The sequence below is a fragment of the Protomyctophum bolini genome (genome assembly GCF_963924005.1).
Source record: "Protomyctophum bolini genome assembly, chromosome: 18".
NCBI classification, from domain to species: Eukaryota; Metazoa; Chordata; class Actinopteri; order Myctophiformes; family Myctophidae; genus Protomyctophum; species Protomyctophum bolini.
In genome coordinates this window covers 37,723,951-37,796,039 of record NC_137879.1, presented here as the reverse complement: position 1 = coordinate 37,796,039, position 72,089 = coordinate 37,723,951, and the positions used below count along the sequence as shown (strand labels likewise).

At 43.6% G+C, this 72,089-nt stretch overlaps 2 protein-coding genes across 3 annotated transcripts; one reads left to right on the top strand and one right to left on the bottom strand.

Moving 5' to 3' along the window:
* Positions 1–34,517: 34,517 nt before the first annotated feature.
* Positions 34,518–43,975, top strand: LOC308332825 (kelch-like protein 23). 2 transcript variants are annotated; one of them, XM_080788929.1, is made up of 12 exons: positions 34,518–34,664; positions 35,863–35,933; positions 36,414–36,602; positions 37,116–37,253; positions 38,022–38,213; positions 38,454–38,597; positions 39,393–39,552; positions 40,221–40,352; positions 40,917–41,039; positions 42,287–42,478; positions 42,622–42,762; positions 43,383–43,975. In XM_080788929.1, the coding sequence occupies exons 2-12, from the start codon at positions 35,865–35,867 to the stop codon at positions 43,730–43,732; spliced, it is 1,830 nt and encodes a 609-aa protein (XP_080645055.1). In that variant the 5' UTR covers positions 34,518–34,664; positions 35,863–35,864; the 3' UTR covers positions 43,733–43,975. The 2 variants fall into 2 exon arrangements, with proteins under 2 accessions (XP_080645055.1, XP_080645054.1); XM_080788928.1 differs by having other exon boundaries at positions 34,518–34,669.
* Positions 43,976–46,627: 2,652 nt separating this feature from the next.
* On the bottom strand, positions 46,628–65,646 carry LOC308333677 (transient receptor potential cation channel subfamily V member 1-like; the record flags this gene model as incomplete). The annotated part of the gene is made up of 16 exons (XM_080790132.1): positions 46,628–46,728; positions 48,179–48,261; positions 48,966–49,090; positions 50,551–50,707; positions 51,819–52,017; positions 53,041–53,107; positions 54,265–54,430; positions 55,124–55,194; positions 56,087–56,182; positions 56,834–56,989; positions 58,129–58,308; positions 58,723–59,021; positions 60,188–60,325; positions 63,075–63,227; positions 64,178–64,326; positions 65,411–65,646. The coding sequence occupies 16 exons, from the start codon at positions 65,644–65,646 to the stop codon at positions 46,628–46,630; spliced, it is 2,376 nt and encodes a 791-aa protein (XP_080646258.1).
* Between the last annotated feature and the right edge of the window lie 6,443 nt (positions 65,647–72,089).

Here is a 72,089-nt window from a genome sequence, read left to right as displayed (position 1 = left end):
GTAGTTGATGCTGCAACAGTTGTTAGTCCAGGTGTGGATGATCCAGGTGTGGATGCTACAGTAGTTGATGCTCCAGGTGTTGATGCTGCAGTAGTTGATGCTCCAGGTGTTGATGCTGCAGCAGTTGATGCTGCAGTAGTTGATGCTCCAGGTGTGGATGCTGCAGTAGTTAATGTTCCAGGTGTTGATGCTGCAGTAGTTGATGCTGCAGTAGTTGATGCTCCAGGTGTTGATGCTGGAGTAGTTGATGCTGCAGTAGTTGATGCTACAGGTGTGGAAGATGCAGTAGTTGATGCTCCAGGTGTGGATGCTGCAGTAGTTGATGCTCCAGGTGTGGATGCTGCAGTAGTTGATGCTCCAGGTGTGGATGCTGCAGTAGTTGATGCTCCAGGTGTGGATGCTGCAGTAGTTGATGCTCCAGGTGTGGATGCCGCAGTAGTTGTTGCTCCAGGTGTGGAGGCTGCAGTAGTTGATGCTCCAGGTGTGGATGCTGCAGTAGTTGATGCTGCAGTAGTTGATGCTCCAGGTGTTGATGCTGGAGTAGTTGCTGCTGCAGTAGTTGATGCTGCAGTAGTTGATGCTCCAGGTGTGGATGCTGGAGTAGTTGATGCTGCAGTAGTTGATGCTGCAGTAGTTGATGCTCCAGGTGTTGATAATGCAGTAGTTGATGCTTCAGGTGTTGTTGCTGCAGTAGTTGATGCTCCAGGTGTGGATGCTGCAGTAGTTGATGCTGCAGTAGTTGATGCTCCAGGTGTGGAAGATGCAGTAGTTGATGCTCCAGGTGTGGATGCTGCAGTAGTTGATGCTCCAGGTGTGGATGCTGCAGTAGTTGATGCTCCAGGTGTGGATGCTGCAGTAGTTGATGCTCCAGGTGTGGATGCTGCAGTGGTTGATGCTCCAGGTGTGGATGCTGCAGTAGTTGATGCACCAGGTGTGGATGCTGCAGTAGTTGATGCTCCAGGTGTGGATGCTGCAGTAGTTGATGCTGCAGAACTTAATGCACCAGATGTGGAAGCAGCAGCAGTTGTTAATCCAGGTGTGGAAGATGCAGTAGTTGATGTTCCAGGTGTTGATGCTGCAGTAGTTGATGCTCCAGGTGTGGATGCTGCAGTAGTTGATGCTCCAGGTGTGGATGCTGCAGTAGTTGATGCTCCAGGTGTGGATGCCACAGTAGTTGTTGCTCCAGGTGTGGATGCTGCAGTAGTTGATGCTCCAGGTGTGGATGCTGCAGTAGTTGATGCTCGAGGTGTGGTTGCTGCAGTAGTTGATGCTCCAGGTGTGGATGCTGCAGTAGTTGATGCTCCAGGTGTGGATGCTGCAGTAGTTGATGCTCCAGGTGTGGATGCTGCAGTAGTTGATGCTCGAGGTGTGGTTGCTGCAGTAGTTGATGCTCCAAGTGTGGATGCTGCAGTAGTTGATGCTGCAGTAGTTGATGCTCCAGGTGTGGATGCTGCAGTAGTTGATGCTCCAGGTGTGGATGCTGCAGTAGTTGATGCTGCAGTAGCTGATGCTCCAGGTGTGGATGCTGCAGTATTTGATGCTCCAGGTGTTGATGCTGCAGTAGTTGATGCTCCAGGTGTGGATGCTGCAGTAGTTGATGCTCCAGGTGTTGTTGCTGCAGTAGTTAATGCTGCAGTAGTTGATGCTCCAGGTGTTGATGCTGCAGTAGTTGATGCTCCAGGTGTGGAAGATGCAGTAGTTGATGTTCCAGGTGTGGATGCTGCAGTAGTTGATGCTCCAGGTGTGGAAGATGCAGTAGTTGATGTTCCAGGTGTGGATGCTGCAGTAGTTGATGCTGCAGTAGTTGATGCTCCAGGTGTGGAAGATGCAGTAGTTGATGTTCCAGGTGTGGATGCTGCAGTAGTTGATGCTCCAGGTGTGGATGCTGCAGTAGTTGATGCTCCAGGTGTGGAGCCCTGAGTAGTTGATGATCCAGGTGTGGATGCTGCAGTAGTTGATGCTCCAGGTGTGGATGCTGCAGTAGTTGATGCTCCAGGTGTGGATGCTGCAGTAGTTGATGCTGCAGGTGTGGATGCTGCAGTAGTTGATGCTCCAGGTGTGGATACTGCAGTAGTTGATGCTCCAGGTGTGGATGCTGCAGTAGTCGATGCTGCAGGTGTGGATGCTGCAGTAGTTGATGCTGCAACAGTTGTTAGTCCAGGTGTGGATGCTCCAGTTGTGGATGCTGCAGTAGTTGATGCTCCAGGTGTGGATGCTGCAGTAGTTGATGCTCCAGGTGTGGATGCTGCAGTAGTTGATGCTCCAGGTGTTGATGCTCCAGGTGTTGATGCTGCAGTAGTTGATGCTCCAGGTGTTGATGCTGCAGTAGTTGATGCTCCAGGTGTGGATGCTGCAGTAGTTGATGGTCCAGTTGTGGAGGCAGCAGAAGTTGCTGCAGACAGACAGACAGACAGACAGACAGACAGACAGACAGACAGACAGACAGACAGACAGACAGACAGACAGACAGACAGACAGACAGACAGACAGAAAGACATTTGTTTAGTTACATGTTCGATTACATGTTAAATGTTAGATGCACTGGTTGCTAGTGGAGTCTGTAAAACCCCAGGAGTACTTGGGGGGGTTCCCCAGGGGGCCTCCAGACAAATTATTGATTGATTGATTTAAGAAGCAACTAGACATTAGGCACTGGTAAAAAAATAAAATAATGCAGCATTTCTCATAGTCGGTGTTGTGGCACCTTATAGGTGCTGTGATGCAAGTCCAAGGTTGCTGCAGAATTATTTTAAAATATTTGGAATTGATCAATATCACTTCATTCAGTTAAATAACTTAGACCCTCAGTCTAGACTTAATAGCATGAACCTGAGTTGCCCCCTACTTGGTGCATACTTCATGCAAAAATAGCCGATCTACAAGCTCAGCTTGTAAATCTGCTATTTTGGCGAATGTACCCGCAACGATGCTGGGGTTCAGTATAGTTTGGGTAAGTATAAAGTTATTTTTAATTTGCTGTAGATGAAAAAAGTTATTTACAGGGGTTCCCTGAGCTAAAAACGTTTGAGAACCACTAGCTGAGAAGTATTGTTCTAATGTTGGCCTGTCCAGCCCATTTAGACCAGAGGTCGGTTCTGAAAACACCTTCTGAGAAAAAGTTTTCTGAACATAATGGTGCTTTAGCAACATCTAAAATGACCCGGATCGAAGAGGTTAGATCAGGTCTTTTCTTACCTATTCCATCGACATGGATGGAGGAGGTCTCGATGTTGAAGGCTGTGACAGTATTCTTTGCTGTGGTCAAAACATCTGCAATCTCAGTATCGGTAGGGACAGACGAGGAACTGAATGATAGGTCCAGCTCATTGTTGATTGATCCGTTGCTGCAACAAAAATCACACCAATATATTTAAATACAAACATACTTGACATAACAAAGATTAATTTATATATGTTTTTTAATAATCATGATCTGCTGGCAGCTGGCGTTAATTGTAAAGTAAAGTATTGGCATTACCTGAATGCTATCACTATCAAGGATTTGAACGTGGTGAATTCTGCACTGTAGAAAGGCTCAAGCTGTAATAATCAATTAAAAAAAAGTCAAGTACATCACTTCTTTGACATTCAAAATAAAAACATCATTTTTACTACCATGTGCTACTTACGTTATCCTTTATCAAATTGAATCGAGCGTTGAAAGCAGAAGACGTTGTGTCCAAAAGGTCAACTGTGAATGTTTCTCCTGCAGATTTGAACATCAAACTCTTAACAGTGACTTCTTCTGTGGTGCCAGCTGCAGTGGTGGCAGCAGGTGTGGATGCTGCAGGTGTGGATACTGCAGTAGTTGATGATCCAGGTGTGGATGCAGCAGTAGTTGATGATCCAGGTGTGGATGATGCAGTAGTTGATGATCCAGGTGTGGATGATGCAGTAGTTGATGCTCCAGGTGTGGATGCTGCAGTAGTTGATGCTGCCGTAGTTGATGCTCCAGGTGTGGATAATGCAGTCGTTGATGCTCCAGGTGTGGATGCTGCAGTAGTTGATGCTCCAGGTGTGGATGCTGCAGTAGTTGATGCTCCAGGTGTGGATGCTCTAGGTGTGGATACTGCAGTAGTTGATGCTCCAGGTGTGGACACTGCAGTGGTTGATGCTCCAGGTGTGGATACTGCAGTAGTTGATGCTCTAGGTGTGGACACTGCAGTGGTTGATGCTCCAGGTGTGGATGCTGCAGTAGTTGATGCTCTAGGTGTGGACACTGCAGTGGTTGATGCTCCAGGTGTGGATGCTGCAGTAGTTGATGCTCTAGGTGTGGACACTGCAGTGGTTGATGCTCCAGGTGTGGATACTGCAGTAGTTGATGCTCCAGGTGTGGACACTGCAGTAGTTGATGCTCCAGGTGTGGATGCTGCAGGAGTTGATACAGCAATAGTTGTAAGTCCAGGTGTGGATGCTCTTGGGGTGGATTCTGCAGTAGTTGATGATCCAGGTGTGGATGCTGCAGTAGTTGATGCTCCAGGTGTAGATGCAGCAGTAGTTGATGCTGCAGTAGTTGATGCTCCAGGTGTGGATGCTGCAGTAGTTGATGCTCCAGGTGTGGATGCTCTAGGTGTGGATACTGCAGTAGTTGATGCTCCAGGTGTGGACACTGCAGTGGTTGATGCTCCAGGTGTGGATACTGCAGTAGTTGATGCTCTAGGTGTGGATGCTGCAGTGGTTGATGCTCCAGGTGTGGATGCTGCAGTGGTTGATGCTCCAGGTGTGGATGCTGCAGTAGTTGATGCTCCAGGTGTGGATACTGCAGTAGTTGATGATCCAGGTGTGGATGTAGCAGTAGTTGATGATCCAGGTGTGGATGATGCAGTAGTTGATGCTCCAGGTGTGGATGCTGCCGTAGTTGATGCTCCAGGTGTGGATAATGCACTAGTTGATACAGCAACAGTTGTAAGTCCAGGTGTGGATGCTGCGGAAGTTGATGCTCCAGGTGTGGATGATGCAGTAGTTGATGCTCCAGGTGTGGATGCTGCAGTAGTTGATGCTGCAGTAGTTGATGCTCCAGGTGTGGATGCTGCAGTAGTTGATGCTCCAGGTGTGGATGCTGCAGTAGTTGATGCTGCAGTAGTTGATGCTCCAGGTGTGGATAATGCAGTAGTTGATACAGCAACAGTTGTAAGTCCAGGTGTGGATACTGCAGTAGTTGATGCTCCAGGTGTGGATGCTGCAGTAGTTGGTGCTCCAGGTTTGGATGCTGCAGTAGTTGATGCTCCAGGTGTGGATGCTGCAGTAGTTGATGCTCCAGGTGTGGATGCTGCAGTAGTTGATGCTGCAGTAGTTGATGCTCCAGGTGTGGATGCTGCAGTAGTTGATGGTCCAGGTGTGGATGCTGCAGTAGTTGATGCTCCAGGTGTGGATGCTGCAGTAGTTGATGCTCCAGGTGTGGATGCTGCAGTAGTTGATGCTCCAGGTGTGGATGCTGCAGTAGTTGATGCTCCAGGTGTGGATGCTGCAGTAGTTGATGCTCCAGGTGTGGATGCTGCAGTAGTTGATGCTCCAGGTGTGGATGCTGCAGTAGTTGATGCTCCAGGTGTGGATGCTGCAGTAGTTGATGCTCCAGGTGTGGATGCTGCAGTAGTTGATGATCCAGGTGTGGATGCTGCAGTAGTTGATGCTCCAGGTGTGGATGCTGCAGTAGTTGATGCTCCAGGTGTGGATGCTGCAGTAGTTGATGCTCCATGTGTTGATGCTGCAGTAGTTGATGCTGCAGTAGTTGATGCTCCAGGTGTGGATGCTGCAGTAGTTGATGATCCAGGTGTGGATGCTGCAGTAGTTGATGATCCAGGTGTGGATGCTGCAGTAGTTGATGCTCCAGGTGTGGATGCTGCAGTAGTTGATGCTGCAGTAGTTGATGCTGCAGTAGTTGATGCTCCAGGTGTGGATGCTGCAGTAGTTGATGATCCAGGTGTGGATGCTGCAGTAGTTGATGCTCCAGGTGTGGATTCTGCAGTAGTTGATGCTCCAGGTGTGGATAATGCAGTAGTTGATACAGCAACAGTTGTAAGTCCAGGTGTGGATGTTGCAGTAGTTGATGCTGCAACAGTTGTTAGTCCATGCGTGGATGCTCTAGGTGTGGATACTGCAGTAGTTGATGCTCCAGGTATGGATGCTGCAGTAGTTGATGCTCCAGTTGTGGATGCTGCAGTAGTTGATGCTCCAGGTGTGGATGCTGCAGTAGTTGATGCTCCAGGTGTGGATGCTGCACTAGTTGATGCTCCAGTTGTGGATGCTGCAGTAGTTGATGCTCCAGGTGTGGATGCTGCAGCAGTTGATGCTCCAGATGTGGATGCTGCAGTAGTTGATGATCCAGGTGTGGATGCTGCAGTAGTTGATGCTCCAGGTGTGGATGCTGCAGTAGTTGATGCTCCAGATGTGGATCCTGCAGTAGTTGATGCTCCAGGTGTGGATGCTGCAGTAGTTGATGCTCCAGGTGTGGATGCTGCAGTAGTTGATGCTCCAGGTGTGGATGCTGCAATAGTTGATACAGCAACAGTTGTAAGTCCAGGTGTGGATGCTCTTGGGGTGGATTCTGCAGTAGTTGATGCTCCAGGTGTGGATTCTGCAGTAGTTGATGATCCAGGTGTGGATGCTGCAGTAGTTGATGCTCCAGTTGTGGATGCTGCAGTAGTTGATGCTCCAGGTTTAGATGCAGCAGTAGTTGATGCTCCAGGTGTGGATGCTGCAGTAGTTGATGCTCCAGGTGTGGATGCTGCAGTAGTTGATGCTCCAGGTGTGGATGCTGCAGTAGTTGATGCTCCAGGTGTGGATGCTGTAGTAGTTGATGCTCCAGGTGTGGATACTGCAGTAGTTGATGCTCCAGGTGTGGATACTGCAGTAGTTGATGAGCCAGGTGTGGATGCTGCAGTAGTTGATGCTCCAGGTGTGGATGCTGCAGTAGTTGATGCTCCAGGTGTGGATGCTGCAGCAGTTGATGCTCCAGATGTGGATGCTGCAGTAGTTGATGAGCCAGGTGTGGATGCTGCAGTAGTTGATGCTCCAGGTGTGGATACTGCAGTAGTTGATGCTCCAGGTGTGGATGCTGCAGCAGTTGATGCTCCAGATGTGGATGCTGCAGTAGTTGATGAGCCAGGTGTGGATGCTGCAGTAGTTGATGCTCCAGGTGTGGATGCTGCAGTAGTTGATGCTCCAGGTGTGGATACTGCAGTAGTTGATGCTCCAGGTGTGGATACTGCAGTAGTTGATGCTCCAGGTGTGGATGCTGCAGTAGTTGATGCTCCAGATGTGGATGCTGCAGTAGTTGATGAGCCAGGTGTGGATGCTGCAGTAGTTGATGCTCCAGGTGTGGCTGCTGCAGTAGTTGATGATCCAGGTGTGGATGCTGCAGTAGTTGATGCTGCAACAGTTGTTAGTCCAGGTGTGGATACTGCAGTAGTTGATGCTCCAGGTGTGGATGCTGCAGTAGTTGATGCTCCAGGTGTGGATGCTGCAGTAGTTGATGCTCCAGATGTGGATGCTGCAGTAGTTGATGCTCCAGGTGTGGATGCTGCAGTAGTTGATGCTCCAGGTGTGGATGCTGCAGTAGTTGATGCTCCAGGTGTGGATGCTGCAGTAGTTGATGATCCAGGTGTAGATGCTGCAGTAGTTGATGCTCCAGGTGTGGAGGCAGCAGAAGTTGTTGCTGCAGACAGACAGACAGACAGACAGACAGACAGACAGACAAAGAAACAGACATTTGCTTAGTTACATGTTCGATTACATGTTAAATGTTACAATTTACAATTTAGGCATTTAGCAGACGCTCTTAATCCAGAGCGACTTACATTAAGCAAGAACAAAAAAGCATGGGAATACATCAAATAAAGACATTTATCATGAAACATGCGTAAGCTAAGAAAGTATCAGTGGAATATCTATAATGAAACTATACATATAAGCTATACATCTATACTACTATGCTACACATATGTACTATGACGTGCTATGACTACATACAATGCACTTATGCTGTCTACATAACATGCTATAAGTCTGTATCAAATGCTATCTAAGTCTACAGAATTGCTATCTAAGGGGGTGGGGTAAGTGCTATGGGCCATGATGGAGTCTGAAAAGGTGGGTTTTCAGACTACGGCGGAAGATTGGGAGTGATGCTGCAGTTCTGACTGCAATGGGAAGTGCATTCCACAGTTTTGGAGCCAGAAGGGAGAAGAGTTTGGGACGTGTGGAGTGTTGTCCCGGCGTTTTTAGTGAGGGTACTTCCAGCTTCCCTGCGTTGGCTGATCTGAGTGAGCGGGAGGGTTTGTAGGGTTCGATCATACTTGCAAGATATGGGGGAGCCATACCTTTGGTTGCTTTGAATGCCAGCATCAGAGTTTTGTATTCTGTGCGGGCAGCGACCGGGAGCCAGTGGAGGGAGCGGAGCAGGGGGGAGACATGTGAGAATTTTGGCTGGTTGAAGACCAAGCGAGCTGCAGCATTTTGGATCAGCTGGAGAGGCTTAAGTGCACATGCTGGTAGGCCAGTAAGGAGGGAGTTACAATAGTCAAGTTTTGACAAGACTGTTGTCTGGATTAGGAGCTGGGCTGATTCCTGGATGAGGAACGGTCTAATTCGTCGTATGTTATAGAGTGTGAACCTACAGGATCGAGTGACAGCTGTGATGTGAGTTTTGAACGAGAGCTGACTGTCCAGGACAACACCATCAATACATACTGTAACTCATGTAACTCAGGGCATGTTAGATGCACTGGTTGCTAGTGGAGTCTGTAAAACCCCAGGAGTACTTGAGGGGGTTTCCCAGGGGGCCTCCAGACAAATTATTGATTGATTGATTTAAGAAGCAACTAGACATTAGGCACTGGTAAAAAAAATATGCAGCGTTTATCATAATGGGTGTTGTGGCACCCTATAGGTGTGCAAGTCCAAGGTTGCTGCAGAATTCTTTTAAAATATTTGGAATTGATCAATATCACTTAAATAACTTAGACCCTCTATACTTAATAGCATGAACCTGAGTTGCACCCTACTTGGTGCATACTTCATGCCAAAAATAGCCCATCTACAAGCTCAGCTTGTAAATCTGCTATTTTGGCGAATGTACTCTCAAGGATGCTGGGGTTCAGTATAGTTTGGGTAAGTATAAAGTTATTTTTAATTTGCTGTAGATGAAAAAAGTTATTTACAGGGGTTCCCTGAGCTAAAAACGTTTGAGAACCACGAGCTGAGAAGCACTGTTCTAATGTTGGCCTGTGCAGCCCATTTAGACCAGAGGCCGGTTCTGAAAACACCTTCTGAGAAACAGTTTTCTGAACATGGTGCTTTAGCAACATCTAAAATGACCCGGATCGAAGAGGTTAGATCAGGTATTTGCTTACATTTTCCATCGACAGTGATGGAGGAGGTCTCGATGTTGAAGTCTGTGATGTTATTCTTTGCTGTGGTCAAAACATCTGCAATCTCAGTATCGGTAGGGACAGACGAGGAACTGAATGATAGGTCCAGCTCATTGTTGATTGATCCGTTGCTGCAACAAAAATCACACCAATATCTTTAAATACAAACATACTTGACATAACAAAGATTAATTTATATATGTTTTTTAATAATCATGATCTGCTGGCAGCTGGCCTTAATTGAACAGCAAGTAAAGTATTGGCATTACCTGAATGCTGTCACTATCAAGGATTTGAACGTGGTGAATTCTGCACTGTAGAAAGGCTCAAGCTGTAATGATCAATAAAAGAAATGTCAAGTACATCACTTTTTTGACATTCAAAATAAAAACATTATTTTTACTACCATGTGCTACTTACGTTATCCTTTATCAAATTGAATCGAGCGTTGAAAGCAGAAGACGTTGTGTCTAACAGGTCAACTGTGAATGTTTCTCCTGCAGATTTGAACATCAAACTCTTAACAGTGACTTCTTCTGTGGTGCCAACTGCAGTGGTGGCAGCAGATGTGGATGCTGCAGTAGTTGATGCTCCAGGTGTGGATGCTGCAGTAGTTGATGCTCTAGGTGTGGATGCTGCAGTAGTTGATGCTCCAGGTGTGGAGACCTGAGTAGTTGATGATCCAGGTGTGGATGCTGCAGTAGTTGATGCTTCAGGTGTGGATGCTGCAGTAGTTGTTGCTCCAGGTGTGGATGCTACAGTAGTTGAAGCTCCAGGTGTGGATGCTGCAGTAGTTGATATGGCAACAGTTGTAAGTCCAGGTGTGGATGCTCTTGGGGTGGATACTGCAGTGGTTGATGCTCCAGGTGTGGATGATGCAGTGGTTGATGCTCCAGGTGTGGATGCTGCAGTAGTTGATGCTGCAATAGTTGTTAGTCCAAGTGTGGATGCTCTTGGGGTGGATACTGCAGTAGTTGATGCACCAGGTGTGGATGCTGCAGTAGTTGATGCTCCAGGTGTGGATGCTGCAGTAGTTGATGCTCCAGGTGTGGATGCTGCAGTAGTTGGTGCTCCAGGTGTGGATGCTGCAGTAGTTGATGCTCCAGGTGTGGATGCTGCAGTAGTTGATGATTCAAGTGTGGATGCTGCAGTAGTTGATGATCCAGGTGTAGATGCTGCAGTAGTTGATGCTCCAGGTGTGGATGCTGCAGTAGTTGATGCTCCAGGTGTGGATGCTGCAGTAGTTGATACAGCAACAGTTGTAAGTCCAGGTGTGGATGCTCTTGGGGTGGATGCTGCAGTAGTTGATGATTCAGGTGTGGATGCTGCAGTAGTTGAAGCTCCAGGTGTGGATGCTGCAGTAGTTGATGCTCCAAGTGTGGATGCTGCAGTGGTTGATGCTACAGGTGTGGATGCTGCAGTAGTTGATGCTCCAGGTGTGGATGCTGCAGTAGTTGATGCTCCAGGTGTGGATACTGCAGTAGTTGATGCTCCAGGTGTGGATGCTGCAGTAGTTGATACAGCAACAGTTGTAGGTCCAGGTGTGGATGCTCTTGAGGGGGATTTTGCAGTAGTTGATGATCCAGGTGTGGATGCTGCAGTAGTTGATGTTACAGGTGTGGATGCTGCAGTAGTTGATGCTCCATGTGTGGATGCAGCAGTAGTTGATGCTACAGGTGTGGATGCTGCAGTAGTTGATGCTACAGGTGTGGATGCCGCAGTAGTTGATGATTCAGGTGTGGATGCTGCAGTAGTTGATGCTCCAGGTGTGGATGCAGCAGTAGTTGATGCTCCAGGTGTGGATGATGCAGTAGTTGATGTTCCAGGTGTGGATGCTCTTGGGGTGGATACTGCAGTGGTTGATGCTCCAGGTGTGGATGATGCAGTGGTTGATGCTCCAGGTGTGGATGCTGCAGTAGTTGATGCTGCAATAGTTGTTAGTCCAAGTGTGGATGCTCTTGGGGTGGATACTGCAGTAGTTGATGCACCAGGTGTGGATGCTGCAGTAGTTGATGCTCCAGGTGTGGATGCTGCAGTAGTTGATGCTCCAGGTGTGGATGCTGCAGTAGTTGGTGCTCCAGGTGTGGATGCTGCAGTAGTTGATGCTCCAGGTGTGGATGCTGCAGTAGTTGATGATTCAGGTGTGGATGCTGCAGTAGTTGATGATCCAGGTGTAGATGCTGCAGTAGTTGATGCTCCAGGTGTGGATGCTGCAGTAGTTGATGCTCCAGGTGTGGATGCTGCAGTAGTTGATACAGCAACAGTTGTAAGTCCAGGTGTGGATGCTCTTGGGGTGGATGCTGCAGTAGTTGATGATTCAGGTGTGGATGCTGCAGTAGTTGAAGCTCCAGGTGTGGATGCTGCAGTAGTTGATGCTCCAAGTGTGGATGCTGCAGTGGTTGATGCTACAGGTGTGGATGCTGCAGTAGTTGATGCTCCAGGTGTGGATGCTGCAGTAGTTGATGCTCCAGGTGTGGATACTGCAGTAGTTGATGCTCCAGGTGTGGATGCTGCAGTAGTTGATACAGCAACAGTTGTAGGTCCAGGTGTGGATGCTCTTGAGGGGGATTTTGCAGTAGTTGATGATCCAGGTGTGGATGCTGCAGTAGTTGATGTTACAGGTGTGGATGCTGCAGTAGTTGATGCTCCATGTGTGGATGCAGCAGTAGTTGATGCTACAGGTGTGGATGCTGCAGTAGTTGATGCTACAGGTGTGGATGCCGCAGTAGTTGATGATTCAGGTGTGGATGCTGCAGTAGTTGATGCTCCAGGTGTGGATGCAGCAGTAGTTGATGCTCCAGGTGTGGATGCTGCAGTAGTTGATGCTCGAGGTGTGGATGTTGCAGTAGTTGATGCTCCAGGTGTGGATGTTGCAGTAGTTGATGCTCCAGGTGTGGATGTTGCAGTAGTTGATGCTCCAGGTGTGGATGCTGCAGTGGTTGATGCGCCAGGTGTGGATCTTGCAGTTGCTACAGGTGTGGATGCTGCAGTAGTTGATGGTCGAGGTGTGGATGCTGCAGTAGTTGATGCTCCAGGTGTGGATGCTGCAGTAGTTGATGCTCCAGGTGTGGATGCTGCAGTAGTTGATGCTCCAGGTGTGGATGCTGCAGTAGTTGATGCTCCAGGTGTGGATGCTGCAGTAGTTGATGCTCCAGGTGTGGAGGCCTGACTAGTTGATGCTCCTGGTGTGGATGCTGCAGTAGTTGATGCTCCAGGTGTGGATGCTGCAGTAGTTGATGCTCCATGTGTGGATGCAGCAGTAGTTGATGCTACAGGTGTGGATGCTGCAGTAGTTGATGCTACAGGTGTGGATGCCGCAGTAGTTGATGATTCAGGTGTGGATGCTGCAGTAGTTGATGCTCCAGGTGTGGATGCAGCAGTAGTTGATGCTCCAGGTGTGGATGCTGCAGTAGTTGATGCTCGAGGTGTGGATGCTGCAGTAGTTGATGCTCCAGGTGTGGATGCTGCAGTAGTTGATGCTCGAGGTGTGGATGTTGCAGTAGTTGATGCTCCAGGTGTGGATGTTGCAGTAGTTGATGCTCCAGGTGTGGATGCTGCAGTAGTTGATGCTCCAGGTGTGGATGCTGCAGTGGTTGATGCGCCAGGTGTGGATCTTGCAGTTGCTACAGGTGTGGATGCTGCAGTAGTTGATGGTCGAGGTGTGGATGCTGCAGTAGTTGATGCTCCAGGTGTGGATGCTGCAGTAGTTGATGCTCCAGGTGTGGATGCTGCAGTAGTTGATGCTCCAGGTGTGGATGCTGCAGTAGTTGATGCTCCAGGTGTGGATGCTGCAGTAGTTGATGCTCCAGGTGTGGATGCTGCAGTAGTTGATGCTCCAGGTGTGGAGGCCTGACTAGTTGATGCTCCTGGTGTGGATGCTGCAGTAGTTGATGCTCCAGGTGTGGATGCTGCAGTAGTTGATGCTCCAGGTGTGGATGCTGCAGTAGTTGATGCTCCAGGTGTGGAAGCTGCAGTAGTTGATGCTCCAGGTGTGGATGCTGCAGTAGTTGATGCTCCAGGTGTGGAGGCCTGAGTAGTTGATGCTCCAGGTGTGGATGCTGCAGTAGTTGATGTTCCAGGTGTGGAGGCCTGAGTAGTTGATGATCCAGGTGTGGATGCTGCAGTAGTTGATGCTCCAGGTGTGGATGCTGCAGTAGTTGATGCTCCAGGTGTGGATGCTGCAGTAGTTGATGCTCCAGGTGTGGATGCTGCAGTAGTTGATGCTCCAGGTGTGGATGCTGCAGTAGTTGATGCTCCAGGTGTGGATGCTGCAGTAGTTGATGTTCCAGGTGTGGATGCTGCAGTAGTTGATGGTCCAGGTGTGGATGCTGCAGTAGTTGATGCTCCAGGTGTGGATGCTGCAGTAGTTGATGCTCCAGGTGTGGATGCTGCAGTAGTTGATGCTACAGTAGTTGATGCTCCAGGTGTGGATCCTGCAGTAGTTGATGCTCCAGGTGTGGATGCTGCAGTAGTTGATGATCCAGGTGTGGATGCTGCAGTAGTTGATGCTCCAGGTGTGGATGCTCCAGTAGTTGATGCTCCAGGTGTGGATGCTGCAGTAGTTGATGCTCGAGGTGTGGATGCTGCAGTAGTTGATGCTCCAGGTGTGGATGCTGCAGTAGTTGATGCGCCAGGTGTGGATCTTGCAGTTGATACAGGTGTGGATGCTGCAGTAGTTGATGCTCCAGGTGTGGATGCTGCAGTAGTTGATGCTCCAGGTGTGGATGCTGCAGTAGTTGATGCTCCAGGTGTGGAGGCCTGAGTAGTTGATGCTCCAGTTGTCATTGTATACGTACGAGTGATAACAACGGATCTTGCATCAATAGTGAGGTTGAAGCTACTGTTGGGGTTAGACACAGCTGCTTGCAGAGTTTCGGAAACTTCAGTGGCTGTTGGGGCTGTCTGATTGAAGATGACATTCACATCTGCTACAGTGTTGCTTGTTCCTGTTACAGCACTTCTTCTTGTTCTTGTTACAGCGGGACTGCATGGCCACACGTGAAAAGTGAAAAATATTAGTTCATATATAATGTTCATTAATAATGAGTGATGTTAATGACGGCTAATATTGACGTTCACACTAATGTGTTCGTTACTCATAAAGAAACATGCTATATGTTGTGAACAAGGAGTCTAGCAATATCTGCAACACGATGTAAAATCATGTGTCTGCTAGAAATACAGTTCCAAAAAGACATACGAAAATGTTGCTTAATTGTGAGGTTGGAGAATTTATATTTCACCTGAAACTTATAACTTGTACAGTGATGAAGATGGCTCCATATTGTTGCGTGTAGATCATGTTGTACTGAGGAACACAAAGCATAATACACATGTAAGGCTGTTGAAATATATACCATGTAAATTAGTTTAAAATGGAAGAGCAGTCCAATACAATAATCTCTATTGTGTATATTTCTATCTTACCATTATGACAACAAGAGATGCCAATGATTGGAATTGTTCTGAAGAAGGGTCACTGTAAGCTTGTAGGTAGGTATGTATTATGGTCGCCTGAACACCCACAATTCTATTTGGTGCTACAGTTGTTGTTGACAATGCAGTCGTTTCTCCAGGTGTTGATTCTACAGTTGTTGCTCCAGGTGTAGATGCTACAGTTGTTGTCGCTCCACGTGTGGATGCTGCAGAAGTTGATGCTCCAGTTGTGGATGCTGCAGTAGTTGATGCTCCAGGTGTGGAGGCCTGAGTAGTTGATGCTCCAGGTGTGGATGCTGCAGTAGTTGATGCTTCAGGTGTGGAGGCCTGAGTAGTTGATGCTCCAGGTGTGGATGCTGCAGTAGTTGTTGCTGCAGGTGTGGATGCTGCAGTAGTTGATGCTCCAGTTGTGGATGCTGCAGTAGTTGATGCTCCAGGTGTGGAGGCCTGAGTAGTTGATGCTCCAGGTGTGGATGCTGCAGTAGTTGTTGCTGCAGGTGTGGATGCTGCAGTAGTTGATGCTCCAGTTGTGGATGCTGCAGTAGTTGATGCTCCAGGTGTGGAGGCCTGAGTAGTTGATGCTCCAGGTGTGGATGCTGCAGTAGTTGTTGCTGCAGGTGTGGATGCTGCAGTAGTTGATGCTCCAGGTGTGGATGCTGCAGTAGTTGATGATCCAGGTGTGGATGCTGCAGTAGTTGATGCTCCAGGTGTGGATGCTGCAGTAGTTGATGCTCCAGGTGTGGATGCTGCAGTAGTTGATGCTCCAGGTGTGGATGCTGCAGTAGTTGATGTTCCAGGTGTGGATGCTGCAGTAGTTGATGCTCCAGGTGTGGATGCTGCAGTAGTTGATGGTCCAGGTGTGGATGCTGCAGTAGTTGATGCTCCAGGTGTGGATGCTACAGTAGTTGATGTTCCAGGTGTGGATTCTACAGTAGTTGATGCTCCAGGTGTGGATGCTACAGTAGTTGATGCTCCAGGTGTGGATGATGTAGTAGTTGTTGCTGCAGGTGTGGATGCTGCAGAAGTTGTTGCTGCAGGTGTTGATGTTGCAGTAGTTGATGCTCCAGGTGTGGATGCTGCAGTAGTTGATGCTCCAGGTGTGGAGGCCTGAGTGGTTGATGCTCCAGGTGTGGATGCTGCAGCAGTTGTTGCTCCAGGTGTGGATGCTGCAGTAGTTGATGCTCCAGGTGTGGATGCTGCTGTGGTTGATGCTCTAGGTGTTGATGCTGCAGTAGTTGATGCTCCAGGTGTGGATGCTGCAGTAGTTGATGCTCCAGGTGTGGATGCTGCAGTAGTTGATGATCCAGGTGTGGATGCTGCAGTAGTTGATGCTCCAGGTGTGGATGATCCAGGTGTGGATGCTGCAGTAGTTGATGCTCCAGGTGTGGATGCTGCAGTAGTTGATGCTCCAGGTGTGGATGCTACAGTAGTTGATGCTCCAGGTGTGGATGCTACAGTAGTTGATGCTCCAGGTGTGGATTCTACAGTAGTTGATGCTCCAGGTGTGGATGCTACAGTAGTTGATGCTCCAGGTGTGGATGATGTAGTAGTTGTTGCTGCAGGTGTGGATGCTGCAGAAGTTGTTGCTGCAGGTGTTGATGTTGCAGTAGTTGATGCTCCAGGTGTGGATGATCCAGGTGTGGATGCCGCAGTAGTTGATGCTCCAGGTGTGGATGCTGCAGTAGTTGATGCTCCAGGTGTAGATGCTGCAGTAGTTGATGCTCCAGGTGTGGATGCAGCAGTAGTTGATGCTCCAGGTGTGGATGCTGCAGTAGTTGATGCTCCAGGTGTGGAGGCCTGAGTAGTTGATGCTCCAGGTGTGGATGCTGCAGTAGTTGATGTTCCAGGTGTGGATCCTGCAGTAGTTGATGCTCCAGGTGTGGATGCTGCAGTAGTTGATGCTCCAGGTGTGGAGGCCTGAGTAGTTGATGCTCCAGGTGTGGAGGCCTGAGTAGTTGATGCTCCAGGTGTGGATGCTACAGTAGTTGATGCTCCAGGTGTGGAGGCCTGAGTAGTTGATGCTCCAGGTGTGGATGCTGCAGTAGTTGATGCTCCAGGTGTGGAGGCCTGAGTAGTTGATGCTCCAGGTGTGGAGGCCTGAGTAGTTGATGCTCCAGGTGTGGATGCTACAGTAGTTGATGCTCCAGGTGTGGAGGCCTGAGTAGTTGATGCTCCAGGTGTGGATGCTGCAGTAGTTGTTGCTCCAGGTGTGGAGGCCTGAGTAGTTGATGCTCCAGGTGTGGAGGCCTGAGTAGTTGATGCTCCAGGTGTGGATGCTACAGTAGTTGATGCTCCAGGTGTGGATGCTACAGTAGTTGATGCTCCAGGTGTGGAGGCCTGAGTAGTTGATGCTCCAGGTGTGGATGCTACAGTAGTTGATGCTCCAGGTGTGGAGGCCTGAGTAGTTGATGCTCCAGGTGTGGAGGCCTGAGTAGTTGATGCTCCAGGTGTGGATCCTGCAGTAGTTGATGCTCCAGGTGTGGATGCTACAGTAGTTGATGCTCCAGGTGTGGATACTACAGTAGTTGATGCTCCAGGTGTGGATGCTACAGTAGTTGATGCTCCAGGTGTGGAGGCCTGAGTAGTTGATGCTCCAGGTGTGGATGCTACAGTAGTTGATGCTCCAGGTGTGGAGGCCTGAGTAGTTGATGCTCCAGGTGTGGAGGCCTGAGTAGTTGATGCTCCAGGTGTGGATCCTGCAGTAGTTGATGCTCCAGGTGTGGATGCTACAGTAGTTGATGCTCCAGGTGTGGATACTACAGTAGTTGATGCTCCAGGTGTGGATGCTACAGTAGTTGATGCTCCAGGTGTGGATGCCACAGTAGTTGATGCTCGAGGTGTGGATGATGTAGTAGTTGTTGCTGCAGGTGTGGATGCTGCAGAAGTTGTTGCTGCAGGTGTGGATGCTGCGGAAGTTGTTGCTCCAGGTGTGGATGCTGCAGTCGTTGATGCACCAGGTGTTGATGTTGCAGTAGTTGATGCTCCAGGTGTGGATGCTACAGTAGTTGATGCTCCAGGTGTGGAGGCCTTAGTAGTTGATACTCCAAGTGTGGATGCTGCAGTAGTTGATGCTCGAGGTGTGGATGATGTAGTAGTTGTTGCTGCAGGTGTGGATGCTGCAGAAGTTGTTGCTGCAGGTGTGGATGCTGCAGTAGTTGATGCTCCAGGTGTTGATGTTGCAGTAGTTGATGCTCCAGGTGTGGATGCTACAGTAGTTGATGCTCCAGGTGTGGAGGCCTTAGTAGTTGATACTCCAAGTGTGGATGCTGCAGTAGTTGATGCTCGAGGTGTGGATGATGTAGTAGTTGTTGCTGCAGGTGTGGATGCTGCAGAAGTTGTTGCTGCAGGTGTGGATGCTGCAGAAGTTGTTGCTGTAGGTGTGGATGCTGCAGTAGTTGATGCTCCAGGTGTTGATGTTGCAGTAGTTGATGCACCAGGTGTGGATGCTGCAGAAGTTGTTGCTGCAGGTGTGGATGCTGCAGTAGTTGATGCTCCATGTGTTGTTGATTGTGCAGTTGTTGATGCACCAGCTCTTGCTGATGCTGCAGTTGTATTTAGTCCATTTGATGTTGTGTTTTGTGGAGCAGTTGTGTTTGCTCTAGCTGTTGTTGTTGTTGACGATGATGCTGCAGTAGTTGTTGTTCCCGGCGTGTGTGATGCCTCAGTTTCTGTTTCAGTTTCTGTGTCGCAGTCCACAGTGGTGGCAAAATCAGCGCTCACCACTTTGAATGGAATAGAGAGTTTAAATGTGTTAATAGGAGGAATTATAATGTAAAAAAATATATATATATACATATATATAATAATATGTAATAAAATAACAATATAAATGCACAAATACATACATAAATAAAAACACTTACCCATAAGAATGAACAAGGTTGTTAGTCTCTGTTCAAATCCCATCCTCTCTCCTTTGGATTCTACGGACAGTCGGACACGAATGTCATACAAAACATTTAAACAACATAATTGGCCTATATATATATATATATATATATATATATAATCCGTGATAGGTTTGTAATTCCTGATTGATTGTCTTCATCCCAATGTAGTCGTTATGCCAAATATTTCCTCCCCACACATGTTCCTCTGTGTGAATGTGAACCATAGAAAGCCGGATGCACCACAATGGATTGGATTTGAACCCCCGGACTGCGTGTCGGCAAGCAGCTACTTTACCACTGATCCTACCAGAGTGCCACTTCAATGACTTTTTAACATGAATATAAACTACGATTTTCAACTTAAACAAAATTGTTATTCAGGAGCTTTTTATTTTATTTTTCAGCTAGGGAAATTGCCAAATATAAATGTAGGGTATAGGATAATTAATCAAGCATGTATGTATCCTTTAACGGATAATAAAACACATGTTGTAGGCTATTGTAAAAAAGTGCTAAAAACATCTTCAACATTTTCACTAGATAGATAGATAGATAGATAGATAGATAGATAGATAGATAGATAGATAGATAGATAGATAGATAGATAGATAGATAGATAGATAGTTTTGTTGTTGCATAAAGCAGTGCTATTGAACACCCTTTATGTCTGTGTGTTGGTTAAAATAGGCTACTATTGAACCAATTCAAAATAGTAAAAAGCGCTTCGGACAAAACCTCTTCACGCCATCAGACCCTCAAACTGTCTGCTAAAGCACCTAACTCCCCCACCTCTCCCCCTCTCATGCAAGTAATTGACAATATTATATAAAGTCACAACGCCAACTTTGATGAGGCAGTATTGCTTTGTTTTCAAAATATTTTTCTTCATTTCAATTTTGGAGTTAGGTGGTTTCTTCCCGACAGCATATTCTCATATAAGCACTCAGACAAGCTCCATCCATCGTCATATACTGTGATTGTGAATAATCAATAATAATCAATATAAATATGAATTCATATGCATTAACTGCAGCACAATTTGCTGATCTATAAGAGAGATGCCAGCAGTCGATGGACTTCTTGATAACAACATATAAAATACTTTACCTTTAACCACTGTAAACTTGCCATCACAATTACAGCCAGATGTTTTCTAAAAACACTTTCAAATAACAGACCTATACAAGCTGCAAGTTTGTAGATTAGTTTTGCCTATAGCCTTTTTATGTTGAATTAACTTTAAACTTTTAAACAACACTAAATGCTTTTGTCCAAATCAGGCTGCTACAGCCTTAACTGAAAATTAAAATAACCCAAATGTAAATGTAACATTCTATGGACCAATCTGAGATGAGTCATATAATGCCAACTAATAATGAGCCAATCCTTTTGAAAATCGCAATATGAAATGCATGTCAATATGTGTGTGTGTACAGTAGGTAGGTTATATCTGTTTTGAATCTTTCACTTTTGGAAGGAAACGCATATGATACATAATCATTTAAGGTGAGACACTACAGGTGAATAGGGTAACAAAGTTAACTACCGGTAATTGCTATCACTTTTCCAGTTAATTAAAACTAAGACATTTTGAATTACAAGTCTTCTGAAATTATATGCAAATTAGGCATTATATGCTCTAATTTGCATACATTTCGGGACGATGAATCTGAAGATCGGATGAAGCCAGGCTCAAAGTTATTGTTTCATTTTGTTTTTGACATATTAGAGACAAAGGAAATTAGGAGGGGATTTTAGATATCTCTAATTATCACTCCATAAATCAGAAAAAACAGGCATGAAAACAATTTTCGCCATGTTTTTAGGAATGCAATGTGATGTAAATCAGGATATGAATGATATATCAACAAACCCTTCTGTAAATTCCTGCAGAATATATTATATGAATAAGACTAGACAGCGTGGTGTATGTGAGTGCAACTGAAGTGAAGATTCTTTGTCCCAGGTATGAGTAAATCTCATTTTGAGAAAACGGCCTTTAAAGATTTTGTATTGTAAAATTCCAAAACTTTTTAATTGAAGCCACTATTTTGAGACAAAATATCTCATAAAATATGGTAATTTCCTTTGTAGCATGCAGCAACCAATCATGAAAATAGAGAGGGTGGCTTTTCACCCAGCAAAACGAGCTGTAAACATCTACTGTAAATGTGTATTTTGAATGTATATTTTGCATTGGCTTGAAAGAAAACCGCAAGCAAAATAGCACAAAATCTCAAAATTGAAAGATTATGATTTCACCTGCCATGTCTCGCCTTAATTAAAATAAATAAATAAACAATATAAAATATAATATAAATTATGCACTTACCGGGACTCAAAATGAAAAAAAGAAAAACGTCAAGAAAGTTGCAATTGTGTATTGTTCCTTTTTGACAATATTTGTTTTTATATTTTCTATCCTTTATCTATGCGATGTATATAATAATGTCACGTTCTCAGCCCGCTGAGATGAGTACTGCAGTGTGTGACTCCTTTACTGAGATGCCATAACTTCAGTACGAGTTTATATATGTCTAAAGTGACATGGCTCTGTGGCAGTGACAACGGCTTCAGAAATGTTCTGACATCAAATTTTAGGCCAAACAAAAGACAACTATCATCACTGCCCGTGTCACTGCCTTGAAATAGCTTCAGTTACGTTGGAGAACCTTCTCCTTTTGTCTTTAAAGGTGTGCCATTGCACCAACGCAATCAATTAGCTGCGCCTAAACCCCACGTATGTGTAAAGAATGCAAAAAGTTACCACCCCTAAACCACATGTTTATATTGGGATGGTGCCCTGTCTTTGATCTCAAATCGAAATCAGATCAGCCTCTCCTCTTTAGTGGAAATCTCACGAACGTTTGACCTCTATACTCACCAATATTAAGACGGGTTGTGTCAATAGAAAGCTTACTTTCCTTAGTGGACGCACTCTGAGTCCCCCACCACACGTATAAACGATACTCAGGCTGATCTGATTTCGATTTGAGATTTAAACCGGTAGGTCGCATAGCCTTACTGCAGGGCAGAAATTAGCAGAATCGAAGCAGGAAGGCTATATGGACCAGAGCTATTGAAACCCCATCTTTAATAAAGGTATATGGCCAGTGTCTTATGGCCTATAAAGTATAATCAGGCCACAGCCAGTCTGAGAGACAGTTCATTCAAGATGATTTCTTTAGCATCGCTATATGGAGTGACCAGCCAATCACAAGCCAATGTTTGTGTTCACGCAAAACCCGGAAAGCTGGGCATAGATACTTTGGAATTGGTTCCTCAACATTGTGACCAGATGCTATATATCAAAGCTTATTATTATTAATAATAATATTAATCCTGGATAGCATAGAGAACGAATTAAGAAAAGATATAAAAAATGTTGCATTGTTCAAGGCATGCTCGAGGACGTAGGCCTACACACAACGTGCTGTGTGAATGGGTCTAAACTATCCAAAGTATGTTTGTTTTTACAATATGTATAGGCCTATATATTGCATACAGAGCTACTGTATGTAAATCTAGATTTATGTGTGCATATATTTGTATACAGTCTTGCTATGCAGTGTCAGAGGTGTGTTTGTGTGTGTACGTGTGTGAGTGCGAGTGTGAGTGTGGTGCGTGCGTGTTGTGACTCAGAGACCTGAGGGATGCTATGTGCCATTGTAGCCTACTGTCCAACCAAAAGTACAACCAACAAAAGGACTAGGGACGACCGTTTCTTTTGCTGACGCCACCAACCACACTCTGGAACAACCTACACCTCTGCCCATCCCATCTGCCCAGTCCATCCAGGTTTTCAAATCTCCACTGAAAACACACCTTTTCTCTTTGGCATTTAATTGCACCTGATCCTGTATAGAGGGTATATGCGCGTGACATCATCGTACCTGGAAGTTATGCGGGGAAAAAACTGCTTTCTCGGGCCTTGCCAGCCCATTCATCCAAACAGAAAAGTCCTGTCTGATTGCATTAAATAATGTTTAACTCACCAACTTGTAGCTGTACGAAAAGCTTGAATTATCCTCTTTCTAAGTTTTTGTTTCATAAAATTCCACCATAGAAATGTTATGAGCTACTTTCTGTCAAGAAATGTCCTGCATTTGATTATTCTTTCTAAGTGACAGAGTTTGGAAGTGCTTGTTTTCAATAACACAACATTTTGCTGCCTCCTGCATTATGTGACATTCAGACATTTAGAAACAGGTGGTAGGCTACGCAGGACGGTTGAGTGATTTCCAATGAGCAAACTCCAACACTGCTCAATGTTTTGCCACTCAGTCTAGATGAGGGGGGCGTGTCCTGATGGGGAAATCATGCCTGTGCATACTCTCTATTATTTTAATTATGTACCATTTTCCTGTGTTTTTTCATGATTTTTTAATGATGTTTTTATTGTCTGTTTATTGCTTGTTTCAGCCTGTACAGCACTTTGGTCAGCTTCTGTTGTTTTAACTGTGCTATATAAATAAAGTTTGATTTGATTTAATTGAGTGCCAGCCTCTTTGGGTCAGTGACAATTAAAGGGTTAGGAGACGCCCCCTCATCATTTATTTTATCAGAAGTCAGATATGAAAAGAAGCGTCTAAACTTCGTATATTAATGGTTATCCGTTGTCGTGGGGGAGGAGTGGTGCGTGCTTATCATTATATTCTGAATCGACTCTACAGAAAGCTGTCCACTGTGCGGACTCGGAAAATACGAATTCTGGAAACAAAAACTTAAACTATAGCTGTTGCAGGTGTAAAAAGAATACAGCTTCCGCAACTTCATGGGATATACATACAAAGCCGTACATACAAAGCCTATAGGATCTAATATTTCTTCAGAGCAGAAAGCTCATACCAGAAGCCTATTTTTTTTGTTAAAATCTAAGGAAAAGTGATTTTGGGGAGATGAGCAATAAAAACTTTTGAAAGCATGTATCAGGTCTGATCATTCAAATGTACAGTTATTCCTTTTATGAAAAGACGTTTGCATTTCTGCAATGACCAATGCACCTGTCTATCGTCTCTGTCGAAAACCTCATAAAAAACTGTGACTTTTCAGGATTAAAATGAAAAAGTATCAAAAGTAGTCGTTTTGCAGCACATTTCGAGCTTTCAGGGGAGGCATCCTTTGGTTAGACATAGCATTGGTTAGACATAGAATGTGGATTAAGGTTGGTGAGGGGTGCGTTAAAACGACCGGATTAAGATTGGTGAGGGGTGCATTAAAACGACCGGATTAAGGTTGGTGAGGGGTGCGTTAAAACGCCCGGATTAAGGTTGGTGAGGGGTGCGTTAAAACGCCCGGATTAAGGTTTTGTGTGACGCTGTGGCATGATCAAGTAGGTCATTAATTTACACAACAAAAATGTTAAAGGTATGTTTGATGATGGGGATAGGAAGTTTCAGACGACACCAATGATTGATAAATTGATAATAATGTCAAGTGGTGTAACCACATAAAAATGAGAAAGTATTGTATCCACTTGGAGTGTAGGGAAAGTGTTTAGTTTTTTTTATATCAAAGGAAAATATATTTCATTAGCAATATCTCTCTAGATGTATTTTCACTTTTTCAGTAGTTGAATGAGGTTTCTAAATGATCTTTGACAAATTACCGGTACGTAAGACATTTTACAATAAAGTTTTGTTTTGTCAGCCGTATCAGTTCTTTATATTATATCATAATTATGGAAAATACTGCTTATTGAAAAACCAGTCTAAAACCAGTTCCACTATAACAGTTTGCTTCTACAGTCAAACTAAGGCTATCGTTTGCTAAAATAACAAGCATGACTGTGTCAATAAGGTCAAATTAACTTGTTCATCCGCTCATCAAGAACACACACTCAGGCCCAGGCTACACGTATAGGCTATGGATCTTTTGCAAAACGCACATTTCTTTGTACGTTTGGGCCACACGCAAATGTGTTTTCGGCCACTCAAACGGAGGTTTTTGGAAACGGATAAACAAGTGAAGATTTTCAAAAATATCGGTTTCAGTGGAGCTGTGTAGTCATGCGAAACGGAGCTTTTGAGAAACGATCATGTGACCGCTTATTAGCGCATATAATTTTTTACTATAATTAGGTGAGAAATGCAGCTTAATTGTGCCTGCATGCGGAAACTCGGATATCTATCCAATTGTTCATGTTTTTATCACATGTTAACAACTTTAAAACGTATCATGTTGCATCAACTGCAGCGAGCAAAGGCTCTGCTCTGCTGCATCCAATAATAAATATATCAGGCTATAGTCCATGCAGTGCGGACTGGTGATTTCATTTGTATTGGTGCCGAGTGCGAAGCTTGAGGTTAATTGCGGACCGCTACAGATAAACTGTATGATATTAACCTATACCTATATAAGGACCCAGACCAAATGCCATTGCAGTAGGCTACACCTGCAACAACAAGTCTATGCGTGGTGTGTGCATGCCATGTGAAACTATATTCTCGTGCTGTATTTTGCTCTCCGTTTCATGGTCATGGAGGAGAGAGAGAGAGAGAGGTGTGAATGGTGAGAAGAAAGTATACAGTGGGTCGCCGTCATGTGCATTATGGCTCTCTCTCCTGGGGCACACCCTTGACTGCATTTGTCACTGTGCCTGCATTATGCCGACAAGTGCGCGTGTGAACTTTTATTAGCCTTCTGGAATGCCCTCCCCCTCGAGATAAGGCTCGCAGAATCCGTCCCCCGCTTCAAATCCCTCCTAAAAACTCATTTTTATAAGGCTGCTTTTAACACCTAAAACATTTTAACACATTTTAACACCTAAAACATTCCCTATTGTTTTTATGTCCTACTGCATTTATGTACATTGCCTGTTCTTTAATTTTTATTTATTTATTGTCAACTGTTGTTTGTGGTGTGCACTGCATTTGATGTTATTATTATTATTATTATTATTATTATTATTTTTGTTGTGTAAAGCACTTTGTAACCTCGTTTTGAAAGGTGCTATATAAATAAAGGTTTATTATTATTATTATTATTATTACATTATAACTATAAAATGTATAGCCACTCTAGCTCACAAGTGATTGTGGACACTTCTATAGGTCTGACATTATTTTCTGTGCAGGACTTGCCAAGTAGCCAGAGCAATGGTAAAGTCTAAACAAGTGTCTATCATTTTTTAATTATATGGAGAGAAAAGTCGAGTCTGGATTTGGAGATTTACGTGCAGTTATAGTGTGACATGCTGACAGACAACAGGATGTTCCACTTCCACTCACAATTTAGGTGGCTTTTAAAATGCGGTACTTAATTCCTTCATTAAAAAATATGAGTGTAAATATAAAATCAAGTATAATATAGCCTACAATTGAAACCTGCTACTGCAGTGATTTTTATCCTGTGTTCAATGCGTTTCTGTGTTTGTGTGTGGGCTCATATCTCTGTCGTATGGAGGACCAAAATATCCGTTTAGCAAAAGAGCCATAATATAAGTGTGGCCTGGGCCTTAAGGCTCATACATAGTCTGGATTGTCGGTGGTGAGGTGCCCACCGAACTATACAACATGACGTCACGAGCCGCGGTGAAGAGCAAACCAGCTAAACTAACTAAAAACCAAACTAACTAAAAAACCAAGAACAGAAAAATACAAAACATAATATGTCACGGAATGTGACACATAGAAGAACGTTTTAAACTCTTCCTATATTCAGACACAGGATGAAAGGAGTTAATTTGCGGTCACCATGTGCACGTGCAAGGTTGTGAACCATGTGAACTGTACAGTTCACATGGGACTTGGAAACTTGCAGTATACTGCCAACAAAAACCTTTTATACAGTACATAACCAGTAAATGTGGCCCAGCCTGTTTTCACAGCGTTCAATAATAATATTATTATCACTATTATTACTATTACTATTACTATTACTATTATTATTATTATTATTATTACAGGTCGATAAGACCAGTGTACCAGTACACTACATAACGCATGCCATGGGCTACATTATTTGCTTTGAACAGTGACATTTTCAATACAGGCTCAACAGCATTCCAACCTCTATATTGACGTCTACACCTCTCAAGAATAGAACTTAGTAGGAGACACCGTGACGCGTAAATCGGGGCTTAAGGGATATGAGTGGTTGCATTGTCACCCGTCATTGGATTGACAGCTTGACAGACAATATGAATGGATGGATGTCAGAATATTGTGTTGATATAGTCTAGTATAGACTAAAAATAACATGTACTGTAGGTGTTTTACCACCATAACCAACCCATGACATCTTGCTGAGACACATAGACACATAATAAAGACAAATCCAAACACACACACACACACACACACAAACATACACACACACACACACACACACACACACACACACACACACACACACACACACACACACACACACACACACACACACACACACACACACACACACACACACACACACACACACACACACACACACACACCCAAACATGCACACGCACGTGACATCTCCTCCAGGGAAGGCCTAATCCACTAGTCCAATGGTTTTCAACCCTTTTCATATGAAGGCCCATTGTTTATTTGGCATATGAGCCACGCACGGACCGCCATGAGATGCAGCCTCTCAGACGCACAAGTGAATGATATTTTGTTATCGTCGCATAAGATGTTGTCCACAATTCCATGCTGTATTGATATTGGTATACCATAATATACTGTAGGAGAGACAGAGGCAAACGGCTGCATTCTCTAAAATGTGTTCTGTAAGTAGGCTAACTGATGCAGATGTTTATAATACCCACATTTCTCACCGATTTTAGATCTTATGTGAAGCTCTGCTGGCGCGTTCTATCACACAACACAACGCAGGCGAAATCCACGCCACACATGCATATACTTTATAAAGTTTATAATGATACTATCTCTGCAAATATAGGCGATCTATAGGGATTCTAGTCTGCGAGTTGACAACACTGCAGACTAACATAATTGTAAAATAAAAGAAAAAACTGTACCAGTCTTTATAGGATATAATACCATCAGAAAAAATGTAAAAACCCCATTATAGCCTACTTAGTTAACCGGGGTCCCCCGCGGTGCCGTGTCATTAGTCAGAAGGTTCACTGTTTTCCGAAATTACTATCCTTTCTCTAACCCTAACCTAAACCTAACCGCAAGCACGGGAGCAAACCTAAACCTAACCGCAAGCACGGGAGCAGTGCATGTTCGGACTAACGGGACTTATGGGCAGTTCCCGGTCCCCCACGGCCCTATACGCTACTGTGCACTTTTTTTCTCCTCCAAAATCCAAAGTCTTACAGTAGTCTTACAAGACACTACTGTGATGCAATGCGTTGTGAGCTGTTAGCTAGAGAGGCAAGACCACAACACAATTAATTCCAAAGGCATGATGTTTGATGACTGATGTATGCTTCTTCGGCGTACAATAATGTCAGGCGCGGCGCCAAAAATAGCTGATCTTCAAGCGTGTCATGACACCGTCGTATCACATATGATGACGTCTAAATCAGGCTTAACCACTAATGTATCATGATGGTTTGGTCCTTGTGACATTTTCTAAGGTTAGGCAATTTTTTATTTTAAGTATCAATACTACAATGTAGAGATACTAAGTACGTTTGGAATTCAAAATTAGCTTGAGTTAAAAGTATTAGTATCAAGATAAAAACACATTTTCAAAGGTATAAAATAGTAGCCTAAAGTATATTTAAAAATAGCAGATCTACAAGCTCACAACACGTCACAGTGTCACATCGCGACACATTGTAAGTGTGTATGCAAATGAATGAAATGTATTTAGGGCTGCTCAAGTGGGCAATGTGTGTTGTAGTAATAATATAATTCAACAAAGTAACTATAGTACGTTTTAAAATAATTGTAGTGGAGTTAAAGTATAATATTTGCCTTCGAGATGCAGTTTAGTATACTCCACTGTCAGTATAGGCCTAGATTTTCAGTACACTGTCAGTATATTGTCAGTACATTTACTTTATAGAAATGTACTGACAATATTGGAAATATAGTGCTTGCTTAAGTACAGTACTTGAGTAAATGCACTGTTCCACTGGGAACAGGAATAATTACTGTAGAGAATGAACCTGATTAACGCATCACCTCCTCACATAGACAATATAGTAACTAAAATGGGAAGAAGTTTTGCCGTAACCAGAAAATGTTCTAGCTACATAACACTAAACACTAGGAAAGCAGTAATTCAAGCTCTAGTGTTATCACATCTTGAGTATTGCCCAGTCATCTGGTCATCGGCGACAAAAACAGACATACATAAATTACAAATAGCTCAAAACAAAGCTGCCAGATTAGCTCTCCAGTGTTCCAACAGGACACACATTGCAGAAATGCACAGAAATCTATCATGGCTTACTGTTGAGAATAGATTACATTCACGTATTCTTACGTTTTTCAGAAATGTATTAATGTTTGTTTTTCCATCAGTCAAAAATGTCTGAATTTCAGTCATTCACATACTATGCTCCAGCACACACACACTAGTGACTATACCATAGGGACATGGGTGTGTGAGCACCAGCCGTTCAAGAAAGACAATTGGTCAAGCCTCATACCTGAAACCTTTGTTTCAATTGTTTTCAGCTGTCGCCATACCAAGTCAATCTTTTGTCCTGCATGGGGTTATGTAAAAGGGTGTGAGTTTTTTGCGACGCAAAAGGGGCGTGGTAGTTTATGAAAAGCGCTGAAAAAAAGGGTGCGACAATATTGTTGTTTGGTATTGCCCTGCCAAATGTGAATTGTTGGAATACCTGTTGAATTAGTGTGGTGAGTGAGATTGTTCCATGATGTGCAACCGTTGCAAAAGAAAGCTTTTCCGTTCAAGGCTTTGTCCCGTCTTTACTTGGTAATTACCAAGTAAAGACGAGTACATTGCATCTACTTGGGCTCCTCACTGGCAGGTGAGTCAGAGTCAGTATAGGAGTAGGGTACAACATTATGTCCTTCCGGTGGGGGCTCCTCACTGGCAGGTGAGTCAGTAGGGCACAACAACTGTGAAAACACAAATGTGTGTGGGGAGGAATTAATTGCCATAAATAAATTGTGGGGGGGAAGGTGTAAAAAGAGTTGCCACAAAAAAGTGAGGGGCACTCTTATCATCATACATCATCTCATATACTGACAGAATTCAGACCGAGTAGATTTTTTTTTAAAACAAAGTGTTAAAAATGGCACCAGCAAAGTAAAGACCTCCATAACCCAGGCTCCCTGCTATAGCTCTGATTCCATAGCTCTAATGCTGTTGCATTTAGATAAATGCAACGGCATTAGAGCTATGGACCAGAGCTATAGGAAAATAAGCTCTGTTTGTTGAATACATGCATGTATGGATCCTGATTGCTTTGGCCAGGAGTGAAAGTCAGACCTGATGATTATTGATGCATCAAATATGTGGTTGCATAAAGGTCTATGTTTTCCCTTCTATTTCTCTTTCTTCCAACATTGCAGCCGTATACGGAAAGCTTACTGTACATCATTCCTTTTATGAGTTTGGAAAGTGCTCGTTTTCAATAACGAGCACTTCCATCATTTTAAGTGGTATGCTTTTTTTAAACAGGAATTCCTGCATGAATGCTCAACTCGGGTCCTCGAAGAACACATAATGTACCTCTATATAGGTTGAAAAGTGGTAAAGTGGTCCATTTTTGGTCATAGTATATTGCATATTGTTGCTGTTGGGCAGAAACCTCTTCTCCTTATTCAAACTTTTTGTATTTTCATGAATTAATATCAGCCTCACACAAAATAAGCATCAGAAGTAGCTTGAAATCTCGAAGTGAATTGTTTTGATGCTTTTTTTAATGTGAATCCTGAAAAGTAATGTGGCTTCCACCCGACATATGGTAATTATTTTGTAATCCTTGTATCTTGCATGATTGAAATTATTATTTATTACCCCCCCCCTCCTCCCTGTAAATTAACATTCTACTTCATGTCTTCATCATACAAGAGTGTCACACACGTATAGTGAAAATAGCGCAGATCTACAAGCTCACAATACATTGCAATGTGTTGTGATCTGCTGATCTGTGATCTACATCTGTTATTTTCAATAAATAATAATTAAATATTATAAGTAATAGTTTTGGACATGCAAACTATAGGTTTCCACCCCACAGCAACGATATACAGACTGTTTCCATCGCTGGCTTTATGTAAACATATCACATGAGTTGACATTCTCTCCGTCATTATTGACGGTATACAAAGCCTGTTGCACATCATGGAAACAATCTTCTCCATTTACTCATTCAACAGGTATTCAACATGTATTCCAATCATTTGCTCTCGGCAGCCAATAACAATAGAGTCTGATGACTATGTATGAGCCTTAAAGGGACACTTCACCCTTTTTGCAAAAAGATATATGTTAATGACGTTTAGAAGCTTTAGAACACTTTCCTGGGGGTCTTTATGTGTGTAATATGTGGTTTTAGATATTTTAGATTGTAGCAGTGAGCCTGTTGTCTCTGATGTCATGGACACTGGTCTCACTTCCTTCCTGGACTACATGTTGTCTCAGTAAGACAGCTCTCCCCCCTATCCACAAGGAGGAGCGGTGCACCAAAGAATTATGGGAATTGTAGTCCAGGAAGGTAGTGAGACCAGTGTTCATGACATCAGAGACAACAGGCTCACTGCTACAATCTAAAATATCTAAAACCACATATTACACACATAAAGACCCCCAGGAAAGTGTTCTAAAGCTTCTAAACGTCATTAACATATATTTTTTTGCAAAAAGGGTGAAGTGTCCCTTTAAGGCAACCGTCGGTTCCACACGCTGCACAAAGTGCCCTCTTTTCACTCGAGCACCTGCCCCTCTAAATGCCTGTGCACGCCAGTGTGAAAGCCAAGGCTGAATTGAAATGGCATTGCCTCAACAACAGCAGGCCAATAAATGTGTGTATATTTACCTCAAAGTGGGAGCAAAAGTACATATCGATGGCAGGGGAACTCCTGTCCCTCACAGCACAGAATCACATCACATACAGTAAGACACCGTTCAGCCGCAGCCTGTTGAGGCCCTCCAACACCTTCTTGGGATGGTCGCGGTCCTCAAACATCTCAGACTCCTGTGAGGATAGCGGTACGCTGGTGCTGCTGCAGGCCTCCTGACGTGCAACGGAAAACACCCAGAGCGAGATTTAGAATCAGACAAATATATAACGACTCTTCATCTGTGACTGTGGATCATGTCGATCGGTCAACGTGGCTTTACAACTGCCCTAGTAGTGTACCATGTGAAATGTCATGTTATTTTCATTGCAAAGATGCTCCGATCGGGACCGATCACCGATTGTTTTTCACACGATCGGCCGATACCGATCTTGTGTGTATACTAGTGATCTGCCAACAATGTACCCTTCGGGATGCTCTTTTCCGCCTTGGCCTAATCGATCATTATTGGTAAACCATAACACAATGACAATGAAAGGTATTGACTCTACACAGCAGGAATTATTGTATTGATGCGATGTATATTGTTGTGTATGTAAGTAGCTGTGTACATGTATGGTTATGTATGTTTATATGCTTATTTATATGTATGCTTTATATATGACCAGCTCAGTGGCCTTGTGGTTAGAGTGTTACCAAAGACTGTAAAAATGGGACCCAGTGCCTCCCTGCTTGACACTCGGCATCAAGGGTTGGATTGGGGGTAAGTCCCTGCGACATACGAGCGTCATGTCCAGGAGGTGTACTTGTACATCAAGCTGCCTCACGCTACAGAAACAGGAGATAGGCTCCTGCCCTATGGGCCTCATGGCTCGGCAAGGCTACTTACTTACTATATACAGTATATATGAATGTGTAGGGGAATGTATATACTGTATATCTAAGGACAACATGAATGTATGCACTGTGCAGGTAGACAGATATCCATCAGTCTACAACACGTGCACTTAAATATGCAAATTATGGACTCCAGAGGTAGGGCCTGACAAGCCTATTATGGCTTCTCCCTAGACACAAAAAAAAGAGGAAATAATAAACAACATGCTTTATGTATGAACTGTATGTCCACCATTCCGAAAATAAAACTGAACTGAACTGAACAGGGGAAAATTGGAATATTTCCAAAATGATTAAATGTCATATCCCACGTCAAAAAACTCAAAACTTGTGTGGGGAGGAAGTGGGAGAATGTTCAGGCCTGTCACAAAGATGCAAAACGATATTATACTATACAAGTGTATTTGATTGACGTTTATACCACTTAAATGGCATAAAAGATCGGTTTCTCCAGATCGGGGTAAATTGCCGACCACCGATCGAGTAATTTGGAGAGAATATCGTCCGATCACAGATCGGTGGCAGATCGATTGGAGAACTATATTTTCTCTATTTTCATGGCTCTGAGGACTAGCACCTACATAAAAGGCTTAATCGGTAGACTCCCTTCTGTCCTATTTCCCTTTTACATATATTAGTTCCTCAATGGCATTTTATGAGTGAACACAGGTTTCCTATTGCCATCTTGGTTTTCCAGTTAGCATGCTGACCCAGATGCACTTAATCCAGAGCGATTTACATTAACGAAGAATAAAAAACATGGCAATACATCATATATAAAAATAGTTATCATGAATCATACGTAAGCTAAAAAGTTAAGAACTACTAGTCATGGTCAGTTTTCTGTTAAATACAAAGATACTACACGTTGGGACAAATACTGGTTTACAACGATCATCTCTGAACTTATATAAGAACACATTGAAGTATGATTGAAGTATGATTGACCACATACTTATTTTTTTGTATCATCTCTTCTCTTCTCTAATCATATCTTAGATTACCATTGTTACCAAGTATTTTAATCATGTTGTAGATCTTGTATTTTTTTAATATACGGTACTGAAATCATCATGTCTTTTGGAAATTCTATATATCTCATTTTACAATCATGTTCTGCATGTTTTTGTTGTGTCATTTACATTAGGTACAGGCCTCGGATAAGCCACTTGGTCTTCTTGCCTCCTCCTGGCACTTTCCCCTTTTATATTTTTGTGTCTTATTGTATTGTTTTTATACTGTGCTAAATAAAATAGCCTTCAAATGTGTCTCCTCCTACCATGTAGCTAATGGGGGTCACTACGGGTAGACACTACTTCATGAATGCCTTTAAGACATCCAGTACGTATTCTGACTTGCACGCCACGCAGGCACGCACACACATACACACGTTCAAGCTTTTCGCTTGCACACACAGACAGTAATAGTGTCCACTGTCCAGTCTCATTGTGTTGCCAACCTGTGGTGATGCACTCTGGCAGGCAGAAGACAGGATGTTCTCGGCCATGGCTGAGGTGAGGCGGGGTGGGGTCGGTCACCTCTCTGCAGAGAGAACACACAACAGTACTAGTTACATCTGGTTCAATCTGAGTTTCCAAAAGTCCTCGCGTCGGGCGACATCAGCTGTGTATGCAGACATCGAGGTACAGGTATGTTTATTTTGACGTTTACTTTTGTATTTTTATTATACATTTTACATTTTATTATAGGCCAACATCCCAGTAAAGGAATTAAGAAGTAGGCCTGGCCTAGTGAGTTATTGTGTTGGTTTTGCTTGGTGTGACAAAGACAAGTCACAAATGTAAATTAAACGAAACTTAAAGTTTGATATTAAGACTCAACGTCTGCTTGAATACATTTCTCCTTTCATTCCGTTATTTGATGACAACATGTTACTGTTGCTGGAGTGGTCACAGCTGCGCACGTCCTGGTTACTGCCCTGGTTACTGATTGGCCGACCGCTACATGCAGAATTCTGTTTATGTCCTGGGAGGCGGGACATGGGAACTTTCTTGGGAAGTGAGGAAGAGAAGCCAAAACTTAAAAAAAAGATTAAAAAAATACTTAACGGCAACGCCGATAAACGCGCGGTCTCCTACTGCTGCATGATCTTTTAAACATCTCATCATTATCAACACTTAAGCGACCGCGCGGGTCTCCGTGAACAGACGGTAAGGTACGACTGTCGCCCCTTTTCCATCTCGCCCCACTACTCTACCAGTACGTCCTAGTGTAAATAACAAACATAATTCATGTTGGTGAATAGGCGGCGGGTGCGTTTTACCTTTGGGTAGGCAGTAGAGTAGGCTATAGAATTGCGTTGGGGGGGACTCTCCGCCGCGGATGTATTTATTTATTTATTTCCCAGATGGTCTAAAAATGAGTTATTTTACCGTGCGGGCACTGGTGCTGCTGTGTTCTGACAGCCGACTCACATGCAGCTTCTTCTTCTGAATTACTTACTATCTTTGCCTTGAAAGAGACATTTTGCGTTTTGCTGTTTCCCAAAACAAACCAGCGCGCGCTACTCTTTGCTACAAAGCGACTGGAAGGACGAGGTTTACAGACATACCAATAAAGTTGCTGTATAGTGTATAGCCTATCAGCGATCACCAGGGGGCAGCGACAACACACACACACACACACACACACACACACACACACACACACACACACACACACACATACTATATGGCTCTGTTGCACTCTTTGAGAAATGTTAATTTGTCAAAGTATTAAACCCAGAGAACCAAATACTCAAATTGTTCCAATGGTGCTGCACTGGGAAGCTAAAATGCCTGTTTAGTGTTAACTGAACAGTGCGTATTTATAGCTAGAACATTGCAAAATCATCGCTCTTATCATCGTACATCATCATGACATAAAATAGACACGTATGTCTTATTTGCTCAGACACTATGAAGTAAAATTGTCCATTCATTGTCAATGGGAATTTCATGTTTGTGTAGGACAAACAGAGTTTGTGACTTTGTGCGCACACACACAAAAAGCTGGCTATAGGAGAGGCTAGCGAGTCAAGAAGCTGTTTCTTTCTTTGCACCTGGCACACACGTGGTGGTGAGACTGAGAGTAACATCACACCTTCCAATCACACCCGACCAACATCTAGTTTCACTATGCTCAGCCTGGATTGAATTAAACCAAGTCACCTGATGTAAAATGATGAAGAGAGGGTGAATCATGTCGTTCACTCCCATCGAGATTCCATTTGTGTATACCCTCTCAGGAATGAACACTGAGGATTTCACTGTCTAACCACATGTAACAGTAATGTCGTTGTATGTTCTCTCTCTTTCTGCACACGTGCACCGTCCGTGACCCACTCCACCACACCTCGCCTCACCTCAGCCATGGCCGAGAACTTCCAGCCTGCTGCAAAGAGGACGAGATGTCAGTGTTGTGGCACTGCCACTGACCATGTGAGCGTGGACACTTGCTTCATGGTGTCCTGTGTTCAGGACAAATTATTTTGTGGCCTGGCAAAATGCAATACCTCTTGTGGGAGAGAGGGGAAATGGGGCGAACATGAATCTATAATCGGGTTGAAACAATAAAAACACATATTGGGGCATATTGGTGCTGAGGGGGAGGGGAAGATGAAGAGGCGGGGCACGGATGAGAAAACTCACTCTAGATTACCCAGCCAGGGTCAACAACATGCTAACTGGAAAACCATGATAGCAATAGTGCATGTCACATTGTGTTGACACATGTAAAGTCATTAAGGGACTAATATATACATGGGGAAATGTGACATATTTCACATGGTACTACAATCTACACATCTACACAATGGCCGTTTTAAAGCACATCAGCAGTTCAACATTATTCATGGATGAATAGTTTTGTCTGATTGATAAAAAAAATCTCCCTCTCTGGATGTTGTCGGTGCATTTCAGGAGGACGGCACCAGTGTACCTCTGTGTGGACCACACCTGTTTGAGGACCCCGGCCATCCCAGGACGGTGTTGGAGGGCTTAAACAGGCTGCGGCTGAACGGCGTCTCATGTGATGTGATTCTGTGCTGTGAGGGACAGGAGTTCCCCTGCCATCGATATGTACTGGCCTCCTTTTGTTCTTACTTCGAGGTAAAATACACACATTGATTTGTCTCGCCGTTGTTGACGGAATGACATTTCAATACTATAGTACTTAAGCCATTTTAGACCTGAGGACGATTCTACAAAATGTCTTCTGAATCCTGTTTTCTGAAAAACCTCACGTTTCTATGTCAGCGGTTCTCAAACATTTTCATGTCAAGGAGCCCCAAAAATATATGTAATCGGCCGCCGACCCCCATCTGAAAATATGTTGTTCCAGCGACCCTCCCAGAAGCAAAGATTTGACTTAAAAACGTTGGCCCTGAAAGAATATATTAAAAGATTTGCACTACATTTTCACGTTTTTTTTCTCCAAAAATAGCAGACCTACAAGCTCGTAGCGTGCCACTCGGTGGCGCGCTGTGAGCTTGTAGATCTGCTATTTTTCAATAGCTAAATTATAACATAATGTTTAAAACACCAAAATGGGTTAATAGTACATAAGAAAGGCCTAAACCACGGACACTCCCAGCAAACCGTTCTCGTTTTCAACCTGCACAGGCAATGTTTACAACATCTGGCATGTTGGAGTCCACACAGAAAAGGGTGACCATCAGTGGAGTGGAACCAAACATCATTGGTATGTTGGTGAACTACGCCTACACTTCAAAGGTGTCCATCTCCAGTGAAAATGTACAGGTAAATGTATTATCATCATGGACATTATTACTTGCGCAAGCAGAGCGCGCAAGTACTAGTTTCACCTGGGACTCGTATGCACCGTCCCAGCCGTCCCGCCAATTTAGATGCGTATGCACCGTCCCAGCAAATTGTGCCTGATACGGCAGTGGTGCCAGATTACATACATTACCTTTAATCCTCCCAACACTAAAACATATCGTCATTACGTCACCATCGAAAACCAATTACACTCCTTTATTACGTCATTATTGAGAGCTAGTTATACAGATGTATGTAATCTGGCACCACTGCCGTATCAGGCACAATTTGCTGGGACGGTGCATATACGCATCAAAATTGGCGGGACGGCTGGGACGGTGCGTACGGCGCAAAGTAACCACAGTATACCGCTAATCAACTTACAAATGACATATACATATAGTATATGTATAACTAGCTCTCAATGATGACTTAATAAAGATGTGGATTAAAGGACCCAATGCCAGAGTGTAATTGGTTTTCGATGGTGACGTAATGACGATATGTTTTAGTGTTGGGAGGATTAAAGGTAATGCTCCTATGTATACATACTGCCGTATCAGGCACAAGTACTGTAGTCATTACTGAGATTTGACAGTTTGTAGCGGTCGAAAGTACTTGCGCGCTCTGCTTGCGCACTAGTGTGCGACAAGCAAGTATGCACTCGACAGAGTGCAGTTCTAGTTATTATATGTCCACTGTAACATCTGTGATAACTAAATGTATTTTGTACATTTGGTCTTCTAGGCCCTGCTAGCAGCATCGAACTTGTGGGACGTGAACAGTGTTCAAATGGCCTGCTCTCGCTTCATGGTGCGTCGAATGGATATGAATAATTGTGTTGGGATTTACTGCTTTTCTGAGGACCACTCGTGTGAGACGTTGAAGAAACGCAGCATGGATTACATTCTGGAAAACTTCAGTGGCATCTACAAACAGGTCAGTCATTGAGCAATCATATGTATGATGCGTTTTCACCTATAACATTGTATTACTATTTCTCAACCTGCCAACAGAAACTGACCCAGACCTGCAGGGAAGAAACATTCAATGAGTCATTGCTCAGTGATTTGATATACCGTATATTTCCAAATAACAGCCCTTGGGAAAAGGTTACTTTGGTACGACATATGGGAACATCTATCGGCTAATCTACAGTATTTTGTTTTCTACCAATAGCAAGAGTTTCTCTCCCTCCCTGTTGAAAGACTGACAGAGATTCTTGCCAGTGACCACCTGAACGTGCCCAAGGAGGACATGGTGTTTGAGGCCGCCATGTTGTGGTTAGACAGGTGCCCTACCCGCAGGCAGAGCTTTGAAAAGGTCAGTCAAATTCACCTTGCCAGACGATCGTGGAGGTGTCTGGCCGATCGATGCGTCTCCAATACATGCTCACTGGCATACAAATACTTGCTGGTAATATGTATGATGATATTATATAGTGTTGGACTAGCCCCATATGTGCCCTCTCCCTACGCTCATTCTGTAGCTCCGAGATGAGGTCACACACTGGGCCCCTCCCACCGCGTTTCAGAAACTGCGCAAGTTTCCGCAATATACGTTTCTTATCCTTACCACACCATTAATCCAAAACGTGTATGGACCATGTAGGTTTACACTAATTCATACTTAGGAGCGGCCCAGAAAATCCAACTCGCCATTTGAACTGAGCCTTTACGTCCCAACTTTTGTCAGTCGCTTCCATGTTTATCAAGGAAGTGTGCGTGTGCGCGTGCATGTCGAGTGAACTGAATTTTCGACCAGGGGAGGCTCCGGGGAGGCGCTAAAGCTTTTCAACTTCCTTGATAAACATGGAAGCGACTGACAAAAGACGGGACGTAAAGGCTCAGTTCAAATGGCGAGTTGGATTTTCTGGGCCACTCCTAAGTATGAATTAGTGTAAACCTACATGGTCCATACACGTTTTGGATTAATGGTGTGGTAAGGATAAGAAACGTATATTGCGGAAACTTGCGCCGTTTCTGAAACGCGGTGGGAGGGGCCCAGTGTGTGACCTCATCTCGGAGCTACAGAATGAGCGTAGGGAGAGGGCACATATGGGGCTAGTGTTGGACAAGTAAATGTTAATCGGTGTACTTGTACTATGTTTTCTTTAAGGTGCTAGAGCAAATCCGCCTGCCTCTCATCAGTCCCTCCTACCGCCACGCTGTGCTTGAGTCTCTGGATGTGGTGAAAGAATACGAGGGCTGCCAGAGGTTCATCTCTGAGGCCAAGGAGCAGCCCTGCCGCAACACGGCACTGCCACGCAGGACCTCAGGTATACCCGCTTGCCTCTCACAGTACACATGTGTGCATGTTGTTGACACTGATGATGGTGCAAAAATACATCGAGGCTTTTCTAGTTCACACGGAGACAAAATCCTCCGATGTGTATTGGTTACATTTTCAGGCCTATAAAGGAATACGTATTATTGCATCATGATTTCATTCTTTTTGAGTGGTGCAGCCACTCCATTGCGTAGCTATGTGTGTCCCTGGCTGTGTCCGAGCACGGAAGTAGTGTTTTTTTTGTGTCACTGTTGCATAGCCTAACACACACAGACGTACAAGTACAGTAAAGCACCACTCAGTTCAGACGGGTCTGATTTTTTTACATTACAATTCAAGTTTTTTTTTTAACGTTATATCATTTTTGCACAATTATAGAAAAGCGCATACCAATTTGGGCTATCATGACATTCCAGTAATGTAGGTCTAATGTAGTGTACAGTACCAGGGCGCATGTACATGCCTGGTGCTGCCTTGATGTTCTGTATTTACCACTTTACCACAGACTTGTATTTTTCGTAGTACGACGAAGGGTGACAATAGCATATCTGAAAGCTCACATGGCATGGTGACACGTTGTAAATAAAATCATGCCTTTGAGATGTTCCCTTTCCAATAAATATACTCTGTCTCACCTTCTTCCCCCACTTGTTGAAGTGCTATTGATGGTGGGACTGCAGGAATGGAGAAATGTCTTGAAGAGCTTTGATCCCCTGAAAAAACAATGGAAGACTGTAGGAGAAGATTCTCGTCCCGGTAGAGATAACCTGCATGGTATCGTTGCGTCGGGTGAGGAGCTCCATCAGACTCGATCAACTTGCCTACGCTGTTTTGAAGAGTAAATACGGGAAGGGGGCACGGTGGCACAGTCGGTAGTGCTGTCGCCTCACAGCTAGAAGGTCCTGGGTTCAATTCCCGCTGGGGGCGCTGGGGGCGTGCTTCCTCCTCTGTGTCATCAGTGCCCATACCCGAGGCGGGGGTTGGCGATAGGGCCTTTCTGTGTGGAGTTTGCATGTTCTCACCGTGTCCCCTAGGGTAGGTACCCTCACAAAAACATGCAGTAATCCTGGTCTCTAAAACTATGCCCTGGCCAGCCGGGGCGCCTGATGGAGGGGAAAGGAACTGGTCGGAATAACGTGTTCCGCTTCCACGCGCTACGTCCGGCCAGGGAAACTCCCCTCTGTCAGGTGAAAAAAAGCAGCTTGGACTCCTCATGCATAGAAGGAGGCATGAGGTCAGTCCACAAACAAGTAGAAACTATATGAAGAAATTTCAAGTTGTGTAACTAAAAGTCGTTATTTCTTTTAACAGTCAAGGCATAGCTCATTTTTTACTCTGCTCTTCTCCCACCAGGCTCTACTCTGTATGTGACCGGACCGAATTCGAACGGCATTGCCAACATGTGGAGCTATGATATTCAAAATGGTGAATGGCGTGAATTGCCGCCCATGAATCCTCCCACGGACACTAGATTAAGTAAGACTATTTTAACTTTTTAAATAAAAATATGAATATATATATATATATTAGGGCATTAACATAATAATCGATTAGTCGACTAGTCGACTAGCAAAACGGTAGTCGACACTGTTTTTTTTTTCTACAGCAGACAAGCAGCTGTGAGCTCTGTTGTTTTCAGTACTAATCCATTCCTGGCTGATTGTTTTCATATCATATACAAGCCTACTGTACGTGGGTTTTGCCGTCACCCTCACTCGTGTAGGTGGTGGGCGGCGGACCGGCGGTTGCACTAGCAGCATTCAAGACAGATTTCCTTTGGGAAAAGCATAATGTGATATGCCTCATAGGCTCATACACTCAATGGGGACAACCACAGTGTGTAAATACTTTTACTATTGGTGAGATTATTACTGTAGTTTGTTCAACAAGTTAGATTGGAGACGTGTCGTCGTGTCGTCCGGTACAGTAAAGTATAGCAGGAGTTCCTCCTCACTCTGACCAATATTATCCAGTTTGGTGACAGTCAAACTACAGTATCTCTTGCATCTGGCCACAGAAGATCACAGCATCTACTGAATGTGAAGGTAGCCTACTCAATATGCCAGTTTGACACATTCAGTAGATCCAGTGATCTTTTGTGGCCAAATGTAATGTAATTTCTTGGGGTCTAGTAGGACTATAGTAAATAATAAAATTTTGTAAAGAAATACATATTTAGCTCCATGCTCGAATGCCCCCGCCCCCATGTCAACAGCTAAAATCCCTAAAACGAAAGAAAGCAGCAAATGAAAAAAACACACACCTTTTACTTTCTCTAATAACAAACTAAAACTTGAACCTTGTTTGGAAAACACTAAAGTTGTCCTTTAAGGTCTTCATCGATGTGTGTGCCAAGGAACTTGAACTCAGACGCGCTCCACTGCAACTCCATCTATGTAGATTGGTGTGTGCTCGCCTCCTCTCGTCTCCTGAAGTCCACAATTAGCTCTTCATGGTCTCTCCAGCGTTGAGAGCTAGGTTGTTCTCCCGACACCATAGTGCGAGTTTATTGAGTTTATACGCCCTAATGAACCGTGCTCTTTCGGTTTGCAATTCATTCATTCCTTACAGCTGGGGAGAATGTATTTCTCAGTCACACACCGCTGTACTGACATTAGTCAGTACAGCGGTGTGTGACTGAGAACAAGTTTGTTGGCCTTGGTTACCCAAAGAGGGGCTACATGGTCAAGGCAATACGTTCTAATCTATTTTACTCCACACAGACCTGGCGATGCTGGGTGGATGTTTGTTTGCAGTAGGTGGCCGAGCCATTGGAATGAGCACAGACCCAATGGGCCGCTACGACCCCGCCAAGAACACGTGGCAGCACATGGAGACATGGCAGCGCTTGGCACCGAGATACCATAACGAAGCCCCTATTGTGGTCGCTCTAGACGGATGGCTCTATTTCATTGGTAGGGAGCAATTATTCACATGCAGGGCAGGTTCAGTCTGCCCCGGGTTTTTTAATCATCTCGTTTTACAGCAAGATCTGGGGTTGTGGTTTTGTATGATCAGGTAAAGCATAATGGTTAACTGTCCTCCTGGGCCTCCCTAGGTGGCCATGATCCAGATCCAGACCTGGTCCAGGTGGCCAAGTACAACCCTGAAACGGCTGTGTGGACAGAAGTCGCTCCTATGCAGACGCCGCATGAGCAATCAGCTGCTTGTGTTCTGAATGGAAAGATCTATGTTATACGTAGGTATCATTCCTGTGCTACAAGAGTTTACTTCAGAGAAAGTACGAGAGCATTGGCATAACGATATGCTTGCTGTACCCAACATAAAAATACTCTGCAGAATAATAATAATGCATTACTATTACTGTGTTCATCACTTTAATGTTGTAGCTGGTTAGGTAAAGGTAGGGCTGTTTTGTTCTGCTTAATATGGCCAGCCTAATTAACAGTGGATTGTGCCTTCTGCCTGCACTATTCATATGTTTAATTCGTAATTTAATACATACAGACCGCGCCTGCGTGATCGACCGTGCAACGCGCGGATTTCGGACGGTTTTAGGTAGATTACATCGGCCGTTAGCCAAACAAGCTAAAAGTTGCTACATTTTGCGTCAATAGCCATAAGGGGGTTAATCTAAATCTGAAAAGTAACTAGTAACCTCAAACAATCATTAGTGGAATATATATATATCTGAGATAGTGAATAGTAGTGGAGGATAAGTACAAAACGTTGTTACTTTCCACTACAAATCTTAGTTCCATAATAGACTCACTTCAACTTCACTGTAGCTCAGGCACATACTGTATATAATGATGAAGGTCACTATATCCTGTCCATTCCCGTCTTGTTCATCTATAGGTTGTCACGGTAGATCAACGGCGAACACGATGGAGTGCTTCGACCCCTCCGCCAACCAGTGGACCTCGTGTGCCCCCATGCAAGAGGCACGCCGCAAGCCTGGTGTGGCCGCGATGGATGGAAAGATCTACGTCGTAGGAGATTCCCGGCTTGGTTCTCTCCAGGACATCAAGTGCTACTGTGAAGAGACGGACACGTGGGAAGCTGTGGGGCCGCTTCCTGATCGCCACGGTCCCGCGTGCGTCGCTCTCAGACTGAGGAATGACGTGTCCTTGTTCAATGAAGACGATTCTCCTGGAGATCCAAATTGGGGGGATCCTCATCAGCCCAGATTAAATATATGGTGTTAAATGGGGGTCAGTAGCTAGCCTCTGCATGTCAAACTGGGGGTCCTTTTCCAATGGGGGTCTTTTCAGGGCAAGACCTTGACCTCGCGCGTGCCGACTCGGCCCCCAGCATGGTACCTTAGTCAAAATATGTCCCTTGAGGAAAATTTATTGGGGAACCCTGCTGTACACTATAGGATTCGTATATGTAGGCTGGCTGACGCTGTACACTCCCATCCACTCCGGCCGGGGGCTTACGACCAGGTTTCGCTGGTTCACACTTGGTGTCTTATTGACATTTTGTCAGACACTAGTTTTATTTGCATCTTCTTTGTGTTCTCGTTTCATGCCCTTGTTTGCCGCTATTGCATCTAAATGGGGATCAATAAAGACTTATCTATCAATGTCATGAATGTTTTTATTATCATTTTGTGGATTTCCTTAAAGGTATAATTAAGCGATATTATATACTGTAGGTAAAACCAAAAAAGCTTTTTGTGAAAAGGTTAGATCAGGGATACTCAAATAGATTTACCTGTGGGCCACATTACAAAAATGGCAAGGGGCCAGGGGCCAGTAGATAAAATTACGACATTAATGATACTTGATAACTTCTCTCTTTCAATTGCTTTATTTTCGCAAAATGTATCAAAGTACAATGTGCATGCACACAATATGTAAATAAATAAATGTGTTACATTTTCTTGCATAAACACAAAGAGCTGTTTCCATAACTGCACAAATTATTGCACATAACATGAGTAGCTGTTATAATAACATAACATGAGTAGCTCTTTGCCTGCCTGTCTGTCTGTCTGTCAATGAGTAGCTGTCTTACTGTCTGCCTGTCTATGAGTAGCTGCCTGCCTGTCTATGAGTAGCTGTCTGTCTGCCTGCCTGCCTGTCCAATTGTCCATGAGTAGCTGTCTGTCTGCCTGTCTGAGTAGCTGTCTGCCTGCCTGCCTAATTGTCCATGAGTAGCTGTCTGTCTGCCTGTCTATGAGTAGCTGTCTGCCTGCCTGCCCAATTGTCTATGAGTAGCTGTCTGCCTTCCTGCCTGTCCAATTGTCCATGAGTAGCTGTCTGTCTGTCTATGAGTAGCTGTCTGCCTTCCTGCCTGTCCAATTGTCCATGAGTAGCTGTCTGCCTGCCTGTCCAATTCTCCATGAGTAGATGTCTGTCTGCCTGTCTATGAGTAGCTGTCTGACTGCCTGCCTGTCCAATTCTCCATGAGTAGCTGTCTGTCTGTCTGCCTGTCTATGAGTAGCTGTCTGCCTGCCTGCCAGCCAGCAAGTTGGTTAACAGAAAATAAATTGTTATGGCTGAGTAAAATACAATAAACACAATTTGCCTGAAAATAGATTACCCAGCTATGACCTTTTTCATGAAAAATAATGAGTAGTGATATGGCTGACTGAGTAAAATAAAACAATCTACCTGAAAATAGATGGCTATAAGTGAAGAGCAATTTCCGCAATTTCCATTTCCGCAATTTCCATTTCCACCATTTCCATTTCCATTTCCAACTATTAATGGCAGCTGGGTTTCATCATTCAAATAAAATAGAATTCTGTCCGTTTAGCTATAAAATTATGTCAGGGAATAGGGATACACAGTATATGTCTTTCATTTGCATTGCATCTCCCCCCCTTATTTTCGTTCGAGTAATAGTACAACTCTAATAGTATTTATTATAATAATGTAATTAAAGATAACTTCATTCAGATTTATTTATTTTTATTTCATTTTCCAGATTTATTTTTCTTCTTTTTTTTAGATTTTCATTGGTGGGCCAGTCATAATGGTCCCGCGGGCCTGATGTGGCCCGCGGGCCTGAGGTTGAGTATCACTGGGTTAGATCTCTCCCTGCCATCTCCATCTCCAACGGGTTCAGTCCATCCGACGTGCCCACACGTCATAAGCAATCGAAAAGGACGTGCATCTTCAATGATGTCAAACGAGAGAAGAATATTCTGAATTTTTCCTTTTTTTTAATTTTTTTTTGAGTGGGACTCCAAGGCCACCGTACCCTTCGCTTTTCGTCCATGCAGAAAGAATGCCTCGTCTCTCCTAATCTATAGGGCGCTCTCCGTGGTTTTGATCCGATGGATATACTATAAGCTCTGCATTTCTGACTTCTCAAACTGCCTCTCGTTCAAAATATGAACACGATGGATTATTTAGCGATATTATGGAAACGAGAGCACGGTAAGCCAGCAAAAAAAGATCTCAGTTTTTTTCCGGAACAGAAGGGGGGGGGGGGATTACCGCCCCCCCCCCCCCTTCCCCAAGCTTCTATTTTGAAGGAATCCCGGCGCCGGTTGTGTTAAAGGGGAATACCACTCATTTTCAACATTTTACTGTAATTTGTGTACCTTTGAGCTGTTGTGTGGAAATAATAAAAAAGTCCCCCCCATTCTGTTTCCTAGAACTGTAGGTCTGGGGAAAAAAACATGGTGAATCACATCTTGGTGAATCACATCTTGATGACATCATCAAGATGTGATTCGTTGTAAAGAGCTCATCCCTTTTTGCTGGGCCAACCACAGTCATAAAATGTATTGTCTTATCCTCATTTAAATTGATACAATGAATTATTTACTCATCCATTTGGGCTTTTAGTAATTACAGATAACAGACCAGATGGTCAGAAAGCTTAAGGCATCTGCATACTTTATTTCAATAGAAATGTACAATTGTGTATTATTAATGATGAGCTGTATTGAAGTTATTCTGTTCTCTAATAAAAGCGTGTGTGTGTGTGTGTGTGTGTGTGTGTGTGTGTGTGTGTGTGTGTGTGTGTGTGTGTGCGCGTGTGCGCGTGTGTGTGTGTGTGTGTGTGTGTGTGTGTGTGTGTGTGTGTGTGTGTGTGTGTGTGTGTGTGTGTGTGTGCGTGCGTGTGCGTGCGTGTATTTTCCATCACACTATAACATCTATGCGTTGCCGTTTCCTCAGCTGTTTGAGTTTGGCTTTTCTCAGTGTAGTCGAGCTGCGATCCTTGAAGAAGCCATGCCTTTTATCTGTGGGGAAATGACAGGCGATGAGTGTTAACAGCCTACAATAAATCATAACTAATATTAATACAAGTGACGGAAGTTGTATATTGATTTAATTATCAGTCATTATCAAGATAGACTTTAAATCCTGGTCTCTAAACTGCCTCCCCCTGACCAGCCGAAATCCCCCCCTGACTGGTTGGAATGACGTGTTCCTTCAACGCTCTACGCTACGTCCAACCAGGGAAACTCCCCCCTGTCAGGTGTAAAAGGATCAACTTGGACACTCAGGCATGAAGGAAGCATGAGTTCAATTCTGTTTCTCTCCCCATGTCCCCCATATATGGGGACTAGGTTGGCGGAGGGTGTGTATAGAGCCCAGGATTCACATTAGATAATTGACGGGGGTGAAAAATGGGTTACAAAATCGTGGGATAAAAAAATAAAAATAAGATAGACTGTTTAGTGTCTGGCTTGCAATAGCGACAGGTTTTGGTACATCTTCCGTCAGACATTCAGAGATGGTTGTTACTTTTTGACCAATCATTACATTTTGTCTCAGTGAATCATGTGTTATGGGAAGTGTACATTTTAGCCTTATACCCATCGACAACAAACATTTGACATTTGAATCTTCCAAAGCTGGGCGGAGGGAGTGTGAAGTATCAGGCTTTGTGACTGATGTGATGGCCAAATTGCGATTGGCCGGAATATGATGTCTGATGACAAGAGCGCACCTCACTTTACACGGGTGTGGTTTTTCTTTTTACAACGTCTTTTGCATGATGAAGGGTCAGATCTTTCTAGGTTCACACAGACGTGCCATCTGTGGTTGCTATATAGAGTGTCGCAGTCCCGCCCCCTTTCATGACGACGCCAGGCCCAGGAAAGAATTCCCAATGCATTTTTTTCCCATAGACATTTCAAAAAGTATTTATTTAAAGACCTTTTAAGCGTCGTACAAAGCTGCAACTCGAGTTGTGACAAATCATGACAACAAATATATATATTTTGGACCAAACAAATAATTACAAAGAAGAAAACAAGAAAAAAAGGTGTCTTTTCTTCAAATTATTTGTTCGGCCCAAAAAATTGTGTTTGTTGTCATGATTTGTCACAACTCGAAGGTGGCTTTGTACGACGCTTAAAAGGTCTTTAAATAGGCTAAATACTTTTTGAAAAGTCTATGAGGAAAATGAATAGGGAATTCTTTCCCAGGTCTCTTGAGGGGGCGGAACGCTCTATAACAACGCATTCAAACCTCTGCCGCTTCCTGGTGTGGCAGTGAATACATCACCATCCATCATCACAGTGCCGGACCAATGGTTTTAACATTTTCTTTACATAAATTTTCTACTGTGTACATCAAATACATTGCGGCTTTTTCAGCGAGCCCACGCTGTTTCCGCAGGAACTATACTTTTCTAGTTCATTACAATAACACATTTATATGAAAAGAGGTGTTGTTGTTCACCTTGGCTGGCGTTCCAATCGATCGGTTCCTCTCTGGAAATCCCCACATTACTGTTCCACACTTTCCAGTCCACCTCTTCCACTCTGCGGCAAGAGATGAACACCACGAATGCAATTTGCTTATTCATCAATTGTGCACGTACATTAATTTGCTGTATGCAAATGTGTGAAATGTGTCCACTGACACAGTGGGGAGGTTTTGAACTGATTGATTGAATACATTATTGACGATGCAGGCAGTAAACAAGATAAAAAAAACACTCCAAAACGGATGACACGCCAAGCCAGATCGAGGCATTCATATTTTCTAAAATATCAATTTAGAAATAATAGTGTAATAGCTTATACTAGCTTCCGCTGAAGATATATTTACAAATCTTAGTTTTTTTCTTTTTTTTCCTTTTTTAATTAACACAAATACATCAACTTCATAGTCTATGTCTATTTTAAAGGTATAGAGTAAGTGATTTCACTTAATTCAAATATCACTTATTTTTTTGTTTTGTTGTGATAATCCTCTCTACTATAGAGTGTGCTGACCATATAAGGAGTTCCTCCCTGTCCCCCAGTTAACCCCTGGGGGTCAAAAAACCTTAGGTTTCGTTTTTGACTCTCTATCCTGATTGGACGAAGGCTTATAGGTCCCACAGCCAAAAACGAAACCTAAGGTTTTTTTTAGTGAAATCACTTACTCTACCTTTAAATGGTATTGTTTGTTTATTGTGCAGTGGAGTTGTTGACCGTGTTGTGTGTATACATTTGTCGTCGTTTGTGTTATATAATCCAACCTGAAACAACGTCGCTTGTCGTCGCTTCCTTCCTTGCCTCCCAGCTGGACGTCGACCCCACAGCGAAGGCGGCTCTTCAGACAGGCGGGAAGACCACGCTCCAGGTCCAGGGTGGCGATGGCTCTCTGGAAGAACGAGCAGAGACAAAGCCACATAGAGGTAGCCTCGGAAACCCAGACGTTTTTATTTCCAGGGAGAAAAAAAAAGTCCACTTCAATTCGGCATAGAGTAGCGCAAACATTGCTCACTCTCTGCTGATTTCTGATTGTCTGCACCTTTGTAAAATTGACATACACACGCACACGTGTACACACACACAAGCTCCTCTCTCTCTCTGTCGCTCTAAGTAATTAGTCTCATGTCGCGCAGCTGCGCATATATTGTCCCGGCGGATCCTGCCGGGAGCTGCCTATGCCATAAAAAGCATAGGTGAGTTCCAGGCTACATAGAGGTGACGCGACGTGTCATTCCAGAACGGTATATATACCACAGTGGCAGCTTATATATACGCGAGTCCAGTTCCGAACTAACCGTAATGGGCTATAATAGAGCGGCGCAGTCCCTCCCCCTTTCAGAACAACGAACGGCCCCAGGAAATGGAAAACGCAATGCATTTCCCCATAGGCAGTTTTTTATTTAATGTATTTAACCCATTCTGAACGGGAACCCATTTTGGTGTCAGCATCATGTTATGCTTTAGCTATTGAAAAATAGCAGATCTACAAGCTCATAGCGCGCCACCGAGTGGCGCGCTACGAGCTTGTAGGTCTGATATTTTTGAAAAATCAAAGAACGACTGACATTTTTTAGAATCTGATCTCAGGTCAGAATGGGTTAATCAGACCAGTGTGTGTCCAGTGCGGAAACCTCGTATGAATCTGATCTCAGGTCAGAATGGGTTAAAGACCTTTTAAGCGTCGTACGAAGCCAACTCTTGTCGTGACAAATCATGACAACACGCACAATATTTTGGACCAAACAAATAATTACAAAGAAGAAAAACAACAAAGAAAGTGTTGTAACCTGCCGTTTTTTTCTACTTTCTAATTATTTGTTTGGCAACACCACACAGCAGCCATAGCAGTCCACTGCTGTAAGTTGGGTGCATGGTTGCCTATGGGCGCTCACCGCTCAGGTATAAACAGAAGCTGTTGTTATGTAAAGTAGTAGCCATTGGAATTTCATACTTGACACGGTCAAATAGGGGGAGGGGGCGCAAATCGCATTGCAATGTAAATTACTTTTGCTTTTTCATTCTGTCATAGAATGACCACACCTGAAGATGAAATGTCAATGCTTTCTATTTCATTTCTATTATTTCATTTTGATTTTATACATTGCATTTTCATTGGAATATTTACATGTGGAGTCAACTCCCGCAATTTCCTTCTTCCCATAGTGCGTGGCGAAGTAGCTCTGGGATGAGTGCGCGCGAAGCGCGCCCAAAATTCTAGTGCTTCAGTCAAAATGATGCTTACCAGGCGGCCCTCACGTCAAGTTTGAGGCAGAGTGCGCACGCACGCACACTCACACTCACACACACACACACACACACACACACACACACACACACACACACACACACCTGTAGTCTCCAGATGCTGGTGCTCTCCTCGGTGGTTCTCTCCACGGTCTTGCTCATCAGGGCGATGAGCATGTTGAGCAGCAGGATGAAGGTCAGGACGATGTAGACGATGAGGAGGATGTAGAAGACCACGTTGTCGTAGGAGCTTTTACCATGGCTGCCATGTACACAAATACGTCAGTTAACGATGTTGTATTCGTGTGCTCTCTGTAGTACGTTTGCTAGCCCCGATACACTCCCTCAGTCCCTATATACGCTCATCTCAGAGCTGAAGAATGAGCGTAGGGACTGAGGGAACGTATCGGGGCTATACGTTTCCCAAACCTTTTCATGTCAAGGACCCCCAAAGTTGACACTAAACTAGCCCGCGGACCCCCATTGGAAATGATATGCCAAGGAAGCCCCATAAGAGAAGATCCTTACAGTGATCCTTTGGGACCCCAATGTATATATTGTAAAATCAAAGTTAATTTAAAGGGACACTTCACCCTTTTTGCAAAAAAAATATATGTTAATGACGTTTAGAAGCTTTAGGACACTTTCCTGGGGGTCTTTATGTGTGTAATATGTGGTTTTAGATATTTTAGAATGTAGCAGTGAGCCCAGTGTCTCTGATGTCATCGACACTGATCTCACTTCCTTCCTGGACTACATGTTGTCTCAGTAAGACAGCTCTCCCCCTATCCACAATGAGGAGCAGTGCACCAAAGAATTATGGGAATTGTAGTCCAGGAAGGTAGTGAGACCAGTGTCCATGACATCAGAGACACCAGGCTCACTTCTACAATCTAAAATATCTAAAACCACATATTACACACATAAATACCCCCAGGGAAAGTGATCTAAAGCTTCTAAACGTCATTAACATATATATTTTTGCAAAAAGGGTGAAGTGTCCCTTTAACTCTGAGAGTGTACAAATGGAACCAAATGGACCGGGAGAGACAGACGGATGGATGGATGGACGGACAACCCGGAAACATGATGCGTTCAGGCACAGATGAGTGAGATTGACACATTGACACCATAATACAATATTTTATTTGTACTGTGTCAACTTTAAACTTCAGTTCTTAGTACTTTGCTTGGTTATTGCACATCGTTATGTTATTACACATCGTTATGTGCAATAACCTTGCAAATGTTTGCCCATTTGAGCTGAATGTTTATAGCATGCCCGGATTAAAGATGCTATATAGGCTTCATTGCGGTCAACAACCAAAATGATTGACAACAAATAAAATAAATGTGCGGTGAAATTCCCATACTTCTCCGCAAACTCCACTTCTCCTATGCCGATGGCGAACTTGAAGAGCTCGAGCATGGTGAAGGAGATGCTCTGGAAGGAAGCCCGCTGGCAGCCATTAGCCTCCGAGGCGTCCTCCTTTCTGAACAAGGTCCTGCCGCTCTTATTTTGACGGGCAACGCTTGTCGACACTGCAGGGTCCATGAGAAGGGCCACGATCGCTGTAGTGGAGCACAGAGTATAGTGAAAATAATCACACCCGTGTGAACTGAGTGGTGCAATTCCCCCAAACCCCCCCCCCACACACACACACACACCTCTCTCTCTCTCTCTCTATTAGCAGGCAGCAGGCACAGCACTATCTCTGTTTCTGGCGCCCCCTACCGGTACTAATAAGTCATATACGGCCACATACGGACATTGCTGGTTGTAGGAGTGGTTGCACCACTCAAAAAGAGAAGACGGTATATGTTTACATTATATATATCTTGGTCTGTGAAAATATGTTTTCACAATATGTCATATCAAAATACATTATACATTATTTAACTCCACTTTCATGACAGAAGAGTATGTGTAAAGGGCGATAGGGTTTTTTTTTATCACAACCACATGTTACTGAGAAATGTGCACTGGAAGCTTGGGAACGTGTTTAGCTGTCGATCTTGGGATGTGCAAATATATCTGAACAAATATACAAATATATCTGAACAAACTGTTTAATAGCTCATCAAGCACTGAAGCACAACGTGGAAGTCATTGGAGTTTCCGTTCATGACTTTGTGTTAGGTTAAAGGACCACTTCACCACTTTTCAACCTATCTTCATATAATAGGTCGTCGTCTAATACTCATGATAAAATAGCACACATCATAGGAGGGCTGTGGGCAGTTTAGAAACCCGTCCACCAGTGACATCATCGATTCTTTTTTAAAACAAGATTTTTCTTTTTTACAAAATTGTTTAGATTAGTATTATCGTGAGAACGATGGCTTCCATTTTCGCATTGCAACTTTTCAGGACTATAGAAAGCCTGCCGTTTCTATTAGCTTGGATTCCGCCATCGATGATGTCACTGGAGGACGGGCTTCTGAACTGCCCACAGCCCTCCTATATATGAGACACGGACAGAGTAGAAAGAAATTGGGCCATTTTTCTATTATTAGTGAGAACCTATTATATGAAGATAGGTTGAAAAGTGGTGAAGTGGTCCTTAAATTAGTGAAAGGAGAGCAGAGAGGCACCTGCTGAGAAGCCAAAGAGGAAGACCATATAGACGAAGAGGAAGGGGAAGATTTCTTCTAACAGCACCTGCGATGGAAGAGAGAGAGGAGACACACACACACACACACACACACACACACACACACACACACACACACACACACACACACACACACACACACACACACACACACACACACACACACACACACACACACACACACACACACACACACACACACGCTCGGAGGGAAAAGTCAGCAGGTTTAGTTTGATGACGGGTGTGTCTGATGCAGTGTGTCAGTCAGGGCCTACAGCATGCGTGCTCAGAGTAGCCCAGAATCTGTTGGGAATAATGTTTTGTGACAGTGGTTTGAATAGTCACCTAAAACAAGGGATCTCAGAATGATTGCAAGTTCCTGTCAGAAATAAATCCCCTTTTGAATATATTATGGACTTTGTCCTATACGCACCTACGCAACCTTTTGAGGTGTGCATCGGCCTTTTTCTATAAATAGCCACCTTTAAGAAAAATGCATATCCAACTGCTTAACCAAACTCAAATGTTACATTATACACTTTTAGGCCATTTGAACTCATTAAAAAAATCTCATTAAATAAAAAGTGGGTGTGGCCGTTTTTCCACCAGGGATTTGTGTCTTGGTGAAAAATAAATGCTTGCAATCAACTCAGAATCATGAAAATCCCTAGTTTGACCCCTCAAAAGTTATTCAAGTCCAAATGAAGCACTTTACCCCGACTTTGATACATTTAAATCTTTTAGGCCTGGGCCGTGGCTCAGCGTTCCAGCCGGCACCTTGGCTGGTAATCCAGTCTGGCAGTGTGGCCGCGGGTTCGACTCCCGATCCCGACGGCCTTTACTGCATGTCACCCCATCTCTCTCTCTCTCCATTTCCTGTCAGCCTATACTGTCTGTCCCTCCATAAAAAAATATAAAATAAAGGCAAAAGCCAAAAAGAAAACCCATTAAATTTCAATCTTTTAGTACATTTAGTTATTAGACCTTTATAGAAACACATTGGTGAAGACATTTCTTGTTGTACGATTTGGTTCCCAAAGATTGGTCAAATACCTGATGAAAAATGCCCTTACTATCAGTATTCAAAGTCCATAACTTGCCACGTGTTTTCAGTTATTAAACAAACCCCTCTTGGATGCAGAGGAGGTGATGGTCCCATAACGTTCCTCTATACACCCCCATGTGCTTGTGTCCCCATCTCTACCTTCTGGATCAGAACACTGTAGACCCCCATGTGCTTGTGCCCCCGGAAGAAGTACAGCAGGTTGACCCAGCCCAGCAGCAGGCTGAGGACCAGCAGGCCCAGGTACTCCACGTCACCCGCCAGGTACAGGGCAGCACACACCAGGAAGAACAAGCCCTGCACAGAGCTATATATATACGCAGAAACATAATTTATAGACATATAAAAAAGGTATGAGACGCCTCTTCCGGCTACAATTTTCCCCCCCGAGATTCCTTGGGACTCCTGGGGGGGTTTAAACTCCCTGGACACGACTTTGAGAACCAGTGGAATAGAGCACCGAAGTCCTGACGTAACTCGCTCATCCCGACGATTCCTCTGGTTCGCGGAAGTAATTTCTCTATGGAGAATAACATGGGGTGATCTTAATATCGTCTACTATAAGCGTTGTGGTCCAAAAATAAACAAGCTGTCTCAGCGTTATTGTTAGGGAAGTGTCTCTGTAACGTTTGCGACAATCAGTCACTCATATATGATACAGTCTGCTTCTAGCGAAAATCTAACTAATTCAGCAGCAGTAACATTAGCGTTTTCTCTCAGTCAGTTGATTCTTCATATCCATACGAGTGAAGCGGCCGGGGTGACATGTTTATTTTTCAAACACAGTTGTTATATGAGGCGATCTAAAATCGCCTCAATGGGGATTCTCAATGCAACTAAACAAATACATGAACCTGGGGACTGACGCCCTCTACTGAAAGTGACGTCAGACTTCGGTGCTCTATAGACTCATTATGGAATAGAAAGTGGGTGAAATGGAGCCAAATAGAACAGAATATAGAAGGACACAATGTTTGAATAGAAAGGAAGGGAGACGTACAACAGCACGTCATAGTAGCCGTCGATCAGCAACGTGTGCGGTTTGGGTCGCTTTCTCACCAGGTCGAGTATCTGCGGGGACAACAAAGAGAAATATCAGACCCTTTAAAAACCCTTCAATTGGCAGAGTACAAGGAAATAAGAGGGAATGGCATCAAATCAAATCAAATCAAATTTTATTTATAGAGCACATTTTCAAAGACCAGGAGGCCAACCAAAGTGCTGTACAGGAAACATGACACAAGTAACATAGTAAAACAAAATCAAAGCAACACAAAAAGTACACAGGTTACATTACAAAATCAAAGCAACACAAAAAGTACACAGGTTAATTAGGTCAAACATTGAAAGCCAGGGAGAAGAAATGGGTTTTTAGTAAAGACTTAAAGGCCTCTAAGGAGGGAGCAGACTTAATATGAGGGGGCAGACAGTTCCAGAGTTTGCGGGGCCAGCCACCGAAAAGGCACGGTCACCTCTGGACCTGAGATTGGAATTGGGCACAGTCAGGAGCCGCTGGTCAGCTGACCTCAGGGCCCTGGATGGGGCATGATGCAGCAGAGATCACACTGCTTTATGTACAAACACTAGACTAAGTTCAGTATACATACAGTAAGCATTTTGCGGATTAAATTCCCCTTGCAGTCAAACGTGAGTCAGTAGAATGTGAGCTTTTCTCCATTAATAGCCATTTTATCTATTTGTATTACCATGTCGATGTTGTCAGACATATGATATAATACAGACTGCATGTCCATTGTCCACTATATTAACATTTATTTTAACCGGTAGGACAAAAATATTATGTTTGCTATAGATTTGCCAGACTCAAGTTAAACAATGTCTCCTATACCTCTTCAAAATCCACAGTGAATAGAATATAGATACAAGTAAGCAAATCAAGCTGCCACACTTTGATCATCAGCAAAATCAGGGCAAAAGTCCATAGGTCTTCCATATACTGTACCCCTCTGATGAGGAAGTAGAAGGACGCCAGCGTTATCAGGAGTTGACCTGAGATGTACAGGTATCCATCTGCGGAGTGCTCAACAGGGAACGGAGGCTGCACGGGGACCACATAACGTCACACCAGCGTCAACAGAAATCAGTCACGCTACAAAAATACAATTTAGGCATTTAGCAGACGCTCTTAATCCAGAGCGACTTACATTAAGCAAGAACAAAAAAAGCATGGGAATACATCACATAAAAAGCATTTATCGTGGAACATGCGTAAGCTAAGAAAGTAACAGTGCCTCCCCCTGGCCAGCCGGGGCGCCTGATGGAGGGGAAAGGAACTGGTTGGAATAACGTGTTCCTTCCACGCGCTATACGTCCAACCAGGGAAACTCCCCCCTGTCAGGTGTAAAGGAGCAACTTGGACACTCAGGCATGAAGGGAGCATGAGTTAAGTCCGTTGCTCTCCCCAGGTTGGCGGAAGGTGTGTAGAGCCCAGGATCACAGTAGATGATTGGAACAGGGGTGAAAAATGGGTTACAAAATCGTGGGATAAAAAAAATATATATATATAAAAATAAAAAAAGAAAGTAACAGTGGAATATCTATATAATGAAACTATATACATACTATACTATGCTATACGTACTATGACGTGCTATGACTACATACAATGCAATTATAGTGCTGTCTACATAACATATGAACACAGCGGTGAACACAGCCAGGTAGACGAGGTAGTATAGTGTGTACCAACCTTGTCGGCCATCTTGTTGAAGGCCACCACGGTGAACACAGCCAGGTAGACGAGGTAGACCAGGACGTGGACCAGGAAGAGCCGACCAGCGAAGCGGTTCCACTTGTCCTCCAGCAGGCCGCTGAGTGGCTCCACCTCCAACATCTGAGGGCGGTTCTGATAAACCACAATGACAGAACACTATAGTGTTGTATAGTCCAGTTCCACCTATAGTCCTAGGTGGCTAGGTGGACTGGACTACAACACTATAGTGTTGTAGTCCAGTGCACCCTAGGGGCTCCAATGACAGAACACTATAGAGCACCGAAGTCCTGACGTAACTCGCTCATCCCGACGATTCCCCTGGTTCGCAGAAGTAATTTCTCTATGGAGAATAACATGGGGTGATCTTAATATCGCCTACTATAAGCGTTGTGGTCCAAAAATAAACAAGCTGTCTCGGCGTTATTGTTAGGGAAGTGTCTCTGTATCGTTTGCAACAGTCAGTCACTCAAATATGATACAGTCTGCTTCTAGCGAAAATATAACTAATTCAGCAGCAGTAACATTAGCGTTTTCTCTCAGTCAGTTGATTCTTCATATCCATATGAGTGAAGCGGCCGGGGTGACATGTTTATTTTTCAAACACAGTTGTTATATGAAGCAATCTAAAAATCCTCCTATGGCGATTTCAATGCAACTAAACAAATACATGAACCTGGGGACTGACGCCCTCTACTGAAAGTGACGTCAGACTTCGGTGCTCTATAGAGCGTCGCAGTCCCGCCCCCCTTTCAGAACGATGAGTGGCCCAGGAAATGATTCTCCATTAATTTTCTCCTTAGGCTTTTCAAAAAGTATTTATTGAAAGACGGTTACGCCGCGGACAAAAGCCAACTCGGATCGTGTCAAATCATGACAATAATTACAATGTTTTTTGGACGATCAAATAATTAGTAAGAAGAAAAACAAAACAAATAGTGTTGTGTATCCTGCCTTTATTTTCCTCTTTCAAATTATTTGATCGGCACAAAATATTGTGTTTGTCGTCATGATTTGTCACGATCCGAGTTGGCTTTGTCATCTGCGTAACCCGTCTTAAAAAAATACTTTTTGAAAAGCCTATGGAGAAAATGAACGGAGAATCATTTCCTGGGCCACTCGTAGTTCTGAAAGGGGGTGGGACTGCGACGCTCTATAGTGTTGTAGTCCAGTCCACCTTAATGTAAAGTACAGCAGACCTGAAGGGTGTCTGACAAAAGAATCAAGACGCAGAAGACGGTACTATACAACTCCCGGGTTTTAGCGATACTCACAGGGATGTCACTGCCATAAACGATGATCTCCAGGGCGGACATCTTGTCCCCGTATGTGTCCAGGGACTCCAGGTCATACAGGGAGGTGTGGATGGGGCCGTACACCCACTCTGTGAACTTGCGAGACAGGTGCCTCGAGTCCTCGTCTGAAAACTCGCGCCGCAGGATGTGTGCGAGCAGCTGGTGGAGGAAATGGAACACTGAACAAATGGTTTGATCAGGGGCGTGCACACATAGACATGCCCTCCTTTCCAGGCGAAGGAGCAGCGGTTCTACTCCGAGTCTCTCTCGTGTGACTGAACTTCTCACCCTATCTCTAAGGGAGATGCCAGCCATTCGGCCGCTTGTATTCGCGACCTTATTCTTTCGGTCATGACCCACACACTTCATGACCATAGGCGAGAGTAGGAACGAAGATTGCTCGGTAGACGGAGAGCTTTGTCTTCTGGCTCGACTCTCTTTTCGTCACAACAGTGCGGTACAGCGACCGCAATACCGCCCCTGCCACTCCGATTCACATTTTCACGATTTTTCAAAAAGAGCAGACCTACAAGCTTATAGAACCCTTTGAGCAACTACTTCAAGTCTCTTTACCCCAATCTTGCCGGTCTTGGCGGCCATTTTAAGTGACGTCAGTGCCCGGTCGTTCTGAGCGTCCTCGAGCTTCACCTCGGGCTTCAGCCTGGCCGTGAGGGTGAGGACGTGGTCGTACATTCTGGTGATGAACTCCGTGTTCTCGGGGGAGTTGTCGGCCACCGCCACCAGGGCGTGGAGCACCGTGTTGCCGTGGGAGTCCGCCCGGGTCACGTCCGCCGCTTGGTGGTCATTGTCCAACAGGAAGTCCACCAGCTCGGGCTGATTGGTGCAGGCCGCCAGAGACAGAGGCAGTTCTCCTGTATAGGAAGGACCAATGTAGGATTATAGTACAGAATATACTTGTGAGACTACATGTTGTACTCAAACTTTGGCTGAGCGTAAACGGGTGAGCCACATATAAGTGGCAGAGGGGGAGAAGAGGGGAGAAGAGCTGCTCGAATGCTGCTATTAAACTCAAATACACCCAGAGTATAAGGTCAAGTGTGCACAAGGAAGGACGCATGCACGCCGCACAGACGAACAGTCTGGTGAGACGTATAGGAGGACCCTAGTATATAGGCAGAAGGCAAACCATAGTCCTATAGAGACCTCTCAGTGCCTGCATTCCCTTAAGAACACACAAGGCAGAGAGAGAGAGAGAGAGAGAGAGAGCCTCCTGTTGGCTCTGGCATAATAATAATAATAATAATAAAACTTTATTTGTATAGCACCTTTCATGACATGAAATGCAGCTCAAAGTGCTTTACAGAGCAATGGAGAATAAAAGAAAAGCAATGCAACGACATTAAAAAACAAGCAGTAATGCAATACAGTGAGGACATGAATAACAAAAAAAATAAAAGATCAATTAAAAGCAATGTTGTAGAAGTGGGTCTTGAGCTGAGCTTTAAAAATGTCTACAGAGGCTGCCTGACGAAGGTACAGTGGGAGCTTGTTCCATGCCGACGGCCCGTAGAAGCAAAAAGCTGCTTCCCCGTATTTTTTAGTTGCCATTTTTTTTGGCAAAGCGAGCAGGCCAGCAGTGGAAGACCTTAGGGGCCGGTTTGGGACATATTTAGGCAGGCAGTCATGTAGGTAGGAAGGTGCGAGACCATTGAGAGCTTTATAGACAAGTAAAATAATTTTAAAATCCTAAAAACAACCGGAAGCCAGTGCAGTGATGCCAAAACTGGAGTAATATGTTCGTCTATAGCTGGAGGCCTGGAGGAGAGGGGCAGTGACTTGGCCAATCACTGCTGACCCGCCAACTGGAGAGTGTATAGTGGTTGAGGGTTGAAACACTCTAAGAAGGTCGGAGACCTGCACGCCTCTCTTCCAGGCCAAGGCTTCATCCATTAGAAATGCATCTTTGATGAATTAAAATAAAACGAGGCTCTGTAACTTAACAAATTGATACAGACCCTGTTTTGGGGTTTTAAGGGGAAGCAGTAATACAGTCGTGCTGACTGAGACCACCACCCACCAAAGTAGAAGCTGGGTTCATCAGGCTGCTGAAAGAACTTCCCACAGGCTTTGGCGTGAACGTCGGTGCCACTCTCCACCAGCTTCCTGACGTAACCAATGCTCCTCCTCTCGATGGCAATATGGAGGGCTGTTTGACCTGAAACAGATCAGGTTACATAACTTACATGCAGTGTTGTTTTCGTCGACTAAAACTAAGGCGAAAAATGTTCGTCGACTACCTAATTTCACTGACAAAAACAAATGGAAACTAAATGAAAACTAAGCTACGATGACTAAAACTAAGACTAAATATATTGACAATTTCGTTGACGAATAAATACTAGACTAAAATGTTAGGAAGGGACTAGTGGACAAGAGATCCAGTATAAGTCATTTTACACTGCATACACTGACGTGTTGTGCGCTTGTAGATCAGCTATTTTCAGCAAGTGTAAAAACACTCATCAAGACCGGCCATCAAGACCGGCCAAAAGACATTTTAGTCGACTAAATCAACTGTAGATTTAGTCGACTAAAATCTTATGACATTTAGTCGACTAAAACTAGACTAACACTAAGACATTCCAGGTGACTAAAATGAGACTAAAACTAAATTAAGTTTCAGTCCAAAGACTATATGACTAAACTAAAATAGAAATTTGCTGCCAAAAACAACACTGTTTACATGACAACAATAACAAAACATAAACAAAACTGTAAATAGACCGATGTGGAAAACAAAGCCGATTATTATTATTATTATTTCACATGTTCCCGGTCACGTGAATTCACATGCATCTTCATGTGTCTTCTGCAGATGACACATGGAATGTACATGAACGGGATGGTTTACCATGCAGGCTATTTATATTACGCTAATAATGGATATCCATTAGTGTGGGAATTTAAAATGACTAAATCAACAGTCACGGTCTGCAGTCGTCATATTTGGGGCGTATACACACATCCCGGATGATGCGGGACATTTTCAAAATGACGGATAATAAACGTTAGCCATGATCATTTGGGGTCTGTATAGGCATGCAGCAGATAATTTAGGATTTCTGAAAATGTAATTGTTTCGTGATTTCAATTACTGTACATCCGCACTATAGCCTGGTTTCCAAGCCCATAGACCCATAGCCCACTCGACTGAGCGAGCAGCTGGAGTCTGACAATCAGGCTACATCTGCACACTAATTTCTAGAGCTCCGAGACTTACTTTATTAAGAGTCAACAAATTGCAAACGTTTCGACCTACAGCTCTAGAAACTTTAGTGTGCGGACTTTTCTCCTCTTTGATGCCCGACATCCAGCACCTGGCCTAAATATATAGGCTTTGAGATGTGCACACAATCTTCTCTTTTACCTGATGGCAGCCATGATGTATAAGGTCAGGTTAAAATGTCTCTTTTACAGAGTATCCTCATACAAGTTATATGAGAGAAAACAACAGTGCATGTGCTCTAGTGCAGTGGTTCCCAAACAGAGGGTCAGGAACCATTTGTGGGTCACGGACAACGTTTTATGGGTCCCTTTATTTTTGGTTTCCTACATTTTATTTTTTATTTATTTTTCCCAAAGTAATTTTATGAATGAACTAAAGAAAAAAATCAAGGAAATTCCATAAATTAGAAAACAAAATGTTTAAGAAGGAGTGGGAAATAGCTGATCTTACAAGCTCATGACGCGTTGTGAAACGGCACGTTATGAGCTTGTAGATCTGCTATTTTCACTAGTTTGGGACTATAGGGCCAAGCATCTAATTTGTCTTTCGTGGTCACAGCTAGGTTAAAAAGGTTTGGGAACCACTTCTCTCTGAGGTTACTTCTCTGGAGAGATAACCAGGTTTGACCCATATATGGTCCTGCACTCCCACCTATTGACCAAAGCTATTATTGTTTTGGGATTAAACCCGAATACAAAGAGACAAGGAATATTACAATAAAAAAAAACACTCTCAAAACATTGTGACAAACAAAATAAGTATATGAGTTGATGATGACGTTTGTGGCCGATCATCACATAAGCAGTATTATTGACTAATTGATAATACTAACTAAACGATTTCTACACTGCAAGAAAATGTGCCACAGTCCAGTGTTGTTTTTGGCAGCAATTGAGATTTAGTCGTAAGTCTCTTGAATAGTTTTAATTTAGTTTTAGTCACCTGGAATGTTTTAGTGCTAGTCCAGTTTTAGTCAACTAAATATCATAAGATTTTAGTCGACTAAATCTACGGTTGAGTTAGTCGACTAATGTGTATTTTGACGGGCCTTTTGATGCCGTCGTAATGACTGATTTTACACACGCTGAAAATAGCAGATCTACAAGCTTGTAGATTGGCTATTTTCAGCATGCCAACTTAGTGTAGAATTACTTATACTGGATCCCTTGTCCACTAGTCCCTTCCTAACATTTCCGTCTATAGTTTTTATTTGTTGACAAAATTGTCAATACATTTAGCCGTGGCTTTAGTCATCGTAGCTTAGTTTCCATTTAGTTTTCGTCAGCGAAAAAAGGTTATAGTCAAACATTTCTCGTCTTAGTATTAGTCGACGAAATAAACACCACTATACAGTCGTTTGTGCAAGAAATCCAGACTTTCTCCAGGAAATTATAAGTCACCGTGACCTTAACCCATTCTGACCTGAGATCAGATTCATACGAGGTTTCCACTGGACACACACTGGTCTGATTAACCCATTCTGACCTGAGATCAGATTCTAAAAATGTCAGTCGTTCAAAAATAGCAGACCTACAAGCTCGTAGCGCGCCACTCGGTGGCGCGCTATGAGCTTGTAGATCTGCTATTTTTCAATAGCTAAAGCACAACATGATGCTGACACCAACATGGGTTCCCGTTCAGAATGGGTCAAAGTGTTGAACGGTGCTGCCTTTGATACCTTTGTAGTAGACGTCTGTGTAGGCGGCGTTCACCAAGTCTCGTATGTCACCGGTCTTCTCTGAAACATCCAGGAGATAATCCACCATGGCACTCCTCTCCTCTCTCATGTTCATCAGAGCCTTCATCAGGACGGTTTTCCCATCACGTTGATCTATAGAGAGGGTCAGATATTGGCTAGAGTTACAGGAGGAAATATTATACCTACAGTATGCTGTGTTCAAATCTCACACCTAATTACCCCCAGAAACAAAGCATGTTTTTGCAACGTTATGTTCTTATAGCCTTGGATCAAGAAGACTATCATAGTATGAATTGTATTGTTTCTCACATTTGCATATAAAGTTACACACTTCAATGAATGACCGAGTCTATATCGGTGTGTGGTTTGATTTGTTCATTTTGCTGGACGTTCTGCAACAAACACAAAAGTACTAAGACATGTTTCTGTCCAGCCTGCATCATCATTCACAAAATACGCCACACCAATACGTTCTGTTGATTCTAAAACAGTAGGCATACCTTCTCTTCGCAGATGAGTAAGCCTGGGACCGAGGCTACTATTACAGTGGGTTGAGATTATTGCATTAATAACATCATAGACTAGAGGCTATATCTATATGCAGTAACACTACATTAGCACAATATGACAAAATGAAATACACTTATGCTATTTAACTTGTAATCCCATGAACTCTACTATGAACATGAGTAGGAATTAATTGTAATGGGGAAAGAGAAAAAAAAGGGGGGGTGGTGGTGGTGGTTTATAGGCTTATCCTGGACCTACACAGAAGATACGAAAGTAACAGTCAGACTCAGACTCGATACAATACATCTGATATTCTTGATCCAAGGCTATGTTCTCAAAGTGGGACTCAGGGACCCTCAGAGTTCCCAGAGAGTGTCCAAGTGGACCTTTGGATCCAATTCTGTAACTCTGAATTGAATGACCCTTTGTGGGTCCATTTGGTTCCACGTCGTGTGTACACTCTCATGAGTTGTGGGAGTCCTCCAGCTTAAAAGGTTTGAGAACAAGTGAATTCAGTAAGTAAAGAGGCTTGTTTCATCTGCATAATGATTCTTTTGTGTGAGTTCTTTTACAAGATGAGTCAGAGAGTCCCTTGGCCATCCGGCGCAGGTACGCCTCCAGCCCCGCCAGCTCTGTGACATCACCACTGGCCACGGCCTCAAACAGCCTCTTGATGTCAAACTGGCCCAGGTCTTTGGGAGGCTCCAACCCACTGACCTCCCTAAAACACAATTAAAGCAAAGAGAAGAACCTTTATTTGGTTTGATTGTTTGGTTGACTGACTGGCTGCATGGCTGGTTAAAAAAAAATGAATCAGTCAATTTTGTTTTAACGCGAGAAGATGACGTCGACGACCTTCTTGAAATCATTCTAAAGACAAGATTGATTGATTGATTGATTGATTTATTGATTGATGTGGACTGGAGGGCAAACCGCAGGGACCTTCAGATCATAATATAACCCAGGAAGTATTGGGTTATTGCTTTATTGTCCCTACAGTAAGTCCGCTCGTAACCTCGCGTCACCTGCAGGCTTTCCACCTCGGAGGAAAGCCCGGTCTGTGTTACAAAATTGCCGCGTGAACCGGTATGGAGCGGATGATATCGTTACGTCATGTGTTGTAGTATTGTTTTGTAGTCATCAGGCAGGAAGAATCATCCGGGACTTCCCTTTCCCTCAAATCGGAAGAAGAACAATAAAAGTAGGGATGTGCCATTTTGGGCGATATCGATATCCGATATAATTAATTATTGCCGTTATGGCCGATAACCGATATCACCGATTCTGAAAAATACATGTAACGGGGCATCTGCACTGCAGGCTTATAGGCAAGTCAGATTTAACTGTAATACCTTTTATATTTAATATTGTGAGCTTGTAGATCTGTTCAAGCTGTTACTTTGGGCTTGTTTATCTGTAAAGACAGACCGATTAATCGGACCGATTAATTAACCGGTCTGAGTGATTAATCAAACCGATGCCGATTAATCTAAAAACAACTAAGAATCGGCCGATATACCGATGCGTTTGCCGATGAATCTCCCATCACTAAATAAAAGCTCTCGTATAGCCTTCTGCTTTGCTTTTATTGAGAAAAAAATCGGTTTGAGGCAAAAGGAAGTTTCTACAACATGATGTAGCGATATATCATCATCCGCTTCCGACCGGATCATGAACCCCGAAAAGGAACGCTGGCTTTATGTGTTTATCCTTTTGAATGTTGTTTTCAACAAAGTTTCCAATCAACCAATAAGAGCCGCGTGTAATAGATTATCATGTACTATAGTGTATGTCCAATTATTTACCAGACAAAGGCAGCTTTTAACGCACAGCGGGGCCTGCTTCCATCCAGCTTCTCCTGGATGTTAGAGTCCATGGTGGCCGTGTTGGCCTTCAGGCAGCCCATGGTCAGAGCGGACACCAGGGAGGCTCTCCTCTCCTTCCTCCACTCTGATCCGTCTCTCTTCCTCTCCTCCTCCGTCCGCGTGTCCGTCTCCAAGCGCCACTTATTATTGGCGCTCTGGGACCGAGTCGCGGCCATCGTTTCCTACGGGGCTGCATACAGGATTGATTGATTGATTTAAGTGTCACGCTTCCGAAGAAGCCCAGCCCATGTGGACTTACAGCTGGACACTTTGTACAGTTTACGTAAACAATTACAATGAACAGACATGACGGTTTGGCAAACAATGACCGAGTGAATGCCAAACTGACACTCCAGATCCTTACAAGGCAGATTACATAATATACAACATAAAATAAAATACCATAACATAAAATAAAATACACCATTAGGCCTGTGACAGGTCACAGGAGACACATGCACCACTACCTACTTGAATACATTATTCATTTATACATGAACATTTTATCGGTGCTTGCATTTTTCTCTGTCCGTCAAGATGGACTGTGAGCTGAATTGATTTTTATTCAGCCTACATTACTAACCCTCGGTCTAGCCTATACGGTGTTTCAATCAGCCCACTTCCATAAACGATATACTAAACCTCTGGCCGTACAGTGTTTTATTCATCCTATATCGACTATACTAGCCACTGGCCTATAGTGTTTTATTATCTCTGCCAGGCTATGGATATAGCCGAAGGCCGGAGATTACATTTTCGCCCATGTCTGTGAACAGCCAATCTCAGGCACTTTTTTTGTACTGTAGTTATGACCTTATTCGGACCCTATTCAACACGCAGGTAACCTAGAACGGCAATATTAACAGACATTCATGTACTGTATGTATCTGATGGGAAAGCTTCACTGACTGCACGAGGATTCACTTCAAATACTTGACTAACAGAAAGAGGACTTTTCCATTAACTGAGTCCTTTGTTCGGCTTCCTTTCACGAAAAAGGAAAAAAGGAGAGACTATAATCTACTCTCTGGTAGTGCTCCACATTTTCAAATTTGCCTTTAACTCTTGAATCGTATGTACAATGTACAATAAAACAATACGAATAAAAACTATAGCAAAAAAAGACACGTTGAGGGGCCCGGGCCACTAAACAACACAGAGCCAAAAGCAATTTCACTTCGACCCATAATGGGCACGACAAATGCCACAAATCAACTGCTTGGTGCAGAAACATGCACATTTTCTACACCAAATTAAGCACAGACGCTCTCACACGTAATGTGACAATGACCGTCACAAATTGGCAGACAGGGTAGCCAACCCGTCCTGGCAGAGATCTGCACTCTGAGAAGCACACCTTTCTAGTTGAGTGTTTATTCCTCCGTACCTTCTGCGTACATACATCAGTAATGACTGCCTTCTTTACATTAGAGACGTAGAAAGATCATTCCATTTCAGTTCATTGCATTACTTTTAGTTGACACTCTTAAGCCCATCTAATTTATTAAGAAGAAAAAGCCTTGTTCAGTTGAAAACATGTCTCGTGTCACCTGGCCCTTTATTTTAACAAAAGTATAGCTTTAACACAGACCAACTTGCAAAAACAAACTGTAGAGACCATACAATTCAGACCACCAACATGACAAGCAAGAATAGCTCAAATGTATTTTCTAAATACCCAAAGCGCCTAAGTAGTACAAGATCTACGTTCCATTAATCGGTAGATCATATAATAGTAAAACTAGGTCTATGCTTAAAGGACCACTGAGTGATAAAAATGTAAACCAAAGTCCCTTCTACCAAAAATAATGTTTTTATGTTAATAACTCTATAAGTCACTAACTCACCTCTTGATGCCAAATCAGAAAGGTTATCCGTTATGATTGAACAAATTCTCCACAAGAAGTGCTTACCTTTTGATTGCCTGATGCCGTTTTAGGTCCAATTGTCATATATTTCTTTCAGAACATCTTTGCAGCTTTACTTCCCAAAGGTCTAGTCTCTATGTCTCAGAGATGCGTGTGCGTGAGTATTGTCTTACATTAGTGCCACAGCCCCAGTCTTTCTAGCCTGGCGCGGCCAGACTCATAGTGAGGGTTCACTGATGTTATCTCGTCTTTCCACTGAAAGCTTATTGTGTTGTGGTTGGGGGAAGCAATCACACATCTTAATATAAAGTTATACGCTAATGGAAAATGACTGCAGGCTAATGCAGTCACAATTTAAACTCAACGGGGGTGTGTAAGTGCATTCATTTATTTTTTTGTTAAAATGTGTGTTGAATATCTCTATATTCCAATAGGAATCATTGCGCGTCGATAACAGGGTCTCCTCCAGCTCTGTAGTAAAAACACAAAATACATTTTCAGGTCGAGGTACAAATGTTATACAATCAGCAGAGAGAACTCCTTCGAGATAATGGATTAACAAGTGAAATTTGAAGCGCACAAAAGAATGAGCATACAGAATTGAATCTGATCAATGTGCTTTCGGTTTATGAAAGAGTTGGAGAGGGGGAGAACTTGTTGTTGCCCTCCTAGAGCTGTGATTATTGTCAGAATATAAAACTTTTAATGTTAAAACTGTGAACTGACTGTAATGCCAAATTACAGTAACAGATAAATTATGCTGCATTTCTCACAAACGCATCTACTTAATGTTAGAACTGTGACGTTACTGTAAGGCAAATGTCATTCATTTTAAGTGATGCTGCATTTCTCACAATTCCATCTACTTAATGTTAGAACTGTGAGGCTACTGTAATGCAAATGTCCTACCTTTACATTTTTAAGTGATGCTGCAGTATTATTCCCAGTATATCTCATACTAAGAAAATAAATCCTGAATCAAGATTACTTGTATTACCAGCACGTGGTTTTCACATACATGCATACATACAATAAATGTGTCTTGATCAGATCTTTGCATTACACTGAAGCAGAATAGACTATGGTAGAGAAATGTTTAAATTATTTACGCATGTGTGTGCATTATGTGCTGTGCCGTCTTTACATTAGTGCATCAGCTTCAGTCTGTCCACTGAAAGCTAATTGTGGTCGTAGGAAGAGCATCTCAGCGTCGCACATCTTAAGCTAATGGACAATTACAGTATAGGCTAATGCAGTCATTTGGGCACTGAAGGAGGTGGAAGTGATTTCTCTTTTGTGTTCAGTAACAGGGCTCTGTGTCTCCCCAGCTCTTTAGTTAACAGAAAATACATCTTCATTTCAAAAACATTTTTTAACATTATTTTACATTCGTGTACAAAACATGGGAATATCATGTATGGGTTACATTTAATTTGTGTCGATGTCAAATCACTTGAGTTGAAGCATATTGTCTACAAAAAATAAATATCTACATATGATATCAGACGGACAAAAAATGTTTGATTCAATATTTGTAAAACCCACACACGTAAAGTGTTTTTAATAGCACTGATTTATTAAAGAAAGTTGAAAAACGGAGATAGCTGGTTTGCGCCAGACAGCGACTATAAATATTGAAATAATAAATATTTAACATCATAGAACATACAATGTTTCCTATTGCATTAAACTATTTTTCTTTCTTTTTTAAGCAAGCAAGTTAAAGTAAAATACAGTGCTTTCTGCGTTAACTTCTTCTAGCTGATTCCACAGCAAGAAGATAACACATTTATTTTATCAATTATAAATAGCCCAAAAAGGCCAACATAGTAATTATAACGGGGGTGCGCACGCTTTTCCGACACACCGAAGATCCAAAGCGGGGGGGACATGCGATGCGATGCGAAAAAGCGATGGTCCGACATGCGCTGCTCCCGTGCTTGCTGTTAGGGTTAGGTTAGGATTGAGGTTTCGGATCAATAGTATGTCGGAACTAAAGCCTGCACCCATTATAACGACACAGGATCTTAACTAAGGACTACCACAGATCCTAATGCATTTTATTTTTTTATAATAAATAAGATTGATTAGTGTGATTAACCACTGTATCCTGTATTATACTTTACTGTACAGAAAGGGCGGACAAGCCTTTTTCACACGTATGAATACTTTTCAAGCGATGGCCTTTTCGCCCATATGAATTCTCATGTGTGCTTTCAAACGACCACTATTGTAAAATATTTTGCTACAAACTGTGCAAGCAAAGGCCTTTTCGCCTGTATGAATCCTCACGTGTTCTTTCAGAGAATCCGCTCGGTTAAAGCTTTGACTACAAGCTGTGCAAGCAAAGGGCTTTTCATCTGTATGAATCGTCCTCATGTGTTTTTTCAGACTTTGAGTATGATTGAAGCTTTTGTTGCAAACCGTACACGCAAAGGGCTTTTCGTCCGTATGAATCCTCATGTGCGTTTTCAGATGTTCACTTTGGTTAAAGCTTTTGTTACAAATTGTACAAGCAACTGCCTCTTCGCCCATATGAAACCTCCCCATGTGCGTTTTCAGAATGTCAGCCCGGTTAAACCTTTTGCTACAAGCTGTGCAAGCAAAGGCCTTTTCGCCTGTATGAATCCTCATGTGTTTTTGCAGATTACCCTTGTGACCACAGACTTTGCCACACTCTGTACAACAAAAGCTTTTCTGTCTTATTTCTCGATTCCTCGTGGATGGCTTTTGTTTTAATGATTTCAGGTTCTGGGACAGAGTGTTGCTGGTCTCCCAGTCATCACTGTCATCAGTATCAGATTCAGAAGAAGAGGGGAGCTGATCATCACTAGATGGTTGTGATGGAACGCAGTACTCTATAAAAGCTTGGGTATTCGTGTCTTCAGCTGAGGTGCTGGCTAGAGGCTTTTCTTCTCTGTGTTCATCACCATCTTCACTTTTCACTGCTGGTAATGTCAACGATGACCCTGCAGCCTCCCTAGAGCTTAGAACAAGTATCTCCTCCTGCTCGTCTTTAATCTGTGGAGGTTCTAGTTTCACCCGGACCAGACTGGGGCTCCTCTCCTGTTCATATTTAATCTGTGGACGTTCTAGTTTCACCCGGACCAGACTGGGGCTCCTCTCCCGTTCATATTTAATCTGTGGATGTGGAGGTTCGAGTTTCACCTGGACCATACTGGGGCTCCTCTCCTGTTCCTCTTTAATCTGTGGATGTGGAGGTTCTAGTTTCACATGGACCAGACTGGGGCTCCTCTCCTGTTCCTCTTTAATCTGTGGACGTGGAGGTTCTAGTTTCACCTGGAACAGACTGGGGCTCTTCTCCTGCTGTTCAGGGGAAGCCTCCGCTTTACACACAGACTGGAATCGGACATCTAGAACGAGGAGAGAGGAGGCAACATCAGCACCAACAACGCCAGTCCGAGACAAGAGCGAGTGTGGGAGGAGGTCGAGTCCGAGTCAAGACCGAGACGGATGAAAGGCGAGACCAGATTTATTTTGCATTTTCTCTTTTGATAGGTACAGAAAACAACAGAGGAGGCAGGCACTTCAGCTGTGTCCGCCTGACAGCTCTCTTATGATGTTAATGTGAATGGGCTCCTCATAATAAAGGATATATATATATAATACAATTATTTCATTGCATTGTAGTGACTCGGTGGGGGAGGACTCGAAACCGGATATTTGATGGCACCCTTGACTTGAGTGCAGACCTCCCCTGGATGTATTCTGCTAATGACAAAGTCGGGATTAAACTTTGAACCTGAGAAAGTGTGTTTGTGTGTGTTTGTGTGTGTGTGTGTGTGTGTGTGTGTGTGTACACAATTAATCAATTTTGACCTGAGATCAGATTCTAAAAATGTCTTCTACATCCTGACAGTTTTCTGAAAAAGCTGTCAGTGGCTTAAAAATTTCAAAAATAGCAGACCTACAGGCTCGTAGCGCGCCACTCAGTGGCACGCTATGAGCTTGTAGATCTGCTATTTTTCAATAGCTAAAGCATAACATAATGCCAACACCAAAACGGGTTCCCACCCAAGATGGGTTAATCAAATTCGAATCGGTATCACAATTTCGGCTCTTCCCCACAATTAAGTGTCTGATTATTGTCACGGATTGTGAGCTTGCAGATCGGCTACTTTTGGCACACGAAACTGTCTCACGACAAAGTATCAATTAAATTGTATACGTCAACTAGTGACAAACATTACTAGCAGTTTTACGCACATCCATCATGCAGGTACAATGAATGGAGTGAAATGTATTGGTCCGACAGTCATTAGACCGACAACCTATACCACAAACCATAACCTAACCATAACCACAAGCATGAGAGCAGTGCATGTTCGAGCGCTAGTCCGACAGTTGTTCCCACATGTCGGCCTAATGCTCCATCGGAATTACCATCAGATACCGTGAAATTCTTTATATTTAGCTCATTGGAGAATAAAAATTAAGATATAGCTCGGTGCCGCGCTACGATCTTGTAGATCTGCTATTTTCTTTTCTTTTTTATTGTGAAAATGTGCCTCAAATCTTTGAATATATTTTCTTTCAGAGTGAATGTTTTTAACTCAAATCTTTGCTTCTGGGGGTTCCCTGGAACACCATGTTTTCAGATGGGGGTCGGTGGCCAATTACATATAATTCTGGGGGTCCTTGACATGGAAAAGTTTGAGAACCACTGACATAGAAACCTAGGGTTTTTCAGAAAACAGTCATTTGAAAACAGGCATTTGTCTTCCTGATGC

Excerpts from the sequence above, each read along its gene's own strand:
- LOC308332825 (XM_080788929.1), top strand. The coding sequence starts at position 35,865 with ATGGCCGAGAACTTCCAGCCTGCTGCAAAGAGGACGAGATGTCAGTGT. Across the intron at positions 38,598-39,392 it reads GCAGGCAGAGCTTTGAAAAG|GTGCTAGAGCAAATCCGCCT; the intron begins GTCAGTCAAATT and ends GTTTTCTTTAAG. Across the intron at positions 40,353-40,916 it reads GCATGGTATCGTTGCGTCGG|GCTCTACTCTGTATGTGACC; the intron begins GTGAGGAGCTCC and ends TTCTCCCACCAG.